Source organism: Panicum virgatum, chromosome 1K (genome assembly GCF_016808335.1).
Source record: "Panicum virgatum strain AP13 chromosome 1K, P.virgatum_v5, whole genome shotgun sequence".
Lineage (NCBI taxonomy): Eukaryota > Viridiplantae > Streptophyta > Magnoliopsida > Poales > Poaceae > Panicum > Panicum virgatum.
The window spans coordinates 10,975,435-11,045,962 of NC_053136.1; the positions used below are offsets into that span (position 1 = coordinate 10,975,435).

Genomic DNA, 70,528 nt, shown 5'->3' on the forward strand with positions numbered 1-70,528 from the left:
CAAGTTACAAGAATCTCCCTTGAGTACTTGAAGATTTGTGGTGAGTGTAAATTTGTGTTTATAAAAGTTTTTGGTAAAATAGGAGTTGAAGGAACACTCAAGTTTTTCATTTTGTGAAAAAGTGTAAAATATTAATTTTTTAGTGATTTTCATGGCAAGTTCAACTTAATTAATTAAGATATCAGTGTTACAATAGTTGGTTAATTGCTATGTCTTTGTGCGGGTATCTATCAATTTTTCTATGCAATGTATTATTAGAATGTTGTGTATATATAGGGATCTAGTAATCACGAGTACTTGTATAGGAAGGAGGCTATCCAGCCGATAGCGTGATTTAGACTACTCCATTTGTTAGGTAAATGGTCTTTCGCCCATTTTATTAGAAGCAGTCATGCCTATATAGAACATTACACATGGCTTAATTGTCGCTTCTTTTAGTGGTTATTCCTATATAGTTAGTGCAACAAATTCTAGAATAAAATAATTCAAAAAAAAGTCTAGAATAAATAGCATTTGAAAGAAATACAACAGCATAAAGGAGAAAAAAAACTTGCCATGTTGTGCATCGGAAGAGACAATAAATAATTTCAATTGCGTGCATATGTACGTGAAAGCATGCGAATGACATTCCAAGGGAAAGCAAAGAAGAGTACATATATTAGTCAACAGTAAATTAAAATTAATAACCACTACAACAAATTTGGGCTTCTGTGACGATTACCTGATGACAGATCACGTATCCGTCATAAACAGAGGCTGTTTATGACGACTATTCACAGGATGACAATTGTTTATGACCAAACTGTGTCTCTGTCAAAATCATCGTCACAGTGTACTCTCCATGGACTCTGTGACGATAGTACGATGACAATAGTTTATAGTCATAAAATATAGAACTATTAAAATTTTTTAAACAAAAAAAATCTTGTTATACTACATTAGTACTAGACCACAAATCATTTGTTCTAAGTGGACTCTTCTTGTCTACTTCAATTTTAGTCTCTCATTTTAGGTTTAAAGTCATCTGGTCTCATTTAGAATTGAATGAAAAAATTATAAATGGCATTTGATTTTATGATTGAAAGAAAAAAAAATAAAAAAAACTAAAATGGCTGTAAGTTGCTTCGAACCTGCACTACATGGGCCTTACTTTCAAGTGTTTTGAGCCCACAAACAGGTGCTGCACCGTGATGTTTATAGGAAAAAAAAAACAGGTGCTGCACCGTGATTTTTTTTTTTGAGAAACCGGGTTTTCATTCATTCGTGACATTTGGTGATTACAGCCGAAATTACAAAGACACCCTTAAAAGGAAAGAAATTACACTCAAGTCCTTGTGCATTCTCGGTCGTTCTCGCCACCGGCTTGAGAAATTACATTCAAGAGCTCCCAGCTTGATGCCGACCTCCTCCCTGGCGAAGAACAAGGTTTTTTGGTGCCGTCTTGAGTAGCACATTAGAAGCGACATGCTGTACGAACGATGAACGATCCGGCAGACAATCGACATGCAACGAGGGATCCGACGCCTCAAGGATCTCCGGGAACCCCACATCGCCGGGCTGACAAAGAACCCCAAAGGGGAACTGAACCACCAAAGGTGGGATCAAGCAACCAACCCGATTTCGATTCAAGTTGGTACATAAAACTCCTCCGATAAACAAAGGAGTAACAGCATAATCTTCCGATGAAAACTTCACCGGCAAAAGTACCGAAACTCCACCGAGCAGCAGGCATGTTATAGGTAATAGATTTTGTGGCACCAATGACACGAGAAGCACAGACAACACAAGGAAAAACCCAGAGGATTTGGACATCGACACAGAAGAATGAGACCAAGCAAAGTTCGTCAATGTCGAACCCCCTGCATATGAAAACGTTGCTATGCAACTCCCGCCCATGGAGCAGCACATAAACCCATCCCCCAACAACAGAACCCATGCCGGAGAAGCTCGGGAAAGACTCGAACCCTAATCCTAACCTGGAGCTATTATCGATGGCGGAGACAGGGAAGCCGAAATCGACAAAGAAGCTCCCATCGAAACTCGAATGGGAGACACCCTCGCCACCTCGTCGTCGTCCGCCGAAGTCGCAACAGCACCAGTACACGGATCCACTCCGCAGCTCCAGAGTAGAAAGAACCAACCCTACTCTACCAAATACATATCTAGTAGGAATGGGTATGTACACCGCATGGCAAATTCGAGGTCCCCCCAACCTCCGGAGCTGACGAGGCCACCGGAGGTGAGGGGGAACCGTCGAAATCGCCGCCGAAAACTTGGTCGCTCTCGATTCACCTTTTTTACTGAGGATGGGGAACGAGTCGAGAGGAAGTATCTCGCCATTGCTGCACCGTGATTTAATAGAGAAAAAAATGGGGGATGAGAGGGCCCATTAGTTTTTGGCCCAGTGACACACTGAATGAAGTGCCCCTCCGGCCATCTCGATGCCCCTCCGCTCCCTCATCCCTCCGCTCCACGCCTCCGCCGGATCGATGCCCCGACAGACGGCGGTCGGGAGCAAAATCCAAGCCGCTGCGCTGCCGCCCCCTCGCAACCTCACCCCTCCCTCCATCTGCTGCCCCTTGTCGGCTGCCCCGCACGCGCACTGTGCGCTCGCTAGCGCCGCCGGTCTGACCCTGAGCCTCTGATTCATTGAAGTGCAAGGGGCGGCAGCGTGGATGCTCTTTCTGGGTGTGGCCGGGGACGTGGAGTTGCAGCGGCGGTAGAGGGTTAAATTTTCGACCAGCTACACCACTGCAGCCAACCGTCCGCTCACTTCTCGCCGATAGGCGCTGTTTGCTTAGAGCTGTTTCTTTGGATTTAGTTGTGGCTGGAAAAGAGCCATTTGTTTGGACTAGCTGGAAAAGAACCATATCAAGATATTGTTATTACTCAATTTATTTGCTGGATTTTTACTCTCTAAACACTGTCTGTTCATTTGGTTGCCTCCAAGTCCAAACAAAATGGAGTTTTTATTCACCAGCAACTGAAAACATGCACCTTTTGATGGCAGGAATGAGGTGGTTGAGCTTGGAATTTGATGGCTGATGTTAGTGTAGTTGAACTATGAGGCTGTGATCACTTTTGGTACTTCGGAACTTGGTGGCGTATTATGTGCCTGCTAGAACTTGGTGCCAGCTGCTGGTTGCTTGCAGGTTTGCGCTTTTGGTGGATGGAGTTTTCTTTCTACTTTGGTTGCTGGAATGAAGGAATCTTTTGGCACTAGTTGCTGGCTGCTGGCTGCTAGCAGGATGCAGGTTGGCTACTGGCATATAGTAGTGGCTGCTAGGTGGAATTTTTTGTGCAGGAACTTGGCACTACATGTAGGATCTTTTTAGTCTGCTGGGACTTGTGTAGTTGGATGGTGGATGGATCATTTTGTATTCATGTTTAATGCTTTTGTATTGAAACATGTTGGAAGCTGTATTCTGTGTGCTTTTGTATGGAAACATGATGAAAAATTAATTATGGTTGGAATGTATGGTTTGTTATGGCTGGAATGTGATTATAATATAATTATGCAAATGGTTGTTTATATTTTGTGATTGCTTTTTAATTAATTAGGCTGGCACATAATATGGGCTAGAATTGTATTGTAGCTGGGTTAAAAAGAATTTGAGCCAATTGGGCTGATTGTAATTGCAAATAAAAAAGCCCATTGCTATATGGGCTGAATGTGAATTACCACATCATTCGCCTTGTCAGCTGCCACATCACATGTCATCATACACGTGGTGTTATCTTATTCAATTTGTTATGACGAATTTGTCTCATCATCAATGACAGGAAAACTATCGTCACTATATCAGTGACGATGTCCTCGAATGGTCACAGAAGCTGGTAAGTGACCCACCTTCTGTGACGACAGCCATTTCGTCACTGCAGGCAGTGACAGGAAACAGGCTCTGTTCATCATATTCTGATCGTCACAGAAGCCCAGGATTCTTGTAGTGAACATTAGCTTCCAGCGCCATCAAAATCAAATTCAATGGATAGTGGCCAAATTTATGGGAAATAGCACGTCAATACGTCAGGATATGCCAACGATGGGATTGTCCATCATAAATGTTGGTGAAAAAAAAAGCTACATGGCGACAATAGTCAACCAGTTGCATTATTATTGTAAGCTAATTTTCTCTTTATTATGCCAAAATAATGGCCCATGGGTTTTCCGGTAGCAAAATAAGAGAGAATCTGAAGCCTAACACAAACGTACATATATACGATCAAATAATTTGTACATGATCCTGGTCGTACAATGCCTTCTTTCGAGCACCGTTGCGTTCATTTGTTTAATCTTTGCGCTGACAGCTAAAAACCATGTCAAACCCTGCAGATTAAAATGAGCTCAAGATCAGATATCCTACCTTCCGTGTCACCTGTCTCCACTAATGGACCAAGTCACCAAGCTAAGAGCTGGGAGATGAATCAGCAACTGAGCGCGACAATTGAATAGGCTGTGCTTGAATAATTCTAGCATGGTGGTCTAGCCAGATCCTTATTAAGAGTCAAGCAAATTGAAGAGCCATGCATGCATGTGCATTCCCATGACATTTTCTTCTCCCACAGCTAGAAAATTGGACACTAGTACCGGGTCGAAAACCCCCATTAGTACCGGTCGGGCGCCCGGTACTACTTGGTCGGTACTAAATGTGCTTGCATTTAGTACCGGTCAAAACGCCCGGTACTAAATGAATCTTTTAGCACCGGTCGGTAACACCGACTGGTACTAAATCGCTTTGCACCTACCACATCTGTGGCTTTTTTTTCCTTTTCTTTTCTCATTTTCTTTCATTTTTTCTTCCCACAGCAGCCATCATAAATTTCAGAACTACACAATCCCAATTTTACAATAGTCACAACAATCACAAGATTTCATTTCACAAGACTACACAAGACTACACAAGAATCACAAAATTCCATTTCACAAGACTACACAAGAATCACAAGATCTGAATTTCACAAAAATTAAAAGATATGCTGCCGCGAGCGCCGCCGACCGAAGCTACAGCCGCGCGCATCGCCGCCGACCGAAGCTGCTCGCCGAGGGTCGACGGCAGGGCCCAGGAGAAGCGGCGCGAGGGAGGAGGCAAGCTCGTCGAACTCCACGGTGCCGTTGCCGTCGGCGTCCATGGCGGAGACGCGCGCGCTCGCCGGCCGTCCCGTCATGCCATCCGCGCCCGCCCCATCCCGCCATCAGCGCTGCAAGCCGCCGCGCCACCGCCGCGCGCCACCGACCTTCTCCGCACCGCGAGCCGCCGCGCCAACCCTGCGCGCCGCCGGCCTCCTCCGCGCCACGGGCCGCCGCGTGCCGTGAGCCGTCGCGCCAACCCCGCGCGCCGCCGGCCTCCTCCGCACCGCGGGCCGCCGCGCGCCGCCAGCCTCCCCCCGCCGCGCGGGCTGCCACGCGCCGCGAGCCGCCACGCCAACCCCGCGCGCCGCCGGCCACCCCTGCGCCGCGGGCCGCCGCGCGCCACCGGCCTCCCACCGTGTCGCGGGCCGCCGCGCGCCGCCGGGCTCCCCCAGAGTCGTGGGCCTCCGGTGGCCAGGCTCGCGTCCGCTGATGCAGATCTAGAGAGAGGAAGGAGAAGCTAGCACGACGGCCAGGGCGGCAGATGAAGGGAAGAGGAAGAAGAGATCCAGAGAGAGAGAGGAAGGAGAAGCTAAGACTGAGGAGCCAGTGCGAGTCTGGACTCTGGAGACGATAAGGATTCAAGATAAAGGGGAGAGAGTGGAGCTACCGAGGGAACGTTGCCTTTTAGTACCGGGGGAGGGCTTCACCCGGTACTAAAGAGGGTAAGATATATTTAGTACCGGGCCAAGACACCGGTCGGTACTAAAATGCGACATTTAGTACCAGCCGGTGTCTTGGCCCGGTACTAAAATGGCTCTGGGGGCTTATAAATTTGGGCCCGGTACTAAAATGGCTCCGTGCCAACGTTTGTCCTGGACTAAAGCATGCCCGGTACTAATTGTCGTGGACGAATGAGCTGTTTTCTAGTAGTGTCCTTTCATTCTCTGCATGCTGTTGTCAGCAGGTTGCAGTTTTTCAAAGAAGTCCTCATCAACTCATGACTCATCACCATCTTTAGCCATGAGTGCCAAGATGGCGTTGCCAAAACCATCGGTTTTATGTACATGTTGTCACAGCCCTGAAAAAAAAAAGAGAAAAGAAAATAAAAATCCCGCGCGGGCCCCACCTGTCAGCCACCTTCCCTCCCTCTCTGTTTTGCTCCGCGCGCCGCGGACGCACGCGTCGTCGCCGGCGGCCATCCTCGGGCCACGTGCCGGCAATCCTCGTGCGCCGTGCTCAACCATCCTTCATCTCATCGCCTCAAGACCCCGCCCCGACCCCCGTTCCCCTCAACCCTAACCCTAGCCTTCCTCTCCTCCATCGCCGTCGCCCCCAAGTCGTGCCGCCGCCGCTCGCCGCCGCGATTCTTCTGCTCCGGTGAGCCGTGGCTCAATCCGTCGCTCGGGGAGCTTCTTCTTGCCCTCCTCCTCCGATTCCGGTGCTCACCCGGCCTTCTCGTTCGCTGCGCAGGGCCGCCGCCGCTCGCCTTCGCCGCGCCGCCGCCCCTGTCTGTCGCGCCGCCCCTCCGCCGCAGCTCCTCGCCCGCATCACCGCCGGTGAGGCTCGCTTACTCCTCCTCTTCCCCGTGAGCGTCGCCCCTGGTCCGCTCCGGCCCCGCCTCTTCGCGCCGCCTCACGCCGCCGTCCGCCGGCGCGCGCGGGCCGCGCCGTGGGCGCGCACACCCCGGGTCAAGGCCGCCCGGGCTGCCTTGACTTGGCCCGGGGGCGCCTGCCCGTGGGACCCGCCTGTCGGCCTCTGGCCTGGCAGGTGTGGCTCTCCCCGGGTAGACCTAGCAATTGTTGCTAGGGTATTTCTTTAGGTTTATTTGTGCTGTAAACTTCCAAAATCCATAGAAAATCATGTATAGATCCAAAAATTGTGAAACTTGTTTTGTTAGATTCCTCTAGCTGAGATCTACTTAGGAAAAATATTGTTTTGCATGTTACTTTGTTGTAGATTTATCTATAGATTTATCTTGCAAAAGTGAGTTTATTGCTTGGTTATTTGTGTACTGCTAGAAAAATGCTAAACCAAATTTTGTTAGACTCCTTGTGAGGTGTAGTTTTCAGTGGTGCAGCTTGTTCATGTGATTCCTTGCTGTTGGTTAGGGTTTTATTTCGATTTCGTGCTTGCTGTCCAAAATATGGTTTATTGTGGAACTTTTTGCAGGAAAGTGATAAAATGGCAAAACCAGTTTTGTTAGCCTTGTGTTGCTGCCTAGTTTCAAAGATAATTTTCTTAGATTTGTTTAGTTTAGTTTACATGTCTTTCCTGATTTATCTTGTTTTGATTAGCTGAAAATTGTTCTATTTATGGTTATTTATAGGAAAATGCTTTTGCTGCAAAACCAATTTTCATGAGCCCTTTGCATAGTCCTCTGCATGTTTATTTTGTTTCATGATTTATCCTTGTTGTTTAGTTCATTTTTTTTAACTCTTGCATCGCATTCATGCATTTTAGTGACCGGACCGTCGGAGAACGAACCCGTGGAACCCGCCGAGTCCGTGGAGCCTGAACCTGGAGTCCCGTTCGTGGTCGAGTCGGAAGTTAACCCAGGCAAGCAGCTAAGCATTTTTCTTGCACCTATTTAATCGGATTTAGTTAGCTATCTCACCGGGTACTGTTGGGTTATATATTATCTATGTATTGCATTCTTGTACCTACTTTGATGCATTAGCCATCCTTGAATTGTTTAACCATGTCCTTGCCACATGTTAGTCAGCTATTAACTTAATTTGACTAGATGCTTAGTTTTGCTTTGAATACTTGTATAACTTGCAAGAAAGGATTGGGTTAGAGTATCACATTTACCATCCATCCTTGATCGCACTTGAGAAGCTGGGATAAGTGGAGTGTAGTAGCGAGGTTCGAGCGGAATGGTAGGGCCTAGAGAATGAAGTCACATGGGCATAGTCCGCTTGGATCGATTAAGGACCGAGTGGATGCCATCGGCCTTGAGCACCTTTCCGTGCTACCACATATCCAATATAATGGAACGGATGAGCCAATTACCTTCTTTGACTTGATCATTGATGTGCAGTCCTAGCTACGTGGCTACAGGCTATGCAGAGAGGCTTAGTGTGTCCCCAGGTGGACTTATGTGTAGGAAAGTTTAGAGATGTCCCTGGTGGAACTAAGTCTCTACTCGTAAGCTAGGTGTGAGGTTCAATGATCGAGCCTTGTTGGGAACGGTTGACGTGAGTACCCCCTTGCCCAGCGTGATCGGTTGGGTGAGTCGCATGGTCCTCGCGTCGTGTGGGTAAAGTAGTACACCCTTGCAAGGATTTAATCAATTCGAATTGCCGCGCTCTCGGATATGAGCAAGCTCTTGGTTCGCCGAATTCCTCTTAGAGAGTTTCGGTATTGTTGGCTTTGGTTTCATGTCATGTTGAGGATCTGTTATGTATATTGTGTTACTCTCTTAATCAACTAAAATTGTTTGGGTTTGGGCAAGATTAATTAAGTTTGCTAGGTGATAGTCTAGGCAGCTTATGCTTGTGTAATAAGTACTTAAACTTAAAGCTTCTCCTTGAGCCTTTGCATGATCCTTATTTATTTAATCGCGTAAGTCTTGCGGAGTACCTTTTTGTACTCAGGGTGCTTTCTAAACCTAGTTGCAGGTGAGTCAGAAGTGGTGTTCGGCCATTTCTACCCCGCTGATCCTAATGCGGGGGAAGAGTAGGCTGTTGCTGCTGTGGTGATGTCCTTGAGCAAGGCATCATCATCTTAAGTAAGTTTTATCGTAGCTGAGCTTCGGGAGAGCATGTATTTTCAATAAGCTCTAAATCTCTGTTTAATATGACTCGCGTGAGCCCAAGGCTTGTAAAGTGAAGCTTGAAACCCACCTATATTGAACTTGTAATATTAAGTTTCGAACTCTGGTTTTATATAACTGCTCTTTGTGGATTGTTGGCTATGTATTCGATTGTATACGGTATGTGCATATGCTGATCCTGGGCGTGTGTTGGAGCACATACCGGGACTACCGGATTTGGTATTATTTTGAATGAATGACGTGTCGGTTATTCGTGTCTCTAGATGTGGGATAACACGTGGCTCGCTCTACGGCAAGCACGTGTTAACTCTCATCTGGGTGATAATGACCGGCGGTTCGTTTAAAATAGTATCAAATTGGGCGGTTCTCACACATGTCATGGGACGGAGCAGAGCGTACACTACTAGAAAACAAGCCTTAGGTCTACCCCAAAAGTACCGGTATGGAGATGAACCGGTACCTATGCTAGCATAGGTACCGGTTCATCTCCATACCGGTACTTTTGGGGTGGATGGAATTTATGAATGAGCCTTAGGTACCGGTTGGTATTATCAACCGGTACCTAAGGCTCTTCATAGGTACCGGGTGGTAACTTTTATATTAGTACCGGGTGGTACCACCAACCGGTACCTATAGATGAGCCTTAGGTAACACCAACCGGTACCTTAGGAGCCTTAGGTACCGGTTGGTGTTACCAACCGGTACCTTAGGTTCATCCATTGGTTACTTTAAAAGGAAAATATCTCCTACTCGATCAGAACAACTGTGTAGCTGAGATGGTAAAGGAGCAACGTGCCAGGCTAGAGGTCGCGAGTTCAAGTCCCAACCAAAGAGAATATTTTGCGTGAATTTTGAAGCCTTAGGTACCAAAGGCCACTTTGGGGGTACCGGTTCAAAAAACAGGTACCAAAGGCATTCTCCGACTGGTGCCAAAGGCAGTTTTTCTAGTAGTGGTAATTAATGCTCTCACTTGATGACGTACAGGTGGGCCCTTGTTTGTCAATGGTTGCCATGGTAGTGCGATCGTAGCTAAGTGGTGAAATTGTGTGAAAAACAGAGGAGAACCAAAGAAAAATAAAAATAAATGTCCTATTGTGTGTGCACATCACATCCCAACTAATATATGAAAGAACATTTCAAAGCAAAACAATGCATCCATAAAAACCGCAAGGAGGGAACTAGCTCATGGCTTGGAAAATATCTAGGCAACAGGCGGTTCACAAATCTATTCGAGCTGCATGCCAAGAAGGAAGCTACCAGTTTAGGGACAGGACAAGCACGCCCAGTACCCTTAACGCCCGGGAGCTAATTGAAAGAACTGCTAATTAAAGTTAGACGCTGATCATGTCCGGGGAAACGGACAGGCCCGGCTATGCCGCTCTTGTACCACTGCTGATTGATCCTTGTCAAGGGGACGCCGAGTTTCTTAAGTTTGGTTTACACCCCCGCAAACTATTATAAAAGTCTAATTTTCAACCTTCAACTATGAAACACCGTATAACAGAAGCCATCCAACTATTAAAACCCGATAAATTTGGCCCTTTAGGTGGTTTCAATGGTGGTATTCCATTTTATGAGAATTTAAAATATTTAAATTTAAACTAAAAAATTCATTAGTAATTCATTTTAAATAAAAAACATAATGAGTATCAAAAGTGTTTTAAAGATATAACTTATCTATTGGTATGATACTTGTTGGTTATTCAGATCCAATTTTTTTATGTTTATAATATTTGACTACTCGTAGTTATGCCTATTATTTTTGAATAACTAAGATTCAAATATAGTAATAATAGATAGGTTAATTTTTTTAAAAAAATTTGGTACTAATTTCATATTTTTTAATTTAATAATGAGTTATTTTTTATTTTTTAGATCTATTTTTTTAAAAAAATATAAACCACCTTCGAAACCACCCTAAGGCCCAACTTTGCCTGGTTTCAATAGTTGGATGACCTCTTTATTCGATTTTGTAATTAAAAGTTGAAAATTGAACTTTTGTGGTAGTTTAAGGATGTAAAAAAGACTTTTCCCTGATTCAAGCCTAACCAACTGCTGATTGATGGTGTATTGCACTTACAAACCACACAGATAATTAGCTAGCTTGAAACATAAAATGTTTGTCGTCCTGTGCATTGTGTTACTTGCCAAATTGCCCCAACTTGGAATTTGTATATTTATCGAGTTTCAACAATAGTTTGTCAGAGGCATGTATTTCAAACAATAACATTGTCAAGCATAATCTGGTAACGAGTACTGGCACAGTGACGTCAAGGGGACGGATCAAAAGTGAGGGTTGCCACAGCTGGGCTCAACAAGCTGTAGTAGTAGTAAGTAGTACACAGCACCTTGCATTGGACTGACGTAGGGACGGGCTGCAGCACTATTTGCCACCATTGCAAGAAACTGTCGAGCCCAACAAAGAAAAGGATTGCCAGAAAAATCTCGGTGGTGTCGTGCATAAGAAGAAACCATGCATGAATGCTTCCGATGCAATTTGGCGAATATGTGTGAGAAATCGTTGATGTAAATCAAAACACTATAGCAGCGAACTTGTTTGGGGAGTGGCTATTTTTAAGCCAATAGCAGCGAATATGCACAAAGGCACACAATGAAGTTCCTCGATAAAATGGGGACAATGTCTGAGAATATAATTAATATACATGTCCATTAAAGCATCACCACATGGATTGATTTAATCTTGGCGTCATCGACCAATAACTGCAAACTGTTAATCCTGCAACTTAAAAAATAAATAAATAAACTCTAGACCACCTCACTCAGTACGTCAGTATGACTAGCTCAAGAGCTTGGAGATGAAGAATCAACACCTGAGGGCGACAATTGAATAGGTTGTGCTTGAACAACTCTAGCTTGGTGTTTCTTCCACATTCTTAAGAGTCAAGCAAATTGTTCTCCTAGATAGGGGCTGGGTAGTAGGAGTCAAGCGAATTGAAGAGACATGCATGCATGTGTATTTAATTTCCCGCTGACATTTTATTTGCGCCCCCTTCCATTATTCTCTACCACTGTCCAAGATTGCAATACTTCAAAGAAGTCAGCGCCAACTCATCGTTGTCATCATCCTTGCGTCAACTCATCATTGTTACATATCCTTGGCCATGCATGCCAAGTAGTAGCCATGCATTATTTGTTGCCTAGGCTGTTGTTTTTGTGTTTGTCCCAGCGAAAAGAAGTAAATCCAAGCCGCAGTACAGGTAATTTGTGCACAAATGAGCCCTTGATGATGCGTCGTCTCTATTCTTGTTTCGAGATGTTTCATGGTTTAAAAGGAAATGTTGGCCGATCAGCCAGTAATCGGGTATTTTTCAAGCATATAAAAGCGGCAGCTGGTGCACGTTGTTGGCTTTAATTTGACCATGACCAGTAAAACACTTGCACGGTGTCTGTGTGAAATTGTTCGGAGGACGGGGCGAAGAAGCAGGTCTAGCATGCATGATGCATCTGATCGACATGTGAACTTAACCTTGTTGTTGTTGATGAACTAGCTTAGTGCTGCATTAAATGGCTTTAAATCAACTTGATTATTGTCAGCTTTAGTTTTCAAATTAAGTTTTACATGATTAATACATGGTTAACCAAGGCAGTTGTTTTACGTTGCACGGCTCGGTTGACCAATTAACGTAACCGAGGCGGTTGTACAGCCGGCGGCCCAGCAACAGTTAACCGAGGCCATTTTTAAAGGTCGCGGTTAATTGTTTTTAGTCATGTGAGAGGACACACTTGAAAGAGAGACTTGTCACACGATTTGGACACAAGAGTATTTTTTGTCCAATAATTGAGGAGCGTTACGGTGAGGTAATCAATTGAAGTGACGAGGTTGAGTTTAAGAATTACATCACCCATCATCACAGCGACAAATCAACTCCATGGGGGCTCTGAATTAGGAGGAACATATATAAAGTGCAATTAAGTCGAGAAGTCGTGATGGTAGGAGATAAACATTAGAGGGTTAATTCTTTGTTGTCATATCCCCAACTTTGAACTGTTCTGTGTGTTCTCTTGTTGATTCCATATGGTCTTGAATATATTTAGCAAAGTTGAGTATTATATACACCTAATACCATTGGAGAAGAACATGTATATACTATGATTTAATTTTTCAAACACTTATTATATGTCCACTTGGAATGGAGATAAGATATTCTTGATCAAGTTGACATGTCTAGTTCGTCCAGGTGCAGAAAGTCATGATGCCGGGCAGCATCAACTTTTATATATACTTCAATTTTGAAGGGGTTTGAGATCCAAAAGAGTCTTGTTACCGCCGGTTGTCGGCAGGCAGCTCCATTATTATTTTTTCCCGAAAAATAGCTCCAATGTTATTGTTCTATGGTCTCCCCGCTATGGATAAGTGAGACAGTGGTGTTCAATTTTGAAGCAACAGTAATAGCCAAACCCCTCGGGCTGCACAAATGACTGATGCTCAGTGGCGAAGTTAGAGCAAATTGAAGGGAGTGCACTAGTCTTGTGGGTGCATCGGATTGAGTTGTGGGGGTGCATATATGGTGAAAAATTGGATCTAACCACTGTTTTTGCAAAAATTAACCACTGCTGGGCTTCGCCCCTGCCGATGCTGCTATACCCCTCGGACCGTTGTAGGGAAAGAAGAGAAGAGCTGCTTTGAAAGGGAAGACAGAGAGCGAGCGACGAGCGAGAATGATTGGAGTACGAGGCTATGTGCGGCGCCGTGGAAGTGAAGGAGCATAAAAGAATCTCATCGTGCGAGGCACGAATGGGATCCAATGCGCGCGGGGAGGGGGTGTGTACACTTCCGAAACCACCCCTGGGACGTAACGACGCATAATAAACTAAATGAAACATTAGTTAAACCGAAGGGGAAGACAATAGTTGGGCCCACACCTACGATGGACGGCCGAGATAAGGCCGGTGGCCACAAGCCCATGGGGCTACACCTTTCCACAGCGGTTCTGGCCTCACCCCTTGAAAAATAGGCACCTTGTCCTTGGGGATTTTGCTATCGATGAGCAGCTTCACTTCAACAACCAGGACAGTTTGCGCATAGTCTACATGAATGATCACCTCTTGATCACCTTATGATTTGTTTCATAGGATGATCGTACAGTGCCTTCGAACTTGGACTGAGGGGCGGACCAACTGGGAGCTGCAAGCGTCAGTTTCTGTACGCCTGTTGATTTGGGCATGTAGGCCTGAGGGACGACTCAAATTACATACGCCTACATATCCCCTCCATAACACTGTAACCTTACTCATAGCTTAGCTGGGGTATGAGGGCGGCGCCACGGTATACCCATGTATTAATTTGGAAGAAAATACTAATAAGTATACATAGATTTATATTGTCAAAGCCCACGAATGAAGCCTAGAAATGTAGACTTTCGTCTATATCCCGTGATCTCGGTGCAGCTGAGTACCGCTCGCGCCCTGCTCTGGGAGTCGTGTCCGCCCCTGACGGCTTGACCTCCCGTGTCTCGTCCAGTCGGCACTCGGACGGACGGTGTGGCTCCCCGCTCGGACGTTCCCCCACTCCAGCAACTGTCAGGCAGCACCAGGGTTAACCATTTCGTTTTCCGATGAAATCCCGGTGTTTCGCGGAAACGAAATTTCGTTCCGAAATTTCGGTGAATTTTGGACGAAATTTGTTGAATTTGAATTTTAAAAATGAAAAATACCGAAATTTCTTTTCCCGGTAACTAGCGGAAACGAAAAAAAAACTGGAATTTTGGCGAAATTCCACCGAAAAGTTAAACCCTGGGCAGCACTAGCACCTCGCGACCTGAAAAGCCTTAAAATTTGACTTCAATAATCTAATGGCCGAGCCCTGAAAAGACCGTGCTCTAACCCTACACAATTTTGAGCTAAAAATATATAAGGGCCAAATTGAATTATGAAGATATCACTAGAGCCATGATTCGTTACCATCCTACCGGTGGCCTGCGGCAGCATCCCAGGCACCAAGCAGCACACCTTCTGCGACCCTCTTCCGACCGGTGGTCCTCCTTGGACCACTGTTTTGTAGTATTATTTAATTATTCTTATTTACTTTGGTTAATATTATGAAATTGTTGTGGCCATTATAATTTATCGTCCATTATATTTTATAATTGCTTTGAATTTTTTTTATATGTGGTATACCAGCCGCAAATTTGGCCATGGGTGGATCTATCGTCCAATCACTGAATTAGGACCATGCTAGTATCATAACAACTTTCTAGCCACACCAAGCTCATACTAAGGCCACACAATGAGCCCTCAACTCAAGCAGATCTTGTCAGTTTAGGCACTGTGACGCTGTCAACTCTGGCTCACCACCATTACGAAACACAAGTGCATACACAGGCCATATATGCATATATAGCACGAGAATGACATGGCTCGAGAGCATGTAGAAATTAAACAGAGTAGTTCTCTAGTAAAGTTATTCATACATGGAATTTATTGGAGATGGTTTAAAAGGTCACTTTAGTTGCTTCTGGTTTCTCTTTCAAATTAATTCTAACAATTAAAGTGGACTTTTTTACGTTAAAACTTTTGTAAACTTAAAATTTGTGATGGACGTACTATACACAACTTAGTTCAAAATTGGATTTGATTCAAGAAATTAGAAGTCGTTTGAAAAAGTCACTTGATAATTCAAAGCAAACCGAAGTCTTTATGTATTCAAATAGCTTTATAACTTGTAGTTTTATATAAAAATAGCATACCAAACTTAATGTCTGATTGTCCCAAAAAGTATACCGTGCAGCGCTTATTACCACCATCCTTACCACAAGATTTTCGGACCCTATACATGCTAACAGGCAACTCGTGTATATGGTCCCATCCACACTATTGTATCTTATAATCTAGAACAGGAGACAACAAAAAGGTCAGAGACTGATCATGGCTAGCGAATAGGACATGGACATGTCTGATGTCTCTTGAATGGCAGTTGGTCAATTCTTGTCAAGTGGACGATGACTCTTGAAGAGACTACTGAGAATTCATTCGTGACTGATGATAAGATTGATGATCACAGGGTAATTGGGTGGTTTATATAGCGCTACACTTCTTCTTTTTTGCGAAAGGGAAGATATATTAAAGATAAACATCAGCACAGTACACCCCCCTTTTACAAACTGCCCCCCAAAGAAAAGAAAAATTACAAATGAGTCCTCAGGACACATCGTCATCTTCCTCATCTCCGGTCTCCAGTTCGCCGTCACCACCACCGCATCGGTCCAGATCCACCTCCCCTCCCGGCAAGGGACTCCAAGCCTTGGAAACGCCGCAAGAGACATCGCCCAGAACTCCGCCAAGCGAATCAAATCCGATGAACGAGTATCGGCCGTCACCTTGACAGAAAGGGGGAGGAAGAAGAAATCCGCCGTCGCCAGCCAGATGACCGACGACCGGAATAAAAGTCCACCGCCGCCAGGGAACCAGCAACGTGGACAAGCCACACACCCAGAGGAGTGACCGGAGCTCCCACCCTTTCGCAAAACACTAAGAGATACAAACTCATGCTGTCATCGCCAGCGAAGAAACAACGAAGACACCAAAAGCTCCATGGACCGCCGGCGAAGAGGAAGAAGCAAGTGTCGCCAACGCGCCTGTCAGCTCCACCATGGCCTTCAACTCCGCCGGCGCCCCAGAGCAGCAAAAGAAGCAGCGCACATCGCCAAGGCGCCACTCCACCCTAACCCTAACCCTATCTGCTAACTACGCTAAGACAGGGAAACTATACAAGCCCACCGGCCGATTGAGCTTCCCCTCCCTCTCCGGCACCAACGAGGGTGCCGGAGAGGAGAGGGAAGCGTCGAATCATGACTGGGGGCACCGAAATCGCCCGTCGCCTGAGCTCCTTACTGTAGCAAGGAGAAAGAGACCGGGGGCACCGAAAGCAGACAAGCTCCACACAAACGAGACTGAATGGTGAAAAACAACATTACACTTACTTACACTTTAACATCAATTTGAGAAGTGTCTTGTATCAAAGTTTGAATAGGTCAAACGGATGGTGTACGCTATAACATATTCATAATTTTTTTTTTGAGATCAACATATTCATAATTTCCAGATTCTTTTTCTTAAAGGAAAAAAATGAGGCGGGATAGGAGGTATTAAACTCCTCCTAGGCCTGTTTCTGGGCAGCTTCTCATGTTTTTTTCTTAAATAACCAAGCGTAATTATTCTTTTTCATATCTTTTTTCTCAAAGGACCGAGGGATTTTTGTCTGATTTCAACTATCTCCAAAGAATAAAATCAATTAGCAACCAATAATCACCAAACAATTACCAAAAAAAAAAGGTAAGCCACTTAACAAGTAAAACTCTAGGAAAATGTTATGATTGTAAAAACCCCTTGGCCATTTGAGAAAATTCTAAAGCAGAGCAGTAACCATCGGAGACAGTTTTTTACTTTTTTTCAACAAATTAAGTAGCTAGAGATAAGTTGATCAATCGGGAAGCAGTACCTGTGACATTTAGAAAAAATGTCCATGAATATTGCATATCAAACTATTGTATTCTGTTCTGTTCAAAAGAAAAAAAGAAACTACTATGATCATGTCTCACACAAATTAAGCTATCTACAGTCCCAAAAGGGGAGAACAGACCATTTCAATCACAGTTAACAAACAGCAGGTATGAGTAAAAAAACAAACAGCAGGCGCTCCACTTGCTCGTTACAACTATTTTTCTGAAGAATTACTTTAGGTAGGATCACAGTTCAGCTCTAGTTAGAGCTATTAACGTCAGCATTTCAGTAGATGTGGGATTTGGTTTCCTGAACAGTCCCTATACATGCAGTGCTATCCTAAACGTTGAAGAGTAAACAATCGGTCACCTACCATTTAGCCCATTATTTGGAAACGGTGTAACATTGTGTAGCGTTTAAATGGTGTGTAAACAGGTTAAACAACCGTTTAGGCAAACAGTGCCTATATGTAAGGGACAATAAGAGAGCATCTATATGTCAACATTGACGATAAATAAATATGTCTTGTCAGATAAGCACATTGAATAGGAAAAAGATGTTAAATAATACACAAAAATTGGCTTGTACATTTACATCTTTTTCGGTGCTTTCAAGAAATTGGCAACCAATGCCACAAGCCCCACAATCAAATTTGGCAGGCGTGGAAAAACAATAGCTAACACCTAGGGTCATCTAGATCAAATGTTTGTTGGAAAAAATAAAAACATACAATAGCTAACCTAGTGGAGATAACAATGGTTCCATAACTACTTTTCTTTATGTCAAAACAATATCAGCCCGATTAAAAAAACATTGCCCATGAGTTTAATTTTTAATAGCAAATCATAGAGAAATTAAAACTCCACTATAAATATAAGTAAAATCAAATAGGGGTACCGGGTACATTTTGAGGATTCCATAAGCCATTTTCCAGCAGCACCAATTTAATAACTGCTCACGCATGCTGACTATTGCGGCCTGTCAAAATCCTGCTAAAGGGACCTGTAGGCTAGCTCCCACCTTCCATTTCTTTAGTCTCCATGAATGACTCAAGAGGGACATGAAGGATCAGCGCCTGACGACGACATGACAACTAATATAGGGCGTGCTTGAACAATTCCAGCATGGTGTTCTCTTCTGCATGCTTCAAGAGTCAAGAGAATCGAAGATTGGGTATGCTAGAACAATTCTAGCTTTGCGTTCTCCATGAATATGTTTGCATTTACCATTGACATTCAGTTCTAGTTTCAGGGGGGATCAACACAAGAGCGTTCAAAAATGTGCCACGAGGAACAATGCAGATACATCTAGTTTCAGGAGTCTCATGGTCATGGTTGACAAATTGTGTCAGATCCCATCAGCCAATATAAGCGGCAGCTAAGTTACTGCACATCGTTGTTAACCTCTTGACGAAAACCTGTTGAACTTGCTTGAAACCTGCAGGATCCACACTTGCACTTGTAGTCTCCTACGTACGCTCATGCATGATATATATCTTAAACTTGTGGTAAGGTAGTATTCTCTCTTATTATGGGAAAACTCTTTTCAGAATTCTATGTAAGTTTCATACATAGAGCAAACAAAACCAAGAGGACACTAAATAATGGGCATGATTAACTCAAAAAAAATAATGGGCATGAGAAACTTGCAGGAAATGCACATTTCCGAAAGAGAATATCAGTTTGTTGACCAGGTCCAGGGGAGAGAGAAAACAGAACGTCATTTCGGTTGAATTGAGGGTGCCTGATTTGACCTTTGCCCTGAATTTTTCGTTCTTGAGGCTACTATACTAACCTAATGGTCAGGTCTCTATGTTCTAGCAGCTTCCACATTAATGCCAACCACCAAACCTAATTCTAATTAAGCCGATATTTTCCGACACTTTGCACCATGTCACAAAACATAGGTACGTCTGCATTGTTTGGAAGTTTTATAATTAATGAATGGAAACGTACCAGCCAACTAAAGTCCAAAATATCATACATAGCTTGTGTGTGGTTCCAGATCCAAGTATTAACTAGCAAAATCTGTAGTATAACAGCCACAAAACTTATTTTCATCCCCAGTTTTATTTGCAGCAAGCTGACCCAATCAAAGTTGCATCAATATGTGGCTGATTTTGTGCCCCTTTGGCACAGCTTCACGGAGAGCTTCTAGTGAAGCTATGCCATGCGGGTTTTTTTAGACTGGCTGCAGGCGTGAAGTCGTCCATGAAGCTCATTTCAGCTTCCACTAGCGGGATGAAGCCACAACACCTCCACATACCACACTGTTTTCCCAAATGTTTCCAAAATAGCTTCAGCTTCATCATTAGTTTTAGGAGAAGCCGAAGCTACGCCAACCGGGTCTTTGTTTGATACATGCATGGTTCAGACTAAATCTTCAAAAAAAAATCCTTGATGTAGAAAGATAGAAGTAAATACTTGCGGAATTATTGTGAAATTTTCTCCTTCATAATCTTCCATAAGTTATGTGTTACAAATATATTCTAACACAAGATAGCATTAGCTAGAGGGCTAGAGGCGTCGGCGCATGGCGCTGGTGCATGTTGCTATCTAATTTTGGGCTTATATGGCTAGACAAGTAGCTTTTACCTTACCATATATAATGAACTGGCATCCTCCTATGGAGAATGTACATGTAACCACTAGTGCACATTATTAGCCGTACGATACTATATGTGCACTTTTTCAACGAACAGGGGCGTGTCTTGTTAAGCTGCTCTTGATATTTTCTAGCAGGCTTCAAGTGGAAGATTCTCAGTCTCAGCTAGCTAGTGGATTCATTTTCTATGTATGATTTGGTTTCAAGACCTATATTAAGATAACAGTACTTGTGCTTCCATCCATGACACCGAAGGAGAGATCACAGGTAGCCATTGAACACTTGTTTTTTTAATGATGTTGGCACATTGTGACTTAAGCGTAAACTACTGAGTAAAAGAAATTAGTTATTTGCACGCATTATTGTCAAACATAGCACAAATAGCGTAACTTTGTCTCACTTTATATACCTTCTTCTGTGATGTGATGACCGGTGATAAAACCTTTTAACCTCTCCACCTCTCATTTGATGGACCATCTCACCTCTCATCCATGATATTTCACAAAAGTAAATCTCTCTTGTCTATCAATGCAAGTGTCATCTCATCACTTATGTGGGACACTTTATATATGTACAAAAGACGCCATGTGTGTCGGTATGAGTTTTTTGACACCTAGAACAAATTTAGCCTTAGCTTTATCTAGTGGATTCCAAATTTAAATTTCTTATTGAGTGCTTCATGTTATTAGAATGCAGCTCAAAAAAATTTCTCCCATTTCACGGGTTTAAAGCCGGAGTTAAAAAGGCAACTGCAGAAGGGGTATTGTTGACGACCAAAATTGGCATGGCTGTGCAGGACTGGTCAGACCTGTCCCCAAAACCGGTCAGACCGGTTTTGTCAAGTTGCTCAAAATACAAAATGGACTTCACCATTGTGTAGATCTCATCGAGACGATCAAAATGCATATATAGAATGTCCGATTTGGACTTCGGATGAAAGAGATATGGCTTCGGGAAGTTCTGCACCCCGGTCAGACCGGACCGGTTCGTAGGGGCGGTCAGACCGGTTTTCGCTGTGAAATCCGAGTTAGGAGTTGTAATTTGACACGAAATTAACTAGGGTTTTGACTCCTAATGGGATAAGACCATCTCTCCCTATAAATATAAAAGGTTACGGCTGATTGAAGGGATCCAACCCAATCGAATCTATCAAATACATTTATCTTTCATTGTCTTTACCTTTATCTCTACCCTAGCTTTTCCAATCTCAACATGATGTTCTTCCTTCGTATCCATAGCATTTGAAGACGTCCTAGCTAACCAGCCGAGCCTAGGGCATCTCAAGGTGCGCCTGCCCCGACGGGTCCCTTCCGGGCGGGCGTTCGTTGGATCCTCGTCGGGCTTCCTCGACGAAACCGGTCTGACCGGTTGGTGCGGCGGCGCTGCAAGGAGCGTCGCTACATGTCGTGCGATCGTGCGTGTTCGTGTGTTGGCCCCGAATAGGCACCAACACATTTTGGCAATTCCGCTGGGGACAAGAATCTGGCCATTATGGCCGATCTATCAAGCTCCAGCGACATGATGGCGCTTGAAGGATTACCTGAAGACCTACGCAAGATCATCGACATAAATTTGCATTCCCATTATTATCGGGTAACAGAGCAAGGTGTCATCATGATAAAGATATATGTCATCAACGAGTTGAGGATGTACGATCTACCAAAGCATAGTAAGTCCACAGCTAGCTTTATAAGTGGTTTGCTTAATTTTGTGGATGATCTGATTGATAAAAAGAAAAGTGTAGATCCAATTCATGTTATTCAAAAGTCGGCTATTGAGAAGCTGGCTAATAATCCTTGCAAAGATTTGCCTATTTGTGATGTTGCTAGTCAAGATACAATTCGGCCGTCTCAAGCCAAAATTGTCAAACCAAATTCCCCTAGCAAGTATACAGAAACTAATTCTAGTACTTCTACGCTGGGGGGGCAACAAATCAAAGGCAAAGGCGCTGGTTGTACCGCAACCGGTCTGACCGGTTCTCCAGCCGGTCTAACCGCCTCATCTAGGGTTTCGCAAAAAAAAATCAAAGCCAAAGATGGTTAAACTCAAGAAACCTGAGATTGGTGTTTGAAAAACTGTTGAATCCAAAAGCCGTCATAAGCATGTAAAGGAAAGGCCGAAGCCAAATAAAAATCTTCCGGCTAAATCCTCAAAACAAAAGGATATCAAACATGCTAGTTAGGCTAAAAATTCCAAACAACAAAAAATTGTTCCAAAATAGAAATTTCATGATCAGAATCGGCAATGGAATAGTTTTTCTACATTGATGTCGTTTCCGTTATATGAATCCCCTATGAATATGCCATGGGGTGCATATTTCAGTATGCCTTATTATTGTGCACCATAGTTTCATAATTCATATATGTCGTCTCTTCTTATATATTTGTGCCTAAATTATATTAACTATAGGGAGCCGGCAATTAGTAAGCCATCACGTACCAATAATGACTGTTTTGTTCAGAAAAATCGGTCTGTGCAGAAAAAGAAATACAAGGTGATTAAACAAGTCTATCGTGTCAAGAAAGATGGATGTTTGAACAAAAATCCAGATTTGACATTAGACAAAGAAAAGCCAATTGTTAAAGAAACATCGGCTAGCTCTGTTGATCAGATTGTCTTCAATGGAAATCAAATTTCAAAGAATAAACGGAACAAAAATCAAGTTCGGCAGGGCGGCAAGACGATCTCAAAGTGACTGATTCTGAAGGGACCGGTCTAACTGGTGACCATACCGGTCTGACCGGTCATGCCAGAAATTCTGACAGAATTCATGGAGTCACGCCAAGAAGCAAAGGGATGAAGAAAAAGCCAAACTTTGCTGAATTGTTAAATAAGTATCAAAATATTGCGAAGCAAAGGCAAAACAATCGGCTTGAAGGGAATAAAGCAAGAAATTCTTCATCACCAAGGGAGAAAAGGCATCAACCATCATCACATTGGTCTTCATCATTTATTCCATATATGCATAAGCTATGGAACACGTATTCAAGTATACCCAATTATGATCTATGGTGTTGGTGTGATTCTTGGTTAGCATAATATGACTATTAATTTCGTACTTATGCTTTACTAAGGAGCCATGATTTTAGTAATCAGCCGCATTGGCCGTTGTAGGCCGTTGTAGGATTTCTGGTATTACACATGCTAAGAAATTTGAAAGCCTAAATAGTTTGCTGATCTTAAGCCATAAATTGTTATATTCGCTAGTTTTCTTATTTCGGCTATATTAGCATGCATAATAAGTATAGAGAAGAAATACATTGCCGATGTTTTATTTATCATCGTCATTAGACAATTTTGGTCCAGAGAAGTGTTCTTTAGCACGCAAGCTTTACCAAAGAACAGGGGGCATATGTTGACGACCAAAATTGTCATGGCCGTGCAGGACTGGTCAGACCTGTCCCTAAAACCGGTCAGACCGGTTTTGTCAAGTTGCTCAAAAGACAAAATAGATTTCACTATTGCGTAGATCTCGTCGAGACAATCAAAATGCATATATGGAACGTCCAATTTGGACTTCGGATGAAAGAGATATGGCTTCGAGAAGTTCTGCACCCCGTTCAGACCGGTTCGTAGGGGGGGTCATACCGGTTTTCGTTGTGAAATCCAAGTTAGGAGTTGTAATTTGACATGAAATTAACTAGGGTTTCGACTCCTAATGGGATTAGACCATCTCTTCCTATAAATATAAAGGGTCACGGCCGATTGAGGGGATCCAACCCAATCAAATCTATCAAATACATTTATCTTTCATTGTCTTTACCTTTTATCTCTACTCTAGCTTTTTCAATTTCAACATGCTGTTCTTCCTTCGTCTCCATGGCGTTTGAAGACGTCCTAGCTGGCCTGCCGAGTCTAGGGCAACCCAAGGTGCGCCTGCCCCGACGGGCCCCTCCCGGACGGGCATTCGTTGGATCCTCGTCGGACTGCCCCGACGAAACCGGTCTGACCAGTCCACCATACCGGTCTGACCGGTTGGTGCGGCGGCGCTGCAAGGAGCATCGCTGCTCGCCGCGCGATCGTGCGCGTTGGTGTGTTGGCCCCGAATAGGTATAATCAAGTTCTCGAAGACAACTGTCGACCTAATTTTCAACTTGCACGGACACAATTTTAACTATATATAAAACAAACTCGCAAAGGATGATTGCCATAGTACTGTACTAAAAAATGATAGGAGTTCGTTGTTGATCAAATCAACAAAGGAATAAAGGAAAGTGAGAAAGATGAATGCACACTATTTACATGAGGAATTATAAATGACATTTTTTGGCATAATCAGCATGTGGATCGATGATGAAACATGTTATAAATGAGTAATGTTGTTCCACATATTTCAAAATATTTTTATTTTTTATTTTTGTTTACTATACATTGAAAATTGTTTTGAACTCATTGTTTACCATACCAAAGGAATATGTCAAAGTTTACTTGTCCCATCCACCGCGTGATGCTATAAGATAGTTCATGGGCATTTGGCCAGGTGAGATCTCAAAAAAAAATGGAAAACAATATGGAATCATGTCGGATCCTGTTCGGCAAAGCCCATAAAATAGCTTCTAGACCTAATTGATTATGAGCTCTGCCAAATAAGCTTTTGCGGAGAAGTGATTCAAGGTTGATTCCATGAAATGATTCTTTGAAATGAAATATGAGGCTGTGAGAGGAAAAAAGTATCTTCCCTGATTCACTTCCCACTCGGTATCTGGGTCGTGAAGGTAGAAAGTATACAGAAATATCTCGGGGGAAGTACCTGGTACTTTCAAAATGTGGGACCAAGTACCAAAAAATGGGACCGAATACTAATTTAATTTAATTTAATTTTTATAAATACTTTTCATAGATCAACGGCAAGAAAAAAAATTCAAGTAAAAGTACCTCTGAAAATACACATTGGTACTTTACAATTATTGTAAAAGAGCCCTTGTTGCTTTGTTGAGTCCACATTGTTGGAACACAGCTTGAAAGTATACCTGGCCAAACCGGACGCCCGGGCACGGCGCGGCCCTAGCACGGCACGGCACGTCACGTGCCAGCATCCCGGCGCAGGCACGGCACTATGGGTGCTCTCAGCTATGTCGTATCGTGCCAATGAGCATGGCCACCCCACCGGCCCGTCTTCGGTCTTCGATCGTCCGCCACCGCATCAGCTCGCCGGCAGCAGCTCGTCCCGCGTGCGCTCCTTTAGCCAGCACGGCTATTGTCGTGCCGTGTGCAGAGCAAGAGGAGCCCGGATGGCGGTGGCGGCGGCCTGCATGGGGGACGGCGGCGGCGGCCGGGGACGACCGGCGCTGCGGCTGCCGACGGCGACGACCGGCCTGTGCAGGTGGCCGCGGCGGACGCGGGCGCTGCAGGAACACCGCGTGGAGGTAGGGCTGGGGCGCGTTAAGAGCGGCGGCGGTGGTGCGTGAGGGGGGCACGCGGCAGGAGCATGCGAGCGGCGGCGGCGCCTGAAGAGCTGAAGAAGAGAGAGGAGGGGGTAGAGAAAATAAAAATAAGATTAGAATTTTTAGTTTTTACTAGTATAGACATACGTGCGACACGCACATGAATTAAAAAACCAAATTAGTTTTTAATTCAAAAATGTATTGAATTTTATATTAATTAAATTAATACTCAAACTAAAATTTAAAAATATGTACTATGGTAGACGTTAGTGCTACCTCGTAGCTTAGGTTGATACGAACCTATTGCAATAGAAACGGAGCTATAACAATTAAGCGATTGAGATTTAAAGATATTGCAACATGAAGGGAGCTAAAACAATTAAGCGGTCAAGATTTAAAGATATAGGAATAGGGTGTAAATGTTATCAACTTTATACTTTGGATGTCAACAGGAGTTTTTCATAAGACATATTGAATACTGCTCGCGAATTGGGAAAATCTTAGGTTAGTTGCACAAAAAGTCTAGGTCGGACAGAATCTCAAGATTCTATATCTTTATAGGAGTTTTGTAAAACTACCAAGACTCATATTATAGAATTTTGTTTTAGTTTTTTTTAGGAGCCTATTTGCAAACTGGCTAGTTGCCGCTCGCGAGCCGCGCCCAGGGGCCCCATGAAGACGGCAACCTCATCCCACGCCGCGAGGCAACGTGCGTGCCATGGGCCCCTATGAAGGCCGCGGCCTCCTCTCACACAGCGGGCCGTGGCCTCCTCTTCACACAGCGACGTCAGCCAAGCGATTCCGGGTGCAGGGAGACGGAGCGGGACAAGAACAGGAGGGGGAGGCGGGAGGCGCAAGCGTGCGAGACGGCGAGATGCGGGGGCTATACCTGTCTGCTCCACGAAAATATGAAGCGCCAGCAGCAGCGGAGCCCAAACGCCAGCTGCCGTGGCCGGCACACTGGCGCGAGGGCAGCGGCAAGGTGGACGTGCCCGCTCAGCCGGGGGTGCACGGTAGAGGCGGCGCCGACGGGCGGCACCTCAGCGAGCCGCAGCTCTTCCCGCGGTGGCCAAGGCAAGCGTTGCTGGTGGATGCGCAAGCGCCCGCCGAGCAGGCCCGGGTACCGACGCAAATGCGGGATCTAACATCGTTAACTTAACTAACTGCTCATGTGCTCGATCTAGAAGCAGTGTCGTCGTTACGTTTATTATGTTCACGTTTATTATGTTTGTTAGATGCACGTAAGCATGACACAAGAGACGCCAAACAATTTTCGTAATGTTCGGCGCACACACATCTTTTTTTTTTTGCCTTCGGCTAGCTTTATTATTTCCTTCGTGATGTAAATATACAGGACACCGTGCACGAATTGGATTAGCTTTATGCGAGTGGGGTACAAATCGGACGTGCCCTACTACGACCCAGATAGGAATCCGGCGCACCAACGAGTAGTGGGTATGAGCTAGAGGGGTATGAACGGGGCGGGTGAGAAAAATAATTTGTTTTGAGCAGAAACACTCTCCGACTCACAGTTTCTATAGGTCTCCACCCCCTCACACCTCCCTCGATCCTGACAGATGGGTCCGGCGTAAGGGGTACGGCGGATCCGATTTGCATGATAAAAGTTTTTAATTGTTTTCGATCTTTATATTATAGATATATGGCTTTATCGAGCCGGGCCGGGCCGGCATTGCGGGCCAACATATGGAGGCCCAAACACGGCACTACTATTGGGCCGTGCCTGGCACGGCACGGTGGGCCACGGACGGGGCCATTTTAGTGCCATGCTTTTTCGGCCCGTGCCCATGCTGACCCAGCGGGTCTGGCCCATTTGGCCACCTATACTTGAAAGTTGTAGCCAAGACCCTGACAGGTGGGTCCGGCGTAAGGGGTACGGCGGATCCGATTTGCATGATAAAAGTTTTCAATTGTTTTCGATCTTTATATTATAGATATATGGCTTTATCGAGCCGGGCCGGGCCGGCATTGTGGGCCAACATATGGAGGCCCAAACACGGCACTACTATTGGGCCGTGCCTGGCACGGCACGATGGGCCACGGACGGGGCCATTTTAGTGCCATGCTTTTTCGGCCCGTGCCCGTGCTGACCCAGCGGGTCTGGCCCATTTGGCCACCTATACTTGAAAGTTGTAGCCAAGACCATCTTCTTACATATAATAAAACAAATAGCATATTATTTATCTGAGATATTATAAATTATATTTACTAGCATAGTCAACGATGAAAATAAATATATTAAGGGAACGTATCAGGTGTGTTGTGGTGTGCAAACCCACAGCCGGGTGGCGTAGTGCACCCGCCTAAACCCAGAGGGTGAGTACTCGGGGGGATAGCTATGATTAGCCCAATCTAGATGCAAGAACACGATGAACACAGCAGGTTTAGAGTGGTTCGGGCCGCCGGAGTGTAATATCCTACGTCCACTGTGTGTTGTATTGCTTGTGCTCTCAAGAGGTTGAGAATAGGATTGTTCGGAGTGAATTCGAGCTTGTGTACAAGCTGGGGGAGGAGCTATGCCTGTCTCTGCATGTGTGAAAACTTGTGGAACCTGTGTTCTAGCGGGCGTGCTCTCTCTTTTATATGTCCAAGGGGAACACATACACTGAGCGGGGCCCCGACAGGTGAGCCCGGCGATATATTTGATATTATACACAGCGGAGCCTTAAATGTTATAGATCCGGAGATCTTCGTCGTCGGTCTCCGTGCGTACCTTCCGACTGGGTATGGTCTTGAGCTGTCCTGTCGGAGTAGAGTCTAGCCTCTGCAGCCGCGCGTCGAGGTCATAATGAAGCGCCGAACTACTGACTCAGTCTACTGTAGCAGCGTGCACTGTTGCTCCAGTCAGTAGCTGGTCATCATGACTCGTCCACCCATGCGCGCGGCGCTGAGTCTTTAATGCTTGCCTTGGTAACTGACGAGCCGCCTCGGTAACTGACGATCCACAGTGTGGACTGACAAAAGCCGCCCCATGGCCAGCGGCAGCAGAGCACGCCTCAACCACTCGCACTTAATGCGGGTGGGTGAGGGAGCTTCCAGCGGAAGGCTTGCGCACGCGCCCGCGTCTGCGTGACACGTGGCGGCTCCGGACCCCTCCCGAACAGCTAGCTGAGCCGAGAGCTCACGGGGTCCGGATAGGCACGTGGAGGTCCCGGACCCATCTGCGGGAGTCCGGATGGCACGCGGAGGTCCCGGACCCACCTGTGGGGATCCGGGTCCACGACCATAGGTGCTGAGCATTTCCCCCTCTGGGACACGTGGTGACACCGGACCCGTCCCCGAGCGGGAAGCGGATCCAGGACCGTTGGTCCGGTGAGATGGAGTCGGACCCTAGGGGTCCGGCTGCTCAGCTCCTTAGGGCGTAGTTACGGATAACTACGCGAGTCTTGGCACAGTAGGAGTGGGTACCCCAGTTGCAGGGTACCGACAAGGTGCAAACCAAACTCTCCGTGCAAACTATGGAAACTTCAATCTGAGCCATTGGATCAATATCCAAGGGGTATGGAGGATTGGGTGATTTTCCAATCTGGACCTCCCCTTGGATTGGGTAATCACGCTTTTGTAAATCTTTCCTCCCACCTCTCTACGCCCCTCCACTTGGATGTTGATCTGATGGTCCAGATTGAAGTTTTTATAGCTTATACGGAGAGGTTGGTTTGCACCTGATATGTTCCCATATATGAATGCATAATTGAACATCAGCCATCTATTTCAGTTAAACCAACCGCCAAAGCTTGCAGCTTCAGCAACCCAAATCGCCACACACTTGAAGCACACTAGACCAGCGCAACAACCCTATTTACAAACTGATAATCGTCGCCGTCACTGCCATGCTGCGTGTCGAGTTAACATTAGGAGGACTGTAAATGACACCATTTGGAATTCCTCAAATGCCGATGCGTGTTCTCCTCTCAATCCCCATATTTGCAAAGAGGTTCATTAGTCACGGAGAAGACGCTGTGCCACGCCCACACTAAGCATGATGATCAGCTTGTAGCTAGCGTATAATCAAGACGAGGATGAGAGGACACTTGAGAGGGAGGGGAGGGATTAGGATTCGTCATTCAACTGGGGCACAAAGCATTTGTTTTTTTGCCCAATAATTGGGGGAGAGGTGAGGTGATCAACTCAAGACTTGATGCCACATACTCAGCGTCACATGATTGGGTCTAGTTTTTTTCCTAGTGCTGCCAAAACCAATCTATAATAGCTTTGCAAAAAGCCCTTCAATGAAAATTCAGGTGGGGGACGCTCTCCCCCCGCCCCCCGCCCCCGTAACCCTAAAAAAAACAGCCAGGGAGGCCTTCACGAATTGACCTAGTTTGTCGTCCCATCCAGGAATAATTCAAGTCGTGATGTGTGTTCTCTCCCGGTGTAGCTCAACTGCCTCCAAGGCTCACCAATATAATGCATCTAGTGGTCCAGGAAACGCAGTTGCTGCCTCCATGGTCTCTTTCTTGACTACGGGTAAGGGAGACAATGTTGATTGGTTGGCCGATGAAGGAACAGCTATAGGCGAAACCCTTGGCGCCGCAGGATGCAAGTGCAAGCCTGCAACGGCTGTGATTCCCAACTCCATGCTGCAGGACCCTTTGCACGGTTGAGTGCCGCAAGAAGAAATAAACTTATTAATAACGCTCTTCTTAATGAAAAGCATGCTCAGACACGGTCACTAAAAAAACTTACTAATAACGCTCTTGGTTTCCTGCTTGTGCGCACCATCTTGATCGATCTTAAAGTCCACACACACCAATTCAGGCTTGATTGCTAGCTCTCAGTTGGATAAGCATATGCATCCACCCACTTGCAAATGATTAGATTAAAGCCTCATCCGAAACCTGGAAAAAAATCAAGAACAGGGACGGCAGCTTGATTGCCTGTTGAAAAAGCGTGCGGGTACGGCTAGCTAACTGCAGATGGATCCAAACGGAACCCAGGTGGATGCACGATAGCGAGATCGAAACAGCCGCTTACTACGCTACACACATTTTTAGCGGCTGGTAGTTTTCATTCAGGAAGATAAGGAAACTATCCCCCACTATGAGAATTTCGAATTTTGGATGCCCGTCAAAACGTTTTGCTTCGCGATTTTGCCAGTATAAAGATTGGCTTCTGAAAATCGCCGCTTACATCATCGACAACTTGTTTTTCTTGCCATTTTCTCTCTTCTATTTATTTTTAAATCCTTTCTCATTTAACTGGTATCATAAATTACCTAAATCCCCATGAACCGCATTGAAACGTTCATTTGTTCGACATATCGTAGCTCTCGCCGGCCGGCGGGGCGCGGCGGCTGCGTGCCATGACGCCGCCCCTCGCCATGGCGCCGCCCCGGCCGTTCTCCCCTAGCAGAGTGGAGCCCTTCAGCTGCAGCCTGCAGCAACCGCTCCTCCATGGCGGCGGCAACGATGCTGAGCCTGCGGCTGAGGGCTTGTTTGGTTCTTAAGATTTATTTTTAAGTTCCTGTCACATCAAAAAGAATGTTATAATTTTGGAGTATCAAATAAATTCTGTTTATAAATTTATTTTGACAGCTGAGTGCTAATTCGCGAGACGAATCTAATGAGTATAATTAATCCATAATTCGGTACATTTATGCTACAGTAACCATTTGCTAATTATATATTAATATATCTCATTAGATTCGTCTCGCGGTTTAGCCCTAAGGTTCTATAATTAGTTTTATAATTAATTTTTATTTAATACTTCTAAATATTAAAATTCTCTTTAATGTGACACGGACTAAAATTTAGTTCCTCGAACCAAACAACCCTCGAGCTCCCGCACGTGCCAAGCCCGTTCTCCTGAAGAGACAGCTAACGATACGGGATACGCGAAGTAATGGTGCAGAAGAATTGCAGAGCAAGCCAGGTAGTGCAGGTTCCAGGCTTGCCGGAGCTGTCCCTTATTTCAACTGTAATTCTGCAAATGAGAAGTTTTCTTTCTTTAAAAAATTATTCTAGAAGTTAAAATTTTATTTTTACATTTAATATGTGCATGTACAATAAGTAATCAATTAGTGTTAAATATAACTAATAGATAGGGATCATTAAGAATATTTTATCTAAATTTTTAAAATAACTTGTTTTTAGATCTGGAGGGATCACTCATTTCTTCCCCTCCGGACCATCTGCATGGCAAGACGAAGAAATGTCATCTCCAACAGACTATCTAAAAATGAACAGCCAAAATTCTAATTTAACTATTATGTAAAATAAAATAGCTAGAAAAAAGTGATCAAATTTAACAGTTTCTCTAAATTCAACCACGAGCAGCAACTCCTCTTCCTCCTGCCTCCCAGCGCCACCTTCCCATTCTTCTGTCTCCCTGTTGAACTCGCTCTCTCCCACATCCAGCGGCGGGTGGCCAGAGCTGGCCAGGTGGGTGCGGCCGGTACGCAGCCACCGACGAGGGACAAGGTCAAAATCAATCAGCCGTTAGTTTGACCGGCCATCGCCGGTAGCGAGGTTCCGGCGAGGGAGAAGAGGCCGGTGAGCATCCTCGGTGTGAGGGGAACACATTCCTCACCAAGGCTCAGCAAATGGGCGACCAGAGGCGGCTGGCAGCGTGCGGCGGTGGACAGCGAGGTCAGGCAGCAATGCGACTGGAAGCGACGAGGGCGGAGACTGGGCGGTTGGGGAGGTAGGGTGAGTGGAGGAGGTGGTACGAGCGGCGGTGAATCGGGCCGAGGCGAGATGTAGGGGCAGGGCCCTGTTGGCGGTGAGCTCGGCTCGAACAGAATGGTGGCGGTGACAATAGAGGGCGGGAGCGCGCGAGGGAAGAAGATGGCGAAGTGGAATCGCTTGGCAAAGATGCTAAGCGGAGGGGAGCCGATGCCGAGCGAGAAAGCAAGCCGAGAAAGATGGTGATTGGGATTTTGCCAGCTTTTTCCTATTTTTACCGATTTATCTTGATTTACCTAGCCTCTTGTAGATGCTCAGCATAGCATTTTTAGACCTACTCTGCTATATATATAAAAAAGATATGGACCAAGTATGCCATGGCCGCTAGGACCACCAAGCAGCTAGCCACAAAAGCCAGCAGGGGAAACCATCTGGCCCAGTCATTTGGAACCGATACACCAAGTAATCTGACTCATCCACAACATAGAAGTGACAGTGAGCATGCTTAAGTCCCGTTTGGCCCAGCTAATTGGATAGTTACTATCTAGCTGCTAGTTAGAACGGCTTTAGCGATAGGTATATGTTTGGACCCAGTCTAGCTAAAATTAGCTACCTCCAAATAGATCTTTATACGAGATCATATAAAAAAAATTATGCAGGCATCACCGCGTAGGAGCATGTAAGTGTGGCTTTTTATGTTAAATTTATAGTCTCAATCTAGATCAGTCTAGATTCAACTCGGTACGGGTGATTATAGTCACAATAAATTATTCCTTTACTAGCATACACCATACCATCTACATAACTTATGGGCTAAAACAACATCGTAATTCGTAATCGTACAGCGCGTGACAATGACACTAAAGCTATGATGATGCAGCGTCACCTCACATGCAATGTAAGTGGGGTTGCAAAAGATGCACAGTGCATATCCCCGGCTAAAATCCCATCCAGTCCAGCAAAAATAATTTATATAAAAAAAGTCAACGTGGCTCAGGATGGTACTACTCTTGTACGCGTGCCGGCCTCCTGCCGTGCACCGACTCCACTGGGTGACGTCGAACACGTAAATTCTCGCAGAAACAACTTGTGTTTTTAGCGTGGTAGGCGATACTGTCATCAATAGCGAGATGTATGTGGTGACTTCATTAATCTCGAAGATTTGTCGGCTCAGTCTTCGAAGATCACAATGGTAAAATATGCGTACGTGTATTAATAAAAATAAACTGAGTTGTACTGTTTAATAAAAAAATAAGCAGGCTACTGCCCTTCCAATCCCCCGAGCCACCCAGCAGGAAGAGTTCCTCTAGATTTTTTTTATCCCCCCTCTCGCCCAATCAAACAGGGCTGAAAGACAATTCCATTTCTTTTTTGGGTGGTGTATAGAAAAAGATGGAGGAAGTCAGAGCACGGCTTCCGGGCGGCCCATTGGGACGGGGAGGACGCGCCAAAAACTTCATCGTCACACACCACCACCCATCCGTCCAGTGTTTGTTTGCTGCACAGTTTCTTAATGATCCCCACTTTAAAAGTCGCGGCTCATCTCATCCCTTCCCCTGCCTCTGCCTGCAATCCCAAAGCCATCTCTCTTTCTCAGCAGCAGCAGCAGGAGCAGTAGCAGGGTCGAGGAGCAGAGAGAGGCTCGATGGGGGTCTGCGCGTCGTCGAGGAGGCGGGTGGAGCAGGAGCAGGAGTGCGACGAGAGCGTGGTGTATGTGATGGACGGGCAGTGCGGCGGCGGGGGAGAGGAGGACGGCGGCGCGGCGGCGGCGGCGGCCTGCCGGAAGGTGGCCTCCCTCTACTCGCAGAAGGGCAAGAAGGGGCCCAACCAGGACGCCGTCATCCTCTGCCAGGTACCGTCGCGCTCAGCTGCTCTTCTTCTTTGGTGTCAATTCTGCTCTGCGCCGGGCCTTCCTATGTTTAATTGTTGCTTCGTGCTTGTTAGCTTGTTTGTTTCCATAGATCGATCATTCGTGGTCCTTGGGTTCAGCTTCCTGCCTCTCCTCTCCAGTTTCTTCCTGTTCATGCTGCCACAATGGGGTCAATGGCACAAGGAACCCCCATACTTGGACCGCGCGAATTAAAAGAGCGAAAAATAGTGTTCCTTTCTGAAACCGAACTGATAATATCTGCTTCCAAGGCCATGGTCCTATTCATCCTACCTGTCTTTCCCTTTTCTCGGGTCATTTTGGTTTGCCACAGCTGCCTCTGCAGCTTCCTCTCTCTCTCGTTGCGGATCTTCCCTCTCTTTTTTTTTTACCACGGAGCTCTGGTAGATCTGTACCGTACTACTCGTACAAATCTCCTTTTTTTCCAGGCTCAAATCGCCCCACCACGGCCAGTACCTTCTCTTGGTCGGTCTAATCACGAATTAGTTCCACGCCTGTACTGTACAATCATCTCTGGAAGAAAAAGAAGTCGTCAGTTTGGGCGGTGCTCGTTCCGTTCACGCGCGGCCAAGGCCACGCGCTTGACCTGCAGGGCTGCAGCGAGGTCAAGAAATTCCCAGGAACTCACGAGCTGTCACCTGTATTATACGGCTAGTACAGAGCAGCCATCACCACACAGTAAAAAAAGAAAAGAAAAACACCGTGGTGATTTTCTGTCTCAATCCTCGGTAACGAGCTACGTCACCGGCGTACTGTTTCACCGCCGCGGTTTGGTTTTTGGTACGGGTCGTCAGAGAAATTCAGAGGCTTTCACATGCCCAACAGAGGGGTTGATTTCGTCAACGTTGTACGGGTCGACGGTGACTAGAATGTAGAACCTTTGCTTTGCCAACGATTTCTGGAACATGTTCGACGTTATCGCTGCTTTGATTCCATTTTCCTCCCCTTGATCTTCTACAGCTTTTCTTATCCTTTCTCTTTCAGTCACTGATCTCACCTACTGTTTGCGCTCACTTGTCAAAGATCTATTCTGACACTATCATTTGGCAATGTAATCCGTACGGGCCTGATCAACCCAGCCTGTAGAATTTCTTTCTTTCTGGTGTTGATTGACTGACTGACTTGGATTGGAATTTTCTCCAGGGGTTTGGCATGGAGGACGGCGTGTTCTGCGGCGTCTTCGACGGGCACGGCCGATGCGGGCAGTTCGTGAGCAAGCTGGTGCGGGACTACCTCCCCTTCATGATCCTCAGCCACCGGAACGCGCTCTTCCTGGGCGCCGGCGACGACGACGACGAGCCGGCCTTCAGCGACGCGTCGCCGTCCTCGTCCACGGACGGCAGCGGCGGCGGCTCGTCGCCGTCGCCGGCGCAGCTGCTGGAGGAGTGGCGCGAGGCCTGCGCCAACGCGTTCGAGGCCATGGACAAGGAGCTCAGGCTCCAGCCCAACCTGGACTGCAGCTTCAGCGGCACCACCGCCGTGTGCGCCATCAAGCAGGGCCGGGACCTCATCGTCGCCAACCTCGGCGACTCCCGCGCCGTGCTCGCCACCATGTCGGACACGGGCTACCTCACCGCCGTGCAGCTCACCACCGACCACAAGCCCAACCTGCCTCGCGAGGCGGAGCGGATCAAGCGGTGCGACGGGCGCGTGTTCGCGCTCAAGGACGAGCCGTCGGTGGCGCGCGTGTGGCTCCCCGGCGAGGACTGCCCGGGGCTGGCCATGGCGCGGTCGCTGGGGGACCTGCGGCTGAAGCGGCACGGCGTGGTGTCGGAGCCGGAGGTGGCGCACCGCCGCGTCGGGCGCGGGGACCTCTTCATCATCCTGGCCACGGACGGCGTGTGGGACGTGCTGAGCAACGAGGAGGTGGTGTCCATCGTGTGCGCCACGCCGCGGAAGCAGCACGCGTCCAAGGCCGTGGCCGAGGCCGCCGCGCAGCGTTGGCGGACCAGGTACCCGTCGTCCCGCGCCGACGACTGCTCCGCCGTCTGCCTCTTCCTGCGGGACCCGGACTGGGGCACCAGCGTCGCCGCCGCCAAGGCCAAGGCAGCGGCAGCAGCCGCCGCCGCCGCGAGAAGCTAGCTAGGTGCTGGTGCCCGCGCCGGCGCTCTTGCTCTGCCGTTCGGGAGGTGCTCCGGCGATAGTGTAACTAAGTGCTGTAACATAGTGGTAATTAAGCTCTTGATCTGTGTTTTTTTTTGGAAAAAAAAAGGCAAAGGAGATGAGGAGGGGAATGGGCGGGTAATTCTCAGTTTTGACTCTTGATCGGTGATCAGCTGACCACGGTGACAGGGGGAAACAAGGGAGCGGGTGGCGGGAACGCCGTTTGTACTCTATGTAATGTTATCAATTGGAGTGCTTTTTTGATGTTGTCGGAAAAATTTCTCACGTGTCACTGGTTAAACCCTAAATCTCTCTTATACCACCGTCAGTGATCGTAGGGAGCCCCGCGCTTCCCAAACTCATACTCCCTCTGTCCCCAATTAAGTGTCGTAGATGATTTCCATACCGAAAGTTTGACTTAATTTGTAAAAAACACGTGTAATATTTGTATCTCCAAATAAATTTAATAAAAAACTATATTTAAATATCTATCTAATGATATTAATTATGAACCATAAATATTAATACTATTTTATATATGTTTGGTTAAAGTTATTTGTCCGGAAGTGAAAAACAAAAAATATTTAAAGACGGAGGGAGTACATAGCATAGCAATAGGAGGAGGGATTTTTCTCCGTGCCCTAGCTGGGAGCGAGTCACCCCGCTACAACCCTCTACTCACCTGATTCAAATTCTAATCCTTATGTTTTGCACGTGCGAGCACTTTCGGTCCAGTAGAAACAGCCTCTTAATCATCACACTACAGTAGAGAAGGACATGTTGCTGGTCGGTGTTGCCGGTCGATCAACAGAGGCGGCCGGCCTACCCCATCACTCTAGAAGGCAGCACGCAGTTTCGCACACAGTTCAGCCGTGGTTCAGCAACCCAGCGGCGCCACCACGGCTTGAAGGGAATAAACCCGGGGATCCATCCATCAGTGTCACCACTGCTAGGGATAAGCTCCAGTTGAAAAAAGGTTACCGGCGTGTCAAGGTCAGCAGCGCGCGCACGCTTCGGAGTCCCCTCCCATCCCCTGCTTCCTGCTTGGGCATCTGCACGGCCATCACGGTCAAAAGCTCAACGCCTTCTCACTCTCAGGGGTCAATCGCTGGGCTCCAGACAGCAAATGGAAGTGGGGGAAGGAGATGGGAATTGCCAAACCAGAAGTTCCGAATCCCCCCAATTCGCCTACACGCGGGTCGTGTCAAGTTGGCTCCATCGACGAAATGCTTCGGTGAGCTGAAAATAATCGAGCAATTCGTCGGTCCTGATACCGCGAAAGAGAAACTTCCCAGCTCGAGGAGGTACGAGCGTGGTGGAGAAGGTGCGGTTTTGTTTCTCTAGCACATGCCACCTTCTACCTTCCTCAGATGAGAGCTGACGGTCTCCAGACACAGGACCGCTTCAATGATTTGGTTTCGTTTCTGGAAGCCAAACCAAGATGCTCGCAAGTCATGAGCACCTCGACACATATCTTTACTGCTCGTTGCGGTCGGCTATCAAAGTACCAGTATGTGCACAAAGGCAACTTCTCTTCATGAACAAATTCAGTCCAGGTGAAAAGAGGCGCATGCCACAGCACACATCTAGTTCTTGCAGTCAGAAAGGTTTCAAGAGCATATACTGAATCTTGGGCATTTCACATCATAAATGCTGGTGCTACAAAGTGAACAGAGCATAGGAGAGGATCAAATCACCAGGACTTACTTGAACATAATGGACAGAAACGCAGCAGAGAAGAACTACAATAGCTATGACAAATTTTTATACTCTAACGACCTCAAAGGTTATGACAACTGATGGTTAGTCCTGGCTATGTCACATTACATGTCGTAAAAAGGGGAGAAGAAAAAACTTACAGCCTTTGTGATATTTGAGCAGGTATTCCTGTGACCTTTTGTGGAATTAGCATCAGCTATCTTCTGCTTTATCATTCAGCTGCCGATTTCCCTACAAGGCAGCTACTAGCCTACTACAGTCGTCATATATTGGGGCCAAAAGCTTCATCATGATCAGAACACATGCTTCAAATTTACTGAAGAATCCGAAGAAGGCAGTCCAGTATGGGCAGCATGTAGTAACAGGACTCGTCTTGTGGATGATCACGACTGCCTCTTTTTGGCCCCAACCATGGAATCAACAACAATTTACTGCAACATATCCCCCTTGTTGCATATGAAAGGCCAACGCTCTCACGTCGACCAAAAACAAAAACATTCAATCTTCTCTAGCATGTTCCCTATGCGTAATACATGTACAAGCTATTTGCAGCGGCACACGCGATGGAGTTTTCAGTTGGGTGCCACGCAAGATGAAGCAATTTTGTTGAGAGGTCATAAGAATTTCCAATGGCCTCAACGCTTGTATTTTCTCCACCTGCACCATATGAGCTCAGTGGTAAGAAGCAGGCTGGTTCAAAGTTTTACACCAGAACAGTCAATCTAGCATGTGTACATTTTTATTGGAAAAAAAGGGGCCAAGACTGGCTATGAAAGAGAGCCTCTTACCTCTCCTCACGGCACGGGTCAAAGAGGTCAGAGTCCGTGTAGGCCTTGCTGGATTAGAAACCTGATGCCTGTGTGGGTGTCCAATTCCAATGAGAGAATAAATGTTAGAAACATAGTTCACGTAGAGTGCATGTCAGGTTGGTGTCAACATCACATTTTATACTTACTACTACATGGTCATGGTTCACCTATATATTGAATCTAGAATGTTTCACCACCCAACCATCTTTGACACAAGAGCCTCATCATGAGTGAAATGCTCGTTCTTTAAAAGAACGTATGAAACATCAAGCAAATGGAGCAGGAAATTAATCAATTAATTGAGGAGCAAGGGGCTTTGAATTACTCCCTCCATTTTTAAATATATGATGTTTAGGAAAAAGATAATTAGTTAAATTTCTGACATTTAGGGCAACCTAATTATTTAACTAATTAGCTTGTCCTAAACATCTATTTAAAATCGGAGGGAGTATCTTGAACTAGTCCATATACAGGCAGAGTATAACTTAAACCCACTTAGCATACACACTAGTAATATACACAATAGTTGACTAACCTCATGGGATTTCTGCTGGCTTCCAAAGTGGCTGCCTCCGTACTTCCAGGAGCACAACCAAAAACACGAAACAAATTACTGCAATTATGGTGCCACAAGAGTTAACATAAAGAAGTGTTGAATAAATCAACAGCTAGCGATTCTTGCAGCTCATAAAGTGACAATAAGGATGTACCTATAAGAACCAGTAGCAACACGGAGTCCATCCCCACTGAGACAACATTCAAATTTGTCAAAAATTGAATCATTTTCGTATAGATCACAAAGCTACAAAAGATTATGTTAAACAAAGTGTTAGATTACAACAGAACAGGTATTGGTATGGCTCTTTAATTCTCATTCAGATGGTAAAACTTCACCTTAGGCCTTAAGTATTCATGAACTTGGAAAGTTGCAACTGGCCCAGAATCCATGTTGAGATCCCATAACTGAAAGAAAGAAAAACAAATAAATAAATAAATGCATTTGTAGCAGATATGATTTCATCCTGAAAGGCTAACAGTTCTTCATTCCTCAAATTTCATTGTGCAATTATTTATATATTCAGCGAAGAATCAATTGCATGCAAACAAATTTCCATCACTGAGGGTTTAAATAAAAGGTGCATGGTTCCTAGACAGTCAATTGGCTAACATCCCAAAATCACCACAAGATATCATTTGAATCAAGGACAAAAACCATACTGATATTAAAGTGTGCTTAAAGAAAGTTGAATATCAAAGCCAAACAATTTTCTGACAATGATGTTCCACTCGCTTATTCATATTCATAACATCGAAAGATGAGCCCGATATGTTAAGACCTGAGTAAGTTAAAAAGAACAGTAGAAGTTGAACATTTTGACAAGTGAAAGCCAAGAAGGCCTCGCAGATAGCCAGGAACACTCACACACCCACAACACACACGTACACAGTGGAATGGTGCTGCAAATCTTGCTGCCTTTTCTGTTTTCTTCTCTACGTATACACAGCCAAGAGCTACAGTAAAGCCTGAGTTTGAAAGATACTAACTACACCAGTTACTACCTTGATTGGCTTATTATTCTCACCCATGTTATCTAGTCGACCGACTAATCGCGATTAGTCGTGATTAGTCGGGCTTATCGGTCCGGTGACCCCGATAAGGGACACCGAGTAGGTTTGGGCGACTAGTTTTCTAGTCGTCCGACTAGTCGCGATTAGTCGCGCGCCGATCAGGTTGGAAAACGATCGGACTTGAGATTGTTTTGTGGGCTATTTGAGTTGTGGGCCTGGGCCGGTGACGGTTGGCAAGGTGGCCCATTAGGTTTTTGGTATATAGAGGCTGAGACAGAGTTCTGGACAGTTCACAAATCATCTCTCACAAGTAAGTGAAAAATCGACCATCATTGTTGCCTTCATGCTTGCTTTTTATTAAGTAATATGCAGTACATATATCATATCGGTCCTGGGACACATAGGACGACTAGGCAGACGACTAGGACCGACTAGGCTCGACTAATCGGCCTGATCGACGACTAATCGCGACTAGTCGTCTGATCGGTCCCATGGCGACTAGGTCCGACTAGACGATTTGAAAACATGGATTCTCACTAGCTAGCAGCTCGAAATCTGTTAACCAAATACCATGAACCTGGACATTAGCAAGTACCAGGACAGATACACGTGCAAAGGTTACTGCTAACAAGTGTTTCCTGGTAATTTTTTTTCTCGAAAGCGCAGGAGAACTACGTTTCATTATATTAAGAAGAAGAAAGGGGGAACCTCCCCCCCAAAAGGGTTACAGAAATGGACTGTAACACTCCCTAAGTACAGAAAACTCTTTCTACTCTACTAAAAACCACAACGGGACCAAAGCTAGACCGGACCCCCCCAATATTAGGAGGTCGCAGGAGCCAGGGCAAGGAGGAAGGAAACTCCTCTAGCCCCAGCAAAAGACCACTGATGCAGATCTTCCCTAGTTGCCGACAATAGACTGTTTAAGTTAGGAACAGCCCCATCAAAGACACCAATTTCGGTGATTCCACAAATAAATAAATAAATGCATTTGTTTCCTGGTAATCAAATTGATGTTTTTAGCCACCTTACGCAAAATTCATATAGAGCAAGACACTAAGAAATTCAACAGATGAGACAATACGTCCCCTGCGAACCTTGAGAGTCATATAATCACGACTAAGAATGTGTCTTCCGTCCCTTGCAAACTTTATATCTGAAACTGATGTGATTATCTCTGTAAAAAAGGATCTTGATCCAGGTGCATCATGCTCCTCAAATCTATATAAGATACCCCAGTTAAATCAGATGATAACATGAAATTTTAGCGATATAAATTGACTAAAAATGTCTGCAGCCATTGGAAATGGTAATTTTATTAAGCACTGCCTTCTAACAATGATAAATACTACTCAAGAAGTTCAAGGGAATTACTAACAGTTTAGCATGGTTGTCACACAGTGCTGACTGTCGCAGGTCAATAAGCCGGATAGTACCCTTTGAGCTACTATATGCTAGTGTGTTACAATGAGTTGGATGGAACTCCGCACATGTAATCACCTCTGAAATTTCACAGAATTATGCAATGGTTGTCACCACATAATAAGAATGAAACCAGCAGGAATTGCGTGAGAGAATAAATTAACACTGATGAATATCTATTAACAGAAACAGCCAGAGGTGTCACACAACCAGACAACAAACAAAGTTTGCTATCCAGATGCAAGTGCATTATTTTTGTTTTCGCACAGAAAAAGCTTATACATGTTTATCTTCTGCATCTAATTATGGTTTTTCCATAAAGCAACTACTGTGTTCCTAAATTTCTCACCTGAAAAGTACCAACTATCAAAAGTTGATATAGCAAATCAACACAGAACTGCTAAGTAGCATATTAACATATAGCTCAGAGAGGTGATTGACTGTTTGATACAGAAGTTGGCAAGTTCAGAGAATTGTGCGTTCCCAATCCATCTCCGATCTATGCTCTCTATCATGGTCAAATTTGACCCCACACATATAGGAGTTGCAGTAAGTAGATGTGATGCAGATTTGCTACTCCAACCATATTTAAAAGTCGCAGGGATGAAAAATATATATGTATACTTTTATGACCGTCAAATTTCATATTATGTAACACCTGCACCATGTCAATGCTTGCAGGGTAAAACATGAAGGCACAAAAACCTTACAATGCTTACTTTGTGGTCCATCCAAGTCCACTAATCAAGAAATCTACTTGAGTGCCAATCTACCAACTTAATAACATTGCATGTTCAACATTTACAACAAACCCGCAGCTCGCTCATAAATAGACATCAGACTGAGAAAGTTTACCGGTTAGATCCTCCATGTTTGCAGGTTTCACGTCAACAATGTTAAAGCTCTGATTGCTAATTTCCAGATTCCACAGGTTTATTCGCAGATCATCTGCTGATATGAATGTTTCGCCATCGCTGTAAGTAAAACAAAGTGAGAACTCGGCCACTATAGTAATCAACCCAGACAGTAAAGTATAAGTTACAGAAAACTCAGCCATGTGAATCATCAAACACATAGAAGTTCACATTACTCTAAACAGCAATAACTTCTTATTTATCAAGAACAAATTATGCTTCTTTGGTTCGATGCAACTGAAAGCCTTCTTGTATATTACATGAAGTCATTAACCACATCATCAAGTACAGAAGATGGCAATGCCACCGGACAGGATTTACTGATTATACACAGCATAGCTACTATGAATCATGCACCTATAAAACCAGATAAACAATGATATCTCTTAGGCAATACAAGCAATTATTCGGGAAATACACAAAATACAGAACAAAAAGGGATCAATCATGAAATGGGGATGACTAGATGGAAAAAGAAGTGGGCAGGGAGGTCAAGCATCGCTACTACTGTATACATTTGGATCTGCAGCAAACACTGGGGATGACTAGATGAAAAGGGAAGAAGTGAAGCAGCAGCCACAGATAAGGATCATGTAAACCTAGGACTTCACTCTTCAGTGTTTTGATGTGGAATAAGCTGGACCCAACAGGTAAGGGACCCGTTTGTTTCAACTTCTGGCCGATTTTGAAGGCTCAATTTTGGGAAATCCAAAAATCAGATGCCTCCCAGAATTGAGAATCGAGAGCCCAACTGATTATGGATTTTCGATTCTAGATTCTGGGAGTCATCTGACTTTTGGGTTTCTCAAAATCGGCCAAAAGCGGAAACAAACAGGGCCAAGGAAACTCCTCCTTTGTTTGCTCTACATTTTGCTGAATTTTTTTCAAACCCCACAGTCCAATAATCTCATAAAAAGAACTGACATGCTTTTTTTTTCTATCGAACACGTAGAAGGGCTGCATACCATTATATTAAAGAAGGGTAGAGATCCGATTACACATACAGTTAGTTTTTTCCCGGTCCAATTGTGTGAGCCATCTTTGAAGCAAACTGACCTGGGGAGGTCACTGATTCTGTTTTCCCCAGTTTAAATAATTGTTAGGTCTTGTATTACATTTAAATTGAGAGGTCCATTGAAATATGTCAAAAAGAGTATGCACTAAAAAAACAAATTAAAGAAGACAGTATAGAAGATAAACTAAATACACATATGTTTGCAGATTAAGATTTAGTTAGTCATCCATAATATCGTGAAGGAAGCTAACCTATTATTTGAAATGGAATTAATATGGTAGTCATGAGCATGTGCATATACACGTCGGCATCTCGCAACATGGTTCAAGTCTTGGCCTGTAACCTGCATACATAGTAAAGGAATCTACTCAGACTTCTCTATGATATTAATCATAGTTTGTTAGAAAAAACATCTACTGGTATCGTGTCATAGTACTGTATTGCATATGCAAGTGCTACTGATGCATCATGCTGTACAGCACTAGAGATAATGGATAAAGTGGGTTAAGTACAACCACCACAGGCAAACGCAATGATGCGCATCCTCCAGGAGGAAATGACATATTGTTGTTTGGATGGTACAACTTTTCTGAGCATCCACCATTTGGAAGAAGAGCTTTGCAGCTATTGGTACCCAGACTAGAAGTTGAACCATTGCCTGAACTTTGGGAGGTATCCAAATTCATCACTGAAACTCGTTTCACTTTTTTCTCTTGAACCTAGAGAATATCAAAGCACCAAGGCAACATCATTGCATATATTATGCTTGCATTTGCCAATAATGAAAAAGTATAAAAGGTCAAGCAATAGCACTGCACGATATTGAAACAGTAAAGATGAAAATGCATGATTGAGATCAGAAATTTTAATAGATAATGTTCGTGAATATATTCCTGTTCATGTGGAAAAAGACTGAAGAAAAAAACATGTCAAGCTGCATTAAGGTACCATGAATATGTTTTGAACTACATAATAGATATAACTCCCAGACATAACAACTAATAAGTCTTGTCTAAGAAAACGATAGGAGATCCATGAAGTCATAACCATAAACCAATTAGAAACTTCTTCTATCCTTACCTTCCAATACTTGATTGTCTTGTCATTTGTAGACAAGAGAAAAAGTGCATTGTTGGTTGTTTGGCACCACTTGATCTTGTTGATCTTCTCCTCTATTTCCAAACTTTTTAGGTAGTCAAACTACATAAATTGCACAGAAATCAGAATAAAATATTAACAGTTTCACGTATACAAATGCAAATAGCTTCACTTAGGATGCAGCATGCAGTATGTATGATTTTATGCTGCCGTCTCTGGTAAACTAATCCGGAGCTCGTACAAACTCCCCCTAAGTGGCATTGAAAACTTTGGTAAAAAGTTTAAACCATAAGACAGCCACAGCAACTGTTGATGTCGCTAATGTGTATGCCACAGCAACTGTTGATGTCGCTAATGTGTAGCTTTTGATCGCTGATTTCGCACACTCATGATAGAGAAAATAAAATAAAAGTTTGAAGATCAAACTTTCCATAACAAAACTTCTAGGACCTTTTTCCATTTTTCTATCAAAACTAAAAGTGCTACTTGGCTAGTATTGTGTAAATTAGAAATCAAAACAGTATAATTACATGCAATCTAAAAATGGCCCTTATTCATGGATAATGTATTGAAAACCTTGCAAGGCAGCCATGTTTTTGCACATTACTATCTTTAATTTCATAATCATCAATCTAGTTGTTTGCCTCTAATGGTACAAATGAACTAGTCTCCTGCTAAGCAACAAATAACTCAGTTGATACATTGTATTTGGCAGTTAAAATGGAAAAATGGAAAAGGAAAGGTTGACACTTTTTACTTTTTTAGTACTACTTCAATTTCTTTATATCAGGACTACTACAGCGTGCATGTGTTCCAATATCCAGACTGTGTGATATTTGATTAAATATTTGTTTAACAATGTCTAGGCACTATACGATACAGTATCATTTTATTCATATCCGAAAGCAGTTTCCAATTACCAAAATTTTAGTTCCGTAGACACTATAATAAGAGAAATTGGCAGTCGAAGTGTTGTAGACCATGCTAAATCAAACCACGCCTTACATACTAAATTGGAGGGAGTAGCAAGTAATCTACCAAAGAGAACATAATGCATGGGCATGAAATCATTACTCAATTTCCTCCAAATTCATTATGTAAAGTATGTCAATCCTTTTAAATTTGAACATGTGATTCTGGTAGAAATTTGTCACAAAACAAAGTAAGCAGTGATCTTTGATGTATCATTTCCATCAAAATTCCTAAGAAATCGTCCAAGTCAGATCTGGTTGAGACATTAAGGTCACTGACATTCATGAACAAGTACTATTGCCATTTTAAGACCCACATACCTCAGGTTCATGACTCTGAAATTCGGTCCTGTAGCGGAACTCAGGATGCCTAGCAACCGGGTAGTCTTGCCTCTCAAGTTCTCTTCGACTAGCACTCTGCATGAACATTAAAACAATGGGCACAAGAGATTTAAGCAAGAAAAATACAGAACTTATATACAGAAGTACTTACATCCCCAGAGTCCGTTCTTTCAAATAAAACCACACGTCCACCTCTATCTCCAGTGGCAAGATGATCACCAGATTTGTCAAACTCAATTGCAGATATTATATCCACTGGAACAAGTAACAATATGATCAAGAATTCAAGATACAAACTGAGTTGACTGGTGAACAAATCAAGCCATCAAAACACATATCAAGTGAAATGAATAAGACAAAAAAAAACATAAGTCATTTAGATTTATTAGCATAAAGAAGAATTCCCCTTTTCCCCTCAACTCTAATCTGTGACTAATTCTCATCATAAGCTTCAATGCTGTCTAATTTTATGTGCCCAGATGGTCAATCTTGTGTTGATTTTATAAGGAAAGTGGTAAAGCTGGGATTATGGATCCAGAAAGTGGAATTTGGGATCCTAAGATCAAAAGGGGAAGGGGGGAGAAATCATGGCAATTGCTGGGAAAATTTAATATTGTTCAATTTATCTTTGTGAACTGACTGTGATAATTTCTCAGGTTTTGTCCATCAGTGCACAGTAATTAAAACCATATAGAAAAGGGTGCTGCACAAAATAGCAGTATTTGGAAACATGTTGTGATAGTTTTCGAAAAAAAAGAAACATGCTGTGATAGGTAACTCGATTAGTTGAAGAGATCAACCAAACATGGTATCATAGAACTATTTGTAGAACTAGAAAAAAGTCTGCCTGACACTTTATATGAGCATCCAAACTGTACATTCCCCTCTATGTATCAATGGCTTTGGTAGCAAATCAAATCGTATAGTGAACAGGACCACTAGATGCTACTATGTTCCGGATGGGAGGCTGCACATGGACAACAACAGTTAAATTGTTGAAACAAGAGCATAAAAGATGAATGAGCAATTCAAAATTCAGCAAACGGCAAGGCTGGACTGGAACAGTGACATGCTTGTACCCTCAATTGAAATAAGCTCTAGGTTATAGGCTAGTAGGAAAAGGAATATAACACACTGTGATCACTGATCAACTTTTTCATAGACATAAAAATGAGAGATTTTAGAGGCGTATATAAATGCACGTTGCTTTTCCTCAACAATTATAATATTCAAATAAACACCATATCTCAACACAAAACCACAGCAAAACTGAAAAGCTATCACATGATCCCACATGCGCCTAAAGAGCAAGACCCAGGGGAAGTCAGGTAAACTGATAGGAAGCATCCTTTGTGCACTCAACATGCTTCTCAGCCCAACCCACTATCAAATGCTCGGGATGTTATGGTGCAGCTTAATCTTTATAGCAAATTACAGAAGACATACAGCTCAAAACCAAAGATAAAACCCATCTGCCCAGTGTATTCAGAAAAACTGCATACTGAATCCTTTGCAACAAGATATTCCAAAATACTCATTACTGTAGACACCTCTGCAACAAACATATGGTTTGTGCAGCCACATGCCAGAAGCTCATAAATTTACTACTAGATTATCATAAGACCATAAGAAAACCTCAAGGAAACCAACTGCCCAATTCCCCAACAGACAATGAGAATCCAAGTTTGAATTTTTGAACAATGTGCTAGTATACCATGTTGCATATCACTGGCAACATTTTCTACAAATTCATCCCGCACTCCTAGTTCAATGTAATTCCTCATGCATATAACCATTTGCCAAATACTGAACACACCAATCTGTTGGAGCTAAATTACATGGCAAAGCCCGGACTAATTGCTCGAACCAGACAAAGTTAAACCAAGTACCAAAACATGGCAGCTGTGCTCGCCCGGTCAAGTGGTACTGAATCACGGTTAAGACGCCGCGAGCGTAGCATTTCCTACAACGCAACAAAGCGAGCGCTTCAACACCCAAATCACCGCAAAAGCCTCCCCACGGTTCGCAGTCACCCGCGCGGCCCATCGAACCCGCGGCGCCGACACGGCCGCCACCGCGTAAACCCACCGGACCGAGCAGATCTCGCGGGGGCGAGACGGAACCGGAGCCGGGCACGGGAGGCCCGCGGCGGGCTTCATTACCTTCCTGCACGTCCGCGCCCGCCGCGCGCTCGCCGAAGACCTGCGCGAACCGCCACTCCAGCGGCTGCGGCTGCTCCTGCACCGACTCCGCCGCCGCCGCCGCAGCAGCAGCAGCTGCCGCCTCGGGGCGGTCGTCGGAGGACATGGGCTCCCGCTCCATGGGCGTCGCCTCCGCCGGCGTCACGACACCATGGCTGCGCCGGGGGGATCTCGGGTACGGGAGGCGGGCGGCCGGAGGCTCGCGGGGGGGGGGGGGGGGGGGGGGTTCTAGAAGAATGGCGGGGGAGGCGGCCAGCGGGATGAAGTGGAGACTGGAGACGCAGCAGCGAGCGAGGGCGAGCCTGGTGGCGACTGGCGAGTCGTGCCGGTCGACCGGCGGCGCGCACCTGTATATTATTTCGTTGGCAAAATAGCCAACATGACACCATCATCCTCAACTTTCTTCCAAATGAGCCAATTTAGTCCTCAAATTTTTCATACTCATTGCATCGTCTTTTTTTTTTGCGGAAGGGGGGTTATATTAAAAAAGAAGCACAGTACAGCCCCGCCTTTTGCGGAAAACACCCTGGTACATCAGAAAAAAATGCACACACCCAAGGGAGCTCCGGTCATCTTCTTCATCGCCGGCGACACCCGCAGAACTGCAGCGCTCGGCCGAGTCCACCTTCCTCATCGCCGAGGGATCCCAAGACGTTGGATATGCCGCAAAACCCAGCGCCTCGAAGCAATCACGATGCATCGATTTCATTGAAAGTCCATCGGCCATCCCATCAGCCGAGAAGGAAGAGGAAGAGCGAATCCGCCACCACCAGCCCGCAAGCTAGCAGCCGGAAGGGAAATCCGCCATTGCCAAGAACCTCAGCAACCCGGAACAAGATCCCATCGCGGGGGAAAGACAAGGTTCCCAACCTTCCGCAGATAGGCAAGAACAAACTGACCTCACATCATCGCCAAAAGCAACCCGGAGGAGCAAAAGCTTCACACCGCCGCTGTAGGCATCACCGACGTCGACGGGGAAGAAGACCATCCGCCTCCCAAATCCGCCGCCGCAGATGACGCCTGATCCGCCGTCATGGACGCCGGAGCCGCCATCGCAGACGCAGTGGAGGACGATTATTAGCAGATGAAGAGGCTTCACCACCTTCACCGCAAACCTCCTTCAAGCCTCGCCGGAGACGCCGCCGCCGAACGCCATCGCTGCCGACAAGACGAAGAAGAAACCTAACCCTAACCGACGAACAAAGAGTCGATGGTGGGAACTACAAGCTAGAAGACCTAGATCTACAGCTACACAAGCCCTCCCGCCAAAGGAGCCGGGCTCCCGTCTCGACTCCGGCATCGCCAAGGACGTCGGAGGAGAAGGGGTCGGTGGGTCGACGAAGGCAGACAAGAGCCGCCCCTGGAATCGCCTCTCTGCACTGTAGCAAAGGGGAAAGAAGCAGCGCCAGTTATAAATAAAGTATAGATTTAACAAGCATAAATATAAATAAATTTATAACTAAATTATACATGACCAAATGAGTATGAAATTTTTACTATATTTCAAACATATAATAATTTATCAACCATAAAAATTTCAACATGATTAAACCATAGAAGCTGCAGCTATGAATTATTTCAATTAATTATAGAAAAGTATAGATCTAAAGCTATCATAAAAACTTTGTACTAAAGCATATCATTATTATATCTTCATTCATTGTGTAGATATGCTCATGCGGAGTCCAAGAAAAATTAATTTTTCTATTTTATGATTTTTTTTTGTAATTTACTATGATTTTCAAATATTTAGCGGAAATAAATAAAAAATGACAAAACAACGCCATTGTAGCAAAACTACCATCTAAAACTATCTTAGGGGGTTATTTGGCCGGTTTTTGAAAGTTTAAGGTTAGAAGATCCGGTTTATGTAGACTTTTTAATTTCTTTTTTTTCTCCCTCCAACTTTCATAGTAAGGAAAAAACTAGTTAAATGGGTCTAAAAATTATAAAAAAATTTACAGTGGTAGAGTATGTGATAGAAAAACTACTTTAACTATTGTTCACTGTTTGCCTAAACAATTGTTTAGTCCGTTTAAACACCATTTCAACTCTACATAGTGGTACAAAGTTTCCGTTTAATCAGTTGTTTTGACCATTTAAATGAGTGTTTTCCCGTTTAAACACCCATTTTGCCCGAATAATGGGCTAAACGGCAAGTGACCGATAGTTTACAATTTAGGATAACACTGCTATTGTTTTTAGTTGGAATGCAAAAAAATTTGAAATATAAATATTTGAATATCGATAAAATTTAAGTTTCAATGATTACCAAATTTGAAATCTAAAGTTTATTCTCAATTTAGTTTATCATGTTAATTTTATTTCACTGATGTTCCATAGCAATATTTTAAGTTTGTTCGTAAAGGGCAAATTTGCACCAAATTTGATTATTGTAATAAAATTTTGAAATTTTATGTAGAACATGAGTGAAATAAAATTAACATGATAAACTAAGTTCAAAATGAACCTTAAATTTTAAATTTGGTAAATTTTTAGAGCACGTCTTGATGCCCTAAAAATGCAATGAAACTTAAATTTTACCCATATTCAAATATTTATATTTCACAAGTTTTTTGCACTCCAACTAAAAGTAATTGTTAAAATAGTTTACCTATCACCTACTCTGCCTCTGTAAAAAAATTTCATAGTTTTTAGACCCATTTAACAATTTTTTTCTTGTTGTGAATGTTGGATGGAGAAAAAACAAAAGACCGCTCTATTGTGTCGAAAATCAAGGCGGTTTTTGTGGTGGTTGGGTAAGTCAAATGAATTCAAGAGTTCAGGGTGTATGATGTCCAGTTTTAGAGTTAAGAGGAGTTTTTTAAACTCAGTGACAAATTTAGGGGGCAATATAGACTTTTCTCAAAATTTTATTACCTTTCAGGTGAGCCCTTCAGTCCAATCTTTAGACCCAAGCCGAATTCAATTCACCCTTTTTGGACCTGAGCCGAAGGTGGTTCACCCAATAGTTTGGTACATAAGGGATGGTAATATTAAACAATGCATAGCTAGATCGATTCCCGGACTTTGTGCTATATGGCCACACCATTGCTATAGCTGTGCCTATGATCTTTGTAACCTACTTCTCTTTTCTATCTATACTATAAAAGTTAAAATAATTGAAAATCTTTGTCACCAAAATTAGGCCTACCTTACCTCTCACGAAGGTCCCACTTGTCAGGCCAAAAAGTTTGACGAAAAAGGGTGGAGTCCCATTTTTTAATAGAAGGAAATTGTTTTCACCCAAAACTCGTTTTTTTTCACCAACAATTTTACCACACCCATTCTTTGCTTTCCATTATTTGTACAACAGATGATCATTTTTTTAGAAACAATTGTTAACGTATGCTGATTACTTTCTAAAATCTCTTTTCGCTTATTGCTTTCCCCGGAGTCTGGGAGGCACCAATTCCGCGCTGCGCGACCACGAGCAGGCCTCCGGCGGCGCGGCCGCAGGCCCGCGCAGCCCCGTGCGATGCCCTCGTCGGCGCCGGCAACGAGGCCCAGCTCCGACGCCGAGCTTCTCAGCGTCATCGACTCCGAGATCAAGTACGCCGAGGACTGCGACGAACACGACAGGGTAAGCGAGCCGACTCCCCTATGAGTAACGTGTCTTAGTTCGGAACTTAGCGTAAAAAGTCCAAGAATCAATCCTCGTTTCTTGTCGGTGAAAGTTCAATCACACTAGCGAGCAAATTTATGGCCTGTTTGTGGATTTATTATTTGTGTCATGTATTCTGTTGTAGTGTTGTAGCGCTGCGAATTGGGATTAAAGTTCCAAGAGCTGACACTATGTACAACTATTTCGTGAGCTATTAAGTTTGTGAGCTGAATCAATGTGTCAAATGTCTTTATTTCACAATTAATCCGGACCAAATCCACTCCTGCAAATTGTTTAAGCAGAACATGGGATTACTTTACTTTACTTGAGGGTATACACTCTGTTCTGCTGGCTGCGACGGGTGGCTGATGCTGGTTTGGTGTGAGAGAAAAATACTGTTGGTTGGCTGGAGAAGCAGCCAGCAAAATAGAGTGTATATAATAGATAGCAATATCTCATTTTCCGAGGTCATGAGTGCTGTTCCTCCTCTTCATGTCCGCAACTTTGATGCAAGATGAGACCGACCTCATGTCTCATCCATCCTGGTGATGCCCTAACGAAAAGAATAAGAGGACAGGTAGATGAAGAAAAACATGTTCATCCTCTTCTTCGATCGGGATGCTTGGATGGCGGCATCTGATCTCTTTAAGCAATGCTGGAGGAGACCGGTGAGCATTAGCACTAGAAGGTGATCTTAGTAGTGTTATTAATTATTTATTGATCTTAGTACCATGCTTAGATTTTAAAGGACACAAGTCTACTGTGAAATACGTACGAGTACATGGAAAATAGTTCGAGACTTCCAGTTTATTTTGAAGCTTCTTGCGAGTGAGTCGATTAGTTTATATTGGAGTTGATTTCTATCTAAAAATAAAATTAACTTTTTACTATTTATTTGACGTAATCTAATTAATTTAAAATAATTTCTTTAAACACGTGCCATCACCACTAGTTTTTTCAAAAAAAAAGAGAAAACAGGCGCGCGCGTCTATTAGGATATTTTAGATTGGCCAGACCCCATACCTTCCATGAGGGTTTGGGTTTTGGAGAGACCGATTAGAACTCACACTCACACCTTCCATAAGGTTTTTGAATACTTTGACTCAATAATATCATTTTTCCATTCAAGCGGGATGTAAAAGCCACACAAACAAGTCGTCAAGACTACTGAAACAATGATATGATATAGTACAGATATGCATCCCGCCCAGTCCAGCGTCCCGTTCGAACTTCCACCGCACCACCAAGTAAGTAGGTTACTGCAACATGCTTCATACTGCACAATCAGCATTCAGCAGCGGCGCTCCTACGTGGCCGCAGCCTCAGCACGGACGACCTCCTCGCCTCCACGCGCTTCTCCTCGGTCTCCATCTGCGCAACCCATGGGGCGACGCCGAAACAATTTCATAAGTTTACATGGAGACTGCAAAAGCGCAGTTGCCTGATCTCAACAACGTCAGCTACTTAAGCGGACGGATGGCACGGCAGCGCATTGGCGAGGCACACCACATCGAGCGAGGAAAGAAACACGGAGGCTGGCATCAGAAAGAAAGGAAGCAACAGTGTGTTTTTCACTTCTTACTGGAAGTCTGGAACCATGTCGAGCATGCTGTCGCCAGGGCTGAGCTGAAAATCGCTGCCTGGGCTGGGCTGCTGGGTGGAATGAACTGTAGCAGCTGGAATTCACTGTTACGGCTGGATAGGGTGGGATGCCGCCGGAAACAGCGTGACCGTTGGAGAACTGTAGCAGCTGAAATTTACTGTTACCGCCGAACGGCTGGGCATTCCCAGCCCAGCCAGCTCTTTTAAGCTCAACCGAACGGGCCAAATGAAGCTGCATGTTTTTATTGATTTTCGCAGTAGAAGAATTATATTATACTGGGGCCATGCTTTTCTTGTACAGGATTACAAACCAGTTCCAGGATAGGTAGGTGTTAAGTTGATGACAAAACTGTAGTCCGTGGACTTACCACGCAATTGATGATAAATGAAAAACTAACGGCATATTATAAGTTAACCATGCATGGAGCAAATAGAGCATGTAAACCGACATGGCTTGATCAGACAGCTGGGACAAGATTATCTATAACTGGCTTGACGAGCCGCAGGTAACCACGGTTTCCATTCGTCTACCGTGAAATCCGCGATTACCGAAGCACGCTTCTGGTCTTCGAGTTGGTGACAGACTCGATAAGCCGGTACATCCATCGGTCAAGCATTCCTGTATAATAAAAGTCGGGAAGAGTATTGTAACAAGCAATGAATCGTAAGAACAACGAACTATCTTTTTTTTTTCCTTTTCCAAGTTGTGTTCTCAGTACCACGACCTTGGCATGCAACTAATATACTAAAACATAAAATCACAGGGTGGAGATTAACCTGTCATAGCAAATGTGCCACCAAGAACCGCACATAGACGAGTTAGGAAATGAAGGAAGTTCCGTCTTTCCTCTTTGATGGTGACCGTAATTGGTGAAAGATCATAAAGGAAGTAAACAGCTGCAGGACAAACAAAAAGAGCTTAGCTTTGAAAAGAGATAAACATTCACACCTTTCTTGAAGTGTGAAACAAACAGTTACCTGGCCAGGTCCTGTCAGTTGGGCGAATGGGAAGAAAATACTCCGTGACAGAAAACTGATTTGTTGGCAATACCTTCTTTGAGAGATATCTATACTCAGTTGGAACAACCTACATATCAATTGGGCAAACAGATCAGAACACTTACTCGCGACCTCTTACAAATCATAGAAGAAAATGAAATAGCAGATATTCACTCTGCATATGTTCTGGTTTGCTTGATAAGATCAACCTAACCAGATTGAGATAGGCTCACTGGAAATAAGAAATGACATTGTATTGCAATGCAAATGCAAATATTTACAGCACAATTAAAATCTCTTCAGGCATTCTTTGCTATATTTCCTAATATTAACACTTGGAAGCTGCTCCATGCACATGTTTGATTACAGAGGCCAGATGAATGGCAACTCACCTTAATATAGTATTTGAAGGTTCCACTTGTGTCATGAAGTATCCTTGAGGTTTCATCCAGTGGATTATGAATTCCTGGATACTTGGGGCCAAAGGACAGATCGTGAATAACGTGACTAACATTCACATGGCTTGACCCTTCAAAAATCTGTGTAAAAATCACACATATTAGTAAATTGTATTAAAATCCCAGTTGGAAAAATGTACTAATAAAGGCAATGGATGCACAAAATTGCACAACAGCCCTCAGTTGATGGGTAAAGCGAGAAAGAACTGTTTGATTGTTTACATCAAAACATCAAAATCCACAAAAACAGTGATTTCTTTCACTCATTGGAAACTATTTATATCCATAGCATTGAACAGACCCTGCATGAAAAACAATGATTCTAGTTTGTAAATGGCTGCCACAAAGTAGCATATGCCCAAGAGTAACAAAAGAACAAAGATACTTCAAGACTTTAGATGAGTGGTACGACTGACAAAAGAAGAGAGCCAACAGAAGAGCCACAGAAGAAACCATGGTTAGTTCAGTATCATGTGATGGTTAGGCAGTTAGCATAAACATAACTCAGCTACCATCCCTTTTGTTCCAATGCCAGTTTTCAGTAGTTTACTGGCTCACTTGTTATTTCTCCATTTCTCCTTTTTGTTTTTGTTTAGTTGTGTTTTTTTCTAACATCACAAAATCACTATGAAGTAGCGCAAATAAATCCAAATATCTGCCAGCTATTGATGCTGGTTCAAGATTTGAGCACCAAGAAGTAACAAAACCAAATACTGGCAGGTTTGACACCATGTAATTAGCCATTGAAAGAGATGTTTTGTTAGGAACCCAAATGATACCTTATGAAGTTAATGACCCTATTTCAGTATTTCTCACATTACAATCGAGCTTTTTAAGCAGCTTAGACTTTTATCTTATGAACCTTATAATTAAAGAAAGTACGCATAGTTCAGAACCAAAATGTACAAAGGGTAGAGAAGTCATAAGGTATCTGCAATTTTAGATTACTGACCTTTTCAGCAACAAAAATGTTTAAACCATGCACTGAGATATGGAAGTTACCAGCAACCCTCTGCACATCTAACATCCCATAGACCTGTAGAAATTGAGGAAGCAGTTTCATTAGCAACAACAGAATATGCAATTCACAATCACAACCCGAAATACCATTCTGTAAAACAAATGTGAACCTGTAGATGAATAACTTACTCGACATCCTTCACCATTTTCCAGCGCTTGTTTGACACTCTTAACCATTTTCTCTGCATCTTCATTGAAGGTGTGCTCATGCTTCTTTTCTTCATCATGATTCTCATGGCCATGATCTGTTTTAATTAAGCTTTTAATGAATAAGCACATTATGAAGAATTATTCTAAGCAAAGTGTATTGGTCAATCAGACAAAATATTCAAACTAAATCATGCCCATCAGATGTAACTCAAACATCATTGATCAATCCATTTAGTCATCATCGTGGTATTGAAATTTTCATGATAATCAAAAGTGAGAGAATGCGCTTCTCTTTCAAAGTTTCAATTACTTAAAATCTACAATTTTTTCGGTAAAGGAAACAGCTAGAAGTTCAAGCTCTCACTGCGAAGGAGGTAGGTACCGGCTTCAAGCCTGAATGGCTAGGGTACCCAACATCAACACCTGCTACTGAGCATATTTACAACAGCAAAAGATACTCTCCAACATCGAGTAAAATACAAAAAATACACGCATACTGCTGATAAAATTCTTTCATATGGTAATTGTCATGATTCCATGCTAAATTAGTTTTTTTTCCTTTTTAGGGAGGAACAGGAGTATACCATGATCACGATGAGCCCCATGTCCCTTTTCAACTAGGTCAGACAAGTACTCTGTACCAATGATATGGCCATACCTATCCAACCGAAGCTGCATTAAGCAGATATGAAGGAAGAGAGAAAATATTAGACATGAGAGCAAGGCAACTAAAGCATTATAAGAAAATATAATACAAACTTAGCAGGGAAAGTACTAAACATAGGAACACATATGAAAAATAATGTTTACATGCAGCAAGATACAAATCAGAGCTGGTAAAAGTACATGCCTCTGCAGTTCTACATTAACAAATGAAAACCAATTAACCAGTATAATCTATTGTCTGCCGGCTTCTGACTAATGAGGATATGCACTTGGCCCTTAATAAGACCCACATATGTAATGCTTCTTCATCACAAGTCATAAGCAATGGTAATAATAAATGCAGACACTGTATTAAAACTCTAGAACATACACCTGAAGGAACAGAATTTTGAACAGAGAAGTTACCTTCCAAATACTTGTGTGCAAATCAACTTCATGTTTCCCAGACATGTCAATTGCATCCACACTCAATACTAAACAAACAAGAGCCAGAGAAAGATGTATCAAAATCATGAAACATCCTTTCAAAAAAAAAAGTCATGAAACACTTCGTTCAATAATGAAAATAAGGACTTGCAACAAACTAATTATGAGTGACCTACTGAACTAAAATCAATAACTGACCTTCACATGGCAAAGAAGGAAATGACATATTTATATGGATTGGCAGAGTTTCTCCTCGTTTCAGATCTACAGACATCTGCAGACAGTATCAACTGGTGAAGGATTCATGATACAGATATTGGCACAGATCAACTCAATGAAAATAAAATTAAGCCACAGCAAATGACTTTACCAGAATCCCATACATTACAATTGCCATATTATTATAAAATCAGAAGACACCACGGTTGTTCAGCATTGTAATTGATTGATGATTTATGTTTCGTATTCAAAGACATGTTTGTCATCACAAGATTTCCTTGATCAGATTGGTGCTCTGATGCTTGCGCACAATCCCCACAAGGCAGCTAGAATTGTCTTCAGTGGTATTAATTATTTTTTCTTGTCCAGTTGGTTTACATTTTTGTAAATATAAACTAAAACAGGATAAGCTCCTATTTTCTGCAGGCATATTCACAGTGCTTAGAAAAAAAAATTAGAATGAAATGACTTGAGCAAATGTTGAAGAAAAGTTTGATACTCCCTCCGTTCCAACTTGTAGGTCATTTTGGCAAATCTAAAAGATACATAGTTTTTGTTACGTATCTAGACATGGGTGTATAACTAGGTACATAGCAAAAACTATGGATCTAGGTTTGCCAAAACAACCTACAATTTGGAACAGAGGAAGTAGTAGTCAACCATGAACACACAAGCTGTGACAGATCATACCTGATGCACGGTGTAGGTCATAAGATAAAACTGCAGCTCATGCACGAACAGCGTAAACATTATAATTAGCCCAAGAATTGTCACTGCCAAGATATCAATGGTGGCACGAGTTAAAGATAAATATCCAAACCATACACCTCAAGCATCCACTTGCAACAATCACACAAGAATAGGGTCTCCATAGTCCATACCAATAGCACCAGAGTAAGTCTTCTTCAACAAGTGCTCCTCGGCGTGCGGGAACGCATTGAGGCTCTTCAGCGACGGTATCCTCGCCATCGTTCAGCTGCCATAGAAGATAGAACACACCAACCTCCGTCAGGACTAGAGCACATGCGCATCAACCAGCACTAATCAGGGGCGGACCCAGAATAGGACATGGGTGTACACACATAATAAACCCGATCATTTGTGCAAACGAAAAAAAATCGAAGTTAGTAAGTAATAGATTGTAACTGGATTCAGATCCGGACACAGATAGTTTTGTTAGGGTTTGGGGTCGCTCCGTCTCGCACAGCAGAAGGAAAGAGGAGGGGCGGCCGTACCTGGAGGGGAGGATGCGCTCGTCGTCGGCAAAGGGATGGGCGAAGACGCGACCAATGGCGCCGCCGCTCGCCCAGTCGTCCCCGCCAGGGAAGGAAGAGCCAGGCAGGAGAGTCTCGGAGAGAAGGTGGGGGGGGAAACAGAGATGAGCCTGAGGCCGCCCTCGGCTCTGAGGGAGGGAGCGCTGTCGACGAGCCGAGCTCCAGCGAGCCTGCCACCTCGGTCTGGACTCTGGAGTTGAGGCAGGGTTAACGTAACCGACCGGTGACCGGTAACCGCCGGCTTCCGGTTCCGGTATATCGGTCCGGTTTGGCCGGTTACCGGTCGGAATCGGTGGAATTCAAATTTGAATTCAAACTTCCCCGTTCAACCGGTTCCGACCGGTATACCGGCCGGTTTGGATGGTAACCGGCCGGTTTGACTGGTAACCGGTCAAATTCAAATTTTTTTCTTTTTTTGTTTAAATTCAAATGCCCACAAAGTATACTAAATAAATGTTTGTACAACATATTTTAGTCTAAATGAATCCTCCAACCCTTTTTATACTACTTTTACATTGTATTTGTATATTTTCGTATGCATGTTTTTTTATTTAACTTATAAATTCCGCAAACCATACTAAATGAACGAATTTTTGAGAAAATTTGACATCATTAGATTCTTTGCACCTTGAAATATTTTTAGAAATTTTTCATTTTTTTTAATTCAAATTTAAATTTTGAATTTGGACCGGTTTCATACCGGACCGAACCGGAACCGGTCCGGACCGGTTTGACCGGTAACTGGTCAAACCGGACCGGTTACCGACGGTTCGGTTAACCCTGGTTCGAGGTCGATCTGAGCCTCCATTCAGCCGTGCCAACAGGCAATAGCTCGATCTGAGGTCGGACAAAGGGGAAGCACGCCGGGCAAGTCTTGGCGTGGGCGTTGTCGAGCAAAATGGCATGGATCATTTGGTTCAGGGAGCATGTGTTTGGTTCCACGGTCGAACTGGGTCGGGATAGGTTCGACCCAGTTGGACCCATGTTTGGTTAGGGGGTTCATATGGGTCGAGTTCAATCTGGAGGGGAATATACCCACTAGATGTGGGTCAGAGTGATTTCTTTAAAACCAACGGACCACTCCGACCCACTTCCCTCCCGCGTCGTCACGTGCGTCGCGCGTGAGCCATCGGTCACCCCCTAATCCTTATCCTCACCCTCACCCTCCCACGCACACCCCCGCTGGATCTCGCGAGTCGCGACGCCCCTCTCTGGTGGGCAGCGGCGGCGCCCCTCCTCCGTGGCGGCGAAGCTCCGCGCTCCCTGCTGGTGCATCCCTGCTCCCTCCCCTCCCAGGTATTGTGCCATGACCCCGGCGCCCTCCCCTTCTCATTTTTCCTGGCTGCGCCTCCCCCTTCCCTCCTAGCTCGCGAGCTGAACCGTGCCGCTCCTGTTCTTCCCTGCAGGCGCCGCCCCTCCCCGTCTCCCCTGCCTGCGCCGGCCCGGCGGACCCGTCCCCTCCCCTCCCTCGCCGCGGCGACCTGGTTGCACCGGCCCTCATCGTCGTCACCGCATCTCCAGCAAGCCGGCCTTCTCCTCCACCACCGGGCATCACTGAGCCGCGTCATCCTTCTTCCGCCCCAAGGTAAGCAAATCCAAACCGATTTGCTGATTCTCGTGTGTGGTGCTTGCTAGATTTGGAACTAATTTTGCTACAACAATGGGTATACATGTATATGTTGCTAGATTTGGAACTATGCCATGCCTATATTATTGTTGTTGTCATTGTTATGTTGTAGATGGATAAGAAGACCAAGGCTGTAATTTGCGCTGCTGCTGCACACATGTTGTTATCAATGGTGGCCGTGATTATCCAGTCTAGAAAACGTAAACGGGGTGAAAGGATTGCTGGTATTACCTATGGGCCTATGGAGGAAAGGGATAGGATGAGAATAGAATACCTAAATAATAAAATTTGGAGGGGTGACACAGTTTGTGTGAACATGTTAAGACTTAATAGAGACAAGTTCTTTCGGTTGTGCAGTCTTTTTAGAGATCGTGGTTTGCTTAAAAATACCATTCACGTGTGGCTACTGGCTTGAAGACATCGAAGGGCTTTAAGAAGGTCCATCTCAATGCTTGTGCTAGGGCTATCAATGAGAAGTTCAACACTATGCGCACGGGTGAGCAAGTCAAGAACCATTTGAAAACATGGCAGAAAAAGTTTGCAAAGATAACTAGACTTAAGAAGTTGAGTGCTGCACTATTTGATGAAGATAATTGCATGATTACTCTTGACGCTGAGCACTACAATAACCATATTCAGATAATCTATACTCCATTTTACCATCATTAGGCTCATGCTGAATTTTCAGATTTTGTTGACTAATATGTAGTACATTCTAGGATCATAAGGCTGATGCTGAGTTCTTTAACAAGCCCTCCAGCACTATAGAGAGATGGAAACAATATTTGGAAATAGCATGGCCACAGGAAATTTTGCAAAGGACTCAAGTGCACCTCTAGGAAGAGACGATAATGATGCTGACAGCCAAGAGGCGGAGGATACTGGATATGATGCAAGTGAAGGTACTACTCAAGGGACAACATCTACTGCTAGCAGACCCAACAAGAGGGCAAAGTTAGCTGAAATCGAAGAGGAGGGGCTGATTGGTGCTGTCAAAAGTGTAGGTAAAGACCTTGCAAATGCTATACAAATGGTTGCTCATCCGGATGACCTGCCACCAGACCTATTTCCAATGTTGCTGAGCATGCCTGGTTTCAATTCAGCCCACATATCTTATTACTTCCATTATTTGGTTGCGAACCCTAGCATTGGTAGAGCTTTCTACGCCCTGCCATGGGAGAACAAGTTAGATTGGGTTTCAATGTACATCGCTGAGAAGTTTCCTTGACAGTAATGACGATTTAGATGAGACACATGTTTCTTTTGTTGGGCTTTGTATCCTATGATGTGTAAGCCTTGACCTTATATCTTGTAAGGCTTGAACTTAACGTATTGCCTTGAACTTTATGTACTTAAGTAAGGCTTGAACTTGCTATATCCTATATGGCAGCTTTGTAATATGATTTAAGGAAGGTTTGCACCGTGAACTAGCTATATTATTATTATGACGTATGGTACTGCAATTTCATTACTACTATTTGAATCCTGTTGTGTCTTATGGTTTCAACTATGGTAAACTCACCAAGAAGGTGACCATATTCCCTGATCAACCCTCATCCCTTCATCCAAACAAGAGATGCAGTCACTCCAACCCACTTTGTTCTTGCAACCAAACAAAAAACTAGGTCCGACCCAACCCAGTAAGCAAACATGAAACTGGGTCTGACCCAACCCTGAAATCAGGGATGGACCCAACCCATCTCCAAACCAATGGGGAGTGTGCCCCGTGCTAGTGGGAATTTTTCTAAAACTTTTATCAAATAGCGCATGTGTGATTTTGCACAAACTTCATCAAATCGGGTCACCATGTGGTATGCTTGGCCAGGCTTTGATGGCAGATCCGTAGAATCAGATAGGCAGAGGCCCAATAATTCAGTAAGTTCTTTTCAAAAAAAAATAATTCAGTAATTAATTGATCTTTTTGTTACTCTTGTTAAACCACAGGAGGGAAACGCATTTTACCGTATGATTACACGCTGCGAAATCTGGACCAACTACAAGTCTCGATAATTCAATCAAGTAACAAAGGCGCATAAAATTTGATTGGATTTGGCCACTATACAGAGCTATGATCTCCGAGGTTCTTCAGACTTTGTGGAACAGTAATCCAACTCGGACCAGGGAACCAGGACAACTCGGTGAAAAAACTAGAAATCAGGGGGGTAGCTCTATAAATATGAACGCCCTTGAAGTTTGCCAGGGTTTTCCGCCGTCTTATCCTTTGGTCCACGCAGCCCCGCAGCCGCCGCCCAAACCCTAGCGACCCGCCGTCCGTCACCATGGCCGACGACCACTACTCCTCCAAGCGCAAGTACGACGACCCCTCGCCGCCGCCGCGGCGCACGGGGTTCTCCTCGGGCCCGCCGCCCGCCTCGCCGCCCGCTGGCGGCGGCGTCTCGTCGTACAACAGCGTGCCGCCGCCCCCCGACGAGATCCAACTCGCGAAGCAGCGCGCGCAGGAGATCGCAGCGCGGCTCTTCAACGCCGCCGAGGCCAAGCGCCCCCGCGTCGACAACGGCGACGATGACGCCGGCGGCTACGGGGGAGGAGGCTCCCTGGGCGGCAGCGGTGGCGGTGGCGGTGGAGGTGGCCGCATCGGCGGCGGGGGGCTTGGCTACTCGTCCTCTGCCGGTGGTGGTGAGTCACTGGACTGATTTCTCGTTAAGCCCATGTTTGATCGCGGAGATCTGTTTATGCTTACGGTTTATGACCGCTTCCATGATGTGGATTTAGGGTTGTTTTACGCTTCGATTTGGGGGCTGGATCGATAGATATTGAGCGCGAGCTGCTGTGATGTACAAATCTTGTCTTTGGTTAATTTAACCTGTGTGCTTTTGGGATTCCCGTTGACGCAATAGTAGGTAGCACGCAGCTAATGTTATCTCAGTTATTCTTGTGGGCGCTTTTTCGTCATCACCATCTGTAATAACATGAGCTGCAAGTAACCGCGTTGCATCCTTGGTTTCTCTGCAGCGTCACGTTGCAGTACAGCAGATTGGTGGTGGAAGAGTCACATTTTTTTTACGTTGCAGCTTAATCTAACCAAACTGCATAGTTGAACCTTTTTGGTCAGTCTGGTAGAGAGGGCACATTGCACTTGTGTTGGGGAAATGGAAGCTAGATTTATGCACCATGTGAACAAGTTATTTGTTGTGTTGTACCTTTCATGCAATGCGTGAGAATTTTAGATGTTACTTCGTGTGTTTCATATATCTAATTATCTATAAATGCCATAAATTCTGATGACCACAAATGGATTCTGAATACTGGTGGTTTCTGTATCAGGGCATGGGTCTTCTATCCCGCCGTTATCTTCACAGGGTGGTGCGTCTCAGTACTCTTCATATGGTGGATATCAGGGTACAAGCAAAAAGATCGAAATACCAAATGGAAGGGTAAGCTGCGTTCAATTTGTTTCCAATCACTGAATTTATAGTAGTGTTAGAATGAATCACCTCAAGTGTGAAGTTTGTGGTCATGTTAACTGGCACTGTTGCTGACTTGCTGTAGGTTGGTGTTATTATCGGAAAAGCTGGGGAAACAATCAGGTATCTCCAACTTCAGTCAGGAGCAAAGATTCAAGTAACAAGAGACAATGAAGCTGAACCAGGTGCACAGACAAGATCAGTTGAGCTTTCAGGCACTCCTGAGCAGATAAGCAAAGCTGAGCAGCTGATCAAAGAAGTTCTTGCAGAGGTATTACTTGTTACAACCACAGCTTTTGTTCTGCTTTTTTTTTGCATATCATGTTGATCTTGCAATCTTCTGCAGGCTGATGCTGGGTCATCTGGTACTGGATCTGGTGGCCGGAAATATAATGCACCGCAGCCAGGTGCTGACACATTCCAGATGAAAATTGCTAATAACAAGGTTGGTACACATGCTGTTATTTCTTGATACACGTAACTTTAGGATGAGAAAACTACACTTATTACAGTTTTTGACATAATCACAAGTGCTCATTTGTCAATAATTAGTAAGTATTGTGGCACCTATTCCATCATTGATTTTTTTCTGCTTATGATTTTTTTCCTTTTTAGGTTGGTCTGGTTATTGGTAAGGGTGGTGAGACTATAAAGTCCATGCAAGCCAAATCTGGAGCTCGTATTCAGGTTTGTTATCTTGTTCAACAGCTTCCTGTTTTACCCTATCTTCAATCAGAAATAAGGTTTTACTAAGTTTACTTGTCGGCTGTTTTCCTGCTTTTTTTGGCTCTACCAAGTGAGTTTGAATGCTGCTCGCAGTAGATTGAATAAATCTCATATTTCTGTTACACTTGAGTTTCTCTGTTTATATTTTGCCTCATACACTCCATTGCTCAAGCTAGTCACTTAGTACTTCAAGTCATTTTGTCAATTATATTTTCTTGTTGATGTTTTTGGTTATTCATGCTTATTTTTGCTCTACCAAGTGAATTTGAATGCTGGCTACAGTAGATTGAATAAATCTCATATTTCTGTTATACTTGAGTTTCTCTTTGCCTCAATACACTCCATTGCTCAAGCCGGTCTCTTAATTCTTGAAGTCGTTTTGTCTATTATATTTTCTTGTTGATGTACAGTTATTCATGTCCTTACGAATTCTTGTGCAGGTTATTCCTTTGCATCTGCCTGCTGGTGATACTTCAACTGAAAGAACTGTGCATATTGATGGCACACAGGAACAAATTGAAATTGCAAAGCAGCTGGTGATTGAGGTTACCAGCGAGGTCCGTTTTCTTTCTCGTGATATCCATGATTGCTTTGTCATATTTGGTTATCTGCCTTACTTTAGTCTTGCTTCTGGTTCATTTTGTTTAGTGTTCGTTTTATGATTTCCCCTGGGGTTCTTTTGAAAAATATTGTTCCGTTTGCTTCTTTTTTGCACTACATTGATTACACTGCTGTGCTAACCAATGTCTGAAGCATATTGGCCGTGGGTACAGCCCTCAGCATGGCTATGACATGGAAGGAGATTTTCATATGCCTTTCCTGTTTCTGAACATAACTTAATAATGGTTTTGGGCAAGGTTTAAGACTTAAATATACCATAAAATTAAACTTATTTCCAACCTGCTTCATTCTTTATATATTAGCATCTTTGTTCGGACCATTGAATGGTTCTTAACAGAACAGCTGTTCAAGCTTTGAGAAGTCATTCTTTATAATTCATATCGTTCACTTCACATGCGGCGATGTTTGTGTTTTGGGCAACATCTGTAACAAGTGACAAGTCCATGCTGTCACCTGTTCTATCCAGTGTGTATTTATTTCTTCACATATAGACAAATATAGTGTCCATAGCTTGCCAGGAGGACTGCAAATTTTCCTGGAGAGCAGGTTTGTCACTGTTTAATATCAATATATGTCCTGCTGAATAGAACACGGCATTTTGACTGAACATTGTTATGAATGAGCTGACATGCTATAATCTGGTATTTGTACCGTTTAAAATTTGTCATATGCTCCTGTACCTCTGGATACAATGGATACATTGCTTACTCAGGGCTTGTTTGGAAGGAAGAATTGCTCTAAACAGGCCCAGGCCCTCAGGTGTTCAGTCTGTAATGGCGGGCATGCACTCCAGTTTAGATCCTTTGATGTTTATGATCATTAGGGATGCTAGGTTTTCTTTTTGCAGCCACTACTGCCTATACACAACTTGATACTTAATTATGTGGGTTTGCATTCTCTTTATATGATAACTGTCTGTGAACGAAATGTAGTCCATGTTGTGCAACCATCTTATTTGCATTATTCCTGAATATAAAACTGTTTCAATATAAAACTGTTTTGTAACAAAAGGATGCAGAAAACCCTGCTTGGAGATGCTTTTATGTGTTGTTATGCCTGTCTATCTACCTCGTGACTTTGCAGGTTGCTGTCACAACCTTCTCTTTATGCGTAACTAGTATCACTCAAATGTCTTCTTTGATGTTTCATTTGTTACTATTTTGTAAACACATTTTTGGAGGATATTTGCCCATAAAGGAACCTCTGTATTTTTATATTCTGTCATTTAGCATTAAATAAATCTTTTAGATTGTAGTGGAATCACCTTTGTTCATCGCTAATCTTTAAACATCTATTGAAAAAATTATTCGATGGTATTACTATTCAACATATATATGTATTCGTCTAGCTGTCCAATCTTCATTAGCACCTATAGTTTTGCACATGGGCGACAGTAGATGGGCATCACCCATTGCTTGACAATCTTGATCGGTGAGTTGCTCCTTCCATTTTTTGGTGGTTTTGGAATTTATCTGCAACATGCTTGTGTTTGTATGTCTGTTATTGCACTGGTGTTTTCCCATTGCATTCTATGCTGTGTTCTTTTGTTGTATACATATATACAGATGTGCAAACTATATTTTTGCAGAACCGTGCCAGAAATCCAATGTCAGGTGGCTATTCTCAGCAGGGCTACCGCCCTCCTCGTCCTCAGTCAAACTGGGGCCAACCTGGGGCACCACCCCAGCAGCCAGGTTATGGTTATATGCAGCCTGGAGCCTATCCTGGGGCACCACCACAATACGGTGCACCTCAGCAACCTTATGGTACCTATCCTCCAACATCTGGTGGCTATCAGACTGGATGGGATCAGTCTCAAAACCAGCAATCTCATACAACTCCCCCTGGTACTGGGTACGACTATTATAACCAGCAGCAGCAACCTCAACAACAGTCTGCCCCTGGGACTGATGCGTCTACTGATGCTACTAGCTACAATTATGGCCAGCCTCCTACATATACTTCGCAAGGATATGATTCTACCTACTCTCAGCAGAGTGGTGGGCAGCAAGCATATGATTACTCTGGTTACCAGACTCAAGGGCAGCAGCAGGGCTATTCTCAGCAGACTGGTTATGATCAGCAGGGCTATGGTGCGTCTGCTTATGGATCAGCTGCAAACTCAACCCAGGATGGGTCTGCACCCAGTTATGGTGGTACTGGTGGGGCTAGTCAGGCATCCCCAGGGCAGCAAACTTCAACTCCAACTGCTGGAAGCCACCCTGGTTATGCCAGCCAACCTCCTACCAGTGCTGCATCAAGCTACCCAGCACAAGGTTCTACTCCACCATCTGGCTACGGTGCTCCACCGCCGCAGTCTGGCTATGGCGCCCAGCCACCACAGCAAGGTGGTTATGGTCAAGGTGCTTATGGGCAGCCTTCTCCGCAGGGCCAGAAGCCTCCTTCATCTTCACCATATGGGCAGGCTCCGCCTCCTGGATCTGCGCAAAGTGGTTATGGACAGTATGGTTACAGCCAACCTGGTTATGGTGCGCCTCCGCCATACCCTGGTGCACCCCCTGCAAGCCACCCGGGCTATGCGCAGCAGCAGTCTTATGGTGATGCTTATGGCAGTGGAAGTTATGGTCAGCCTCCAGCATACTCTACTGAAGCAACAACTGCTGCGTCCCAGGATCAATCTGCTGCACCTGGCTCCACTGGTGCTACCACAACATCTGCTCCTGCTCCTGCTAACAGTGGCGGCGCACAAACATCCGCCGAAAGTTAAGCATCAATGGCTCGTTAAGGAACAAAAGATTTTTCAAGCATCTGCTGTGGTTTCCTCCTCTGTTGCTTTATGTTCTGCATCTAGTTTAGGGAAGAGGCTCCATATCTACGAGTTATATTGTTTTCCTTGTTGCTTTTGCTGACTTCTATTATCTTAAATTGCTATTCGTCAGTACTGTGTTATCTATGTTGTTTCGATGCCTGTACGTTCTGGTAATATATGTACTTGTGGTTGCTCTGGTTGGGCCTTACTGTACGGGGTCTTACGCTGAACATCTACCAATACAACATGCATTCTGAACCATTATCTCTTTCAATATGCACTGATGTACCTTTTGATTGAATGGATTTAATTTTGGTTTCAGTGTTGCACAGGTGAGATACAACCACCAGGTTGAGTGCACTCCCCCTGTTCTAAATTATTAGTTGTTTTGGCTTTTCCATTCTCCAAAATTATTATGGCTTTTCTAAATACATGGATTTAAGATGGAAAATATTGTGATCTAAGGCCTCCTTGAGTCGGGTAGCTCATAACTACAGCTTATCTCTTGTTCAAGAGTAGATTAGTGAGGTTTATATGTATGTATGAGCTAGTGTTTGACTAACAGCAACTTTCTCTAGCATCTGGAGAAGGCCTAACCGCCTAAGAGTGGTGAATGACATGGTTCAATTGGTTGAACCATACCCATCCAGGATCACCAAACACGAGTGGTGAACGACATGGTTCAATTGGTTGAACCATACCCATCCAGGATCACCAAACACCTAAGTATTTTTGGGATTTAATCAGGTGAGATAGCACTGGAGCACAGCTAAATGTTTAGAACGAATGTAGGCAATCACAGACAAATTGAATTTCTACCAGGTAAGTTCGTATAAGAAAACAAAGTGAATCAGAATTTTGAAGTCACATTTTGTGCTTGCGTTCCAAACCCTATTTTGTCTTTTACAACTTATTAATAGGACAATATACAACAACTCCAAATATCTTTTGTTCCGATATTTCGTTACTAGTATATATGCCAATTATGAGAGATAGTATAAGGTAGCTATTCGACGAACATAATTTAGGTGTCGTTTGTGGGGCCACATCCAGTAAAGATTGTTTATTTTTACTCTCGCATAGAATAGTTTCACTATAATGTGAGAAATAATGTGTCGGGTTGTATAAATGGAGGTATTAAATTAAGGGGTAAATGGTACGGATAATATATGTCTGTATTGGAGTTTGGATTCATTTAGAGCGTCAGTATCCGAGTCCATATATATCCGAGTCCATATATTCAATATCCGATGCAGTGTCCCCATCCAAATAATGAAATTCATATTTTTATAATATTGATATCTACTTATATCTTATCTAATACTCCATCTGTTCCAAATTATAAGACATCCCAAGAATTTTGGAGAGTCAGAGCAATTTTAAGTTTGACCTAAATTATATAGAGAAATATAAAGATTTATGATATCAAACTGATGTACTATGAAAATATAACTAATAAAGAATCTAATGATACTTAGTTTATATAATAAATGTCATTATTCTATTATATAAATTTAGTCAAACATAAAAAAAACTTTGACTCTTCAATATTGTTGGAATGTCTTATAATTTAGAACGGAGGGAGTGTATTTGAAATTATCCGTATAAAAAAATAGTTATATTTATATCCATAGTTATTCGACCGTACTTTTTTTTTGAGGGGAGAGGTATTTGACCCTCGACCGTATCTACATCACAGAAGCACAGCAGAGCTCTAGAAAGAAAAAAAAAAAAAGCAGAGCATAGCTACAAAACGGAAAGGCAAAGGCTACGAAGGCCCAAACGAATTCATTGCGGGCCCCGCTTTCTTGAGTTGCGTTAGGTTACTTGGCCCACCCAAACTCTAAATAATCCAATATATATTTGGAGCTTTGGACTGCCGAGTGCGGTTGAAAGCCACTCTCGTCTCCGGGGTTCCCAGCCATGGCGGCCACCTCCCCTTCCTCCCTCGCCCCGCCGGCTGTGCCCATGGAGCTGCACGCCGGCAACCGCGACCGCCTCGTCGCCGCGCTCCGCGGACACCTCTCCGCCTCCGCCCGCCCGCCACGCGGCCTCGTACTCCTCCAGGTCCGTCCGTCTGTCCTGCTCGCAATCCTCCCCCCCCCCTGATTTTTTTTGATTTTTTGATCTGATTGATCATTCGCCGTCACTAACTTTTTGAGTGGTTCTGGTTCTTCGTCGCGCGAAGGGCGGGGAGGAGCAGACGCGGTACTGCACCGATCACCTCGAGCTCTTCAGGTGCTCGCGCTGAACCCAGAGTTTTATTCCGGTCATTTTTGCCACTCTTCTTTGGATGTTCAGATTGAGAGGCGAATCGGGCAATGTTGCAGGCAGGAGAGCTACTTTGCCTACCTCTTTGGAGTACGGGAGCCAGGATTCTACGGCGCAATCGTGAGGGCTCTCCTCTTCTTTCTTATTACCCCTTTTCGGGCACAAGTGACTCCGGGTCCGGTTTCAGTAGATACAGCAGTCAACCTTTGGGCTGCAGCTCTTGAACCTTGTTAATTTTTGGCCTGATAGTACATGTCTGTTAATAGAAAGGAAAATCTGGGCCTCCTATTGTATTTGCACATGTGCACTATTGAGAGTTGGAATTTGGAAATGCCCCATGATGATTGATTAGTACTTAGACGTATGCTGGTGACTCAGAACAGCTATTTCTGAATGAGTTGTCCTTCTCAATATTTAATCCCTAGTGGCTTCCTATCTCCTGCTAATTTGAAGTTTTATATCCTGATCACAGCCTCCGACATAACAGGTGGTGGTCGACTGGTCTTGTAAAATCACTTTTTTTTTGGTGGGTCACCAGGGTGGGGGAAAGAATTCCCACCTGAATATATTTCATTGGAGTGGCAATGCAAATCATTTTTTTATGAAATGGAAAATGTTAACTGGACCTACTAACACAATTCATCTTAAGATTATTTCCCACCTATGCTACAGATACTGACCTGC

General features: G+C 44.2%; 5 protein-coding genes and 1 pseudogene across 6 annotated transcripts in view; 4 read left to right on the top strand and 2 right to left on the bottom strand.

Moving 5' to 3' along the window:
* Window positions 1-33,381: 33,381 nt before the first annotated feature.
* LOC120694601 (probable protein phosphatase 2C 12) lies at window positions 33,382-36,204 on the top strand. Of its 2 annotated transcripts, none has more exons than XM_039977788.1 (2): window positions 33,382-33,787; window positions 34,967-36,204. In XM_039977788.1, the coding sequence occupies exons 1-2, from the start codon at window positions 33,581-33,583 to the stop codon at window positions 35,903-35,905; spliced, it is 1,146 nt and encodes a 381-aa protein (XP_039833722.1). In that variant the 5' UTR covers window positions 33,382-33,580; the 3' UTR covers window positions 35,906-36,204. The 2 variants fall into 2 exon arrangements, with proteins under 2 accessions (XP_039833722.1, XP_039833727.1); XM_039977793.1 differs by lacking the exon at window positions 33,382-33,787 and adding an exon at window positions 33,794-34,881.
* A 1,343-nt stretch (window positions 36,205-37,547) lies between these two features.
* Window positions 37,548-48,232, bottom strand: LOC120694593 (serine/threonine protein phosphatase 2A 55 kDa regulatory subunit B beta isoform-like). Its single transcript, XM_039977777.1, has 14 exons — window positions 47,948-48,232; window positions 45,937-46,040; window positions 45,765-45,860; window positions 44,455-44,574; window positions 43,890-44,093; window positions 43,626-43,717; window positions 42,301-42,419; window positions 41,402-41,525; window positions 41,121-41,244; window positions 39,349-39,417; window positions 39,165-39,256; window positions 38,990-39,067; window positions 38,434-38,501; window positions 37,548-38,302 (listed from the first exon to the last, which is right to left on the bottom strand). Exons 1-14 carry the CDS (start codon window positions 48,105-48,107, stop codon window positions 38,166-38,168), a joined length of 1,587 nt encoding a protein of 528 aa, XP_039833711.1. The 5' UTR covers window positions 48,108-48,232; the 3' UTR covers window positions 37,548-38,165.
* Window positions 48,233-53,411: 5,179 nt separating this feature from the next.
* LOC120694616 (endoplasmic reticulum-Golgi intermediate compartment protein 3-like) lies at window positions 53,412-58,591 on the bottom strand. Its single transcript, XM_039977802.1, has 12 exons — window positions 58,366-58,591; window positions 58,012-58,106; window positions 57,821-57,903; window positions 57,110-57,185; window positions 56,891-56,958; window positions 56,404-56,491; window positions 55,799-55,914; window positions 55,602-55,685; window positions 54,584-54,730; window positions 54,171-54,279; window positions 53,970-54,089; window positions 53,412-53,811 (listed from the first exon to the last, which is right to left on the bottom strand). The coding sequence occupies exons 2-12, from the start codon at window positions 58,097-58,099 to the stop codon at window positions 53,738-53,740; spliced, it is 1,053 nt and encodes a 350-aa protein (XP_039833736.1). The 5' UTR covers window positions 58,100-58,106; window positions 58,366-58,591; the 3' UTR covers window positions 53,412-53,737.
* Window positions 58,592-60,427: 1,836 nt separating this feature from the next.
* Window positions 60,428-61,259, top strand: LOC120652525 (annotated as a pseudogene).
* A 941-nt stretch (window positions 61,260-62,200) lies between these two features.
* LOC120694627 (far upstream element-binding protein 2-like) lies at window positions 62,201-67,847 on the top strand. Its single transcript, XM_039977809.1, has 7 exons — window positions 62,201-62,668; window positions 63,317-63,426; window positions 63,542-63,727; window positions 63,803-63,901; window positions 64,072-64,143; window positions 64,623-64,739; window positions 66,392-67,847. The coding sequence occupies exons 1-7, from the start codon at window positions 62,311-62,313 to the stop codon at window positions 67,529-67,531; spliced, it is 2,082 nt and encodes a 693-aa protein (XP_039833743.1). The 5' UTR covers window positions 62,201-62,310; the 3' UTR covers window positions 67,532-67,847.
* Window positions 67,848-69,456: 1,609 nt separating this feature from the next.
* The window catches only part of LOC120694635 (xaa-Pro dipeptidase-like), a 7,192-nt gene continuing 6,120 nt past the window's right edge, over window positions 69,457-70,528 (top strand). Inside the window, exons 1-3 of the mRNA XM_039977821.1 lie at window positions 69,457-69,640; window positions 69,762-69,811; window positions 69,904-69,964. Of these exons, the coding sequence (XP_039833755.1) occupies window positions 69,497-69,640; window positions 69,762-69,811; window positions 69,904-69,964 (255 nt within the window). The 5' untranslated portion in view covers window positions 69,457-69,496. The remainder of the gene's footprint in view (window positions 69,641-69,761; window positions 69,812-69,903; window positions 69,965-70,528) is intronic.

What these genes read in the sequence shown, in the direction of transcription:
- LOC120694601 (XM_039977788.1), top strand. Translation starts at nt 33,581, where the DNA reads ATGGGGGTCTGCGCGTCGTCGAGGAGGCGGGTGGAGCAGGAGCAGGAG. An exon ending in ACGCCGTCATCCTCTGCCAG is followed by an intron (nt 33,788 to 34,966) that starts GTACCGTCGCGC and finishes AATTTTCTCCAG; the next exon opens with GGGTTTGGCATGGAGGACGG.
- LOC120694593 (XM_039977777.1), bottom strand. Translation starts at nt 48,107, where the DNA reads ATGGAGCGGGAGCCCATGTCCTCCGACGACCGCCCCGAGGCGGCAGCT. An exon ending in TTCAGAGTCATGAACCTGAG is followed by an intron (nt 44,575 to 45,764) that starts GTATGTGGGTCT and finishes CAATTTATGTAG; the next exon opens with TTTGACTACCTAAAAAGTTT. An exon ending in CATTGCGTTTGCCTGTGGTG is followed by an intron (nt 43,718 to 43,889) that starts GTTGTACTTAAC and finishes CTATGTATGCAG; the next exon opens with GTTACAGGCCAAGACTTGAA.
- LOC120694616 (XM_039977802.1), bottom strand. Translation starts at nt 58,099, where the DNA reads ATGGCGAGGATACCGTCGCTGAAGAGCCTCAATGCGTTCCCGCACGCC. An exon ending in GACTTACTCTGGTGCTATTG is followed by an intron (nt 57,904 to 58,011) that starts GTATGGACTATG and finishes ATATCTTGGCAG; the next exon opens with TGACAATTCTTGGGCTAATT. An exon ending in TGCACACAAGTATTTGGAAG is followed by an intron (nt 56,492 to 56,890) that starts GTAACTTCTCTG and finishes TGCTTAATGCAG; the next exon opens with CTTCGGTTGGATAGGTATGG.
- LOC120694627 (XM_039977809.1), top strand. Translation starts at nt 62,311, where the DNA reads ATGGCCGACGACCACTACTCCTCCAAGCGCAAGTACGACGACCCCTCG. An exon ending in TCAAAGAAGTTCTTGCAGAG is followed by an intron (nt 63,728 to 63,802) that starts GTATTACTTGTT and finishes AATCTTCTGCAG; the next exon opens with GCTGATGCTGGGTCATCTGG. An exon ending in TGATTGAGGTTACCAGCGAG is followed by an intron (nt 64,740 to 66,391) that starts GTCCGTTTTCTT and finishes ATATTTTTGCAG; the next exon opens with AACCGTGCCAGAAATCCAAT.